The sequence below is a fragment of the Solanum verrucosum genome, unplaced genomic scaffold, assembly GCF_900185275.1.
Source record: "Solanum verrucosum unplaced genomic scaffold, falcon-dt-bn FXZP01000284.1, whole genome shotgun sequence".
Lineage (NCBI taxonomy): Eukaryota > Viridiplantae > Streptophyta > Magnoliopsida > Solanales > Solanaceae > Solanum > Solanum verrucosum.
The window spans coordinates 1,778,363-1,850,451 of NW_026019936.1; the positions used below are offsets into that span (position 1 = coordinate 1,778,363).

The 72,089-nt window shown below is 32.1% G+C and overlaps 2 protein-coding genes and 3 pseudogenes across 2 annotated transcripts; all 5 read left to right on the forward strand.

The window, feature by feature from the left end:
* Positions 1 to 291: 291 nt before the first annotated feature.
* On the forward strand, positions 292 to 5,628 carry LOC125837782 (uncharacterized; annotated as a pseudogene).
* A 14,453-nt stretch (positions 5,629 to 20,081) lies between these two features.
* Positions 20,082 to 23,105, forward strand: LOC125837868 (probable 2-oxoglutarate-dependent dioxygenase AOP1.2). Its single transcript, XM_049516934.1, has 3 exons — positions 20,082 to 20,495; positions 21,560 to 21,884; positions 22,672 to 23,105. Exons 1-3 carry the CDS (start codon positions 20,128 to 20,130, stop codon positions 22,912 to 22,914), a joined length of 936 nt encoding a protein of 311 aa, XP_049372891.1. The 5' UTR covers positions 20,082 to 20,127; the 3' UTR covers positions 22,915 to 23,105.
* Positions 23,106 to 43,225: 20,120 nt separating this feature from the next.
* Positions 43,226 to 47,536, forward strand: LOC125835766 (probable 2-oxoglutarate-dependent dioxygenase AOP1; annotated as a pseudogene).
* Positions 47,537 to 51,489: 3,953 nt separating this feature from the next.
* On the forward strand, positions 51,490 to 54,766 carry LOC125837873 (probable 2-oxoglutarate-dependent dioxygenase AOP1.2). The gene is made up of 3 exons (XM_049516946.1): positions 51,490 to 51,913; positions 53,916 to 54,240; positions 54,629 to 54,766. The coding sequence occupies exons 1-3, from the start codon at positions 51,546 to 51,548 to the stop codon at positions 54,764 to 54,766; spliced, it is 831 nt and encodes a 276-aa protein (XP_049372903.1). The 5' UTR covers positions 51,490 to 51,545.
* A 16,203-nt stretch (positions 54,767 to 70,969) lies between these two features.
* Positions 70,970 to 72,089, forward strand: part of LOC125835775 (2-oxoglutarate-dependent dioxygenase AOP2-like) — a 1,209-nt pseudogene continuing 89 nt past the window's right edge.

Below are 72,089 nucleotides of genomic sequence, written 5' to 3' on the forward strand. Positions count from 1 at the left end.
CACCCTATTGGAGAATCATATGCTAGCTTGTTTCAAAAATTAAGAACGTTGAATGTTTTGAGTCCTATTGAAAGAAAGATGTCGAATCCTCCTCCGAGAAATCTTGATTATTCCCAACACTGCGCATATTGTTCTGATGCCCCAGGGCACAACATAGAAAGATGCTGGTACTTGAAAAAGGCAATTCAAGATTTGATCGATACTCGTCGAATTATAGTTGAAAGCCCAAATGGACCGAACATCAATCAAAATCCACTGCCCAGACATACTGAAACAAACATGTTAGAGATGATGAATGACCACGAAGAAGTTGCAGTCCCATACAAGCCAATCCTTAAGGTTGAAACTGGCATGGAAAGTTCAGCAAATGTCGTTGACTTAACAAAAATGATGCCTTCAGGGGCGGAAAGTACGTCTGAAAAGTTGACCCCATCAAGCGCACCCATCCTAACTATAAAGGAGCACTTGAAGATGTTTGGGCAAGTCAGAGAGAGGCAAGATTGGTTGTTCCAAGAGGGCCAGACAAGCCTATCTTGATCGTGCAAGGAGCCTATATTCCACCTGTGATCATTAGGCCAGTGTCCCAACTTCCAATGACTAATCCCAAGGCTGTCCCTTGGAATTATGAGCCTACCGTCGTGACATACAAGGGAAAGAAATCAATGAAGAAGTAGATGAAATAGGAGGAATGACTCGTTCGGGAAGATGCTATGCCCCGACTGAATTAAGGAAAAATAAAAATGACCAAATGCAAGTTAAAAGTCCAGTCACTGAAGGGGAGGCAGAGGAGTTCTTAAGAAAGATGAAATTGTCAGACTACTCCATTGTGGAACAGTTAAGGAAAACTCCAGCCCAAATCTCTTTGTTGTCATTGTTAATACATTCAGATGAACATCGTAAAGCTGTAATGAAGATTCTGAATGAAGCACATGTTCCTAATGAAGTTACAGTGAGTCAGTTAGAGAAGATTGCTGGGAGAATCTTTGAGGTAAACCGCATCACCTTTTCAGATGATGAACTACCAGTGGAAGGTACGGGACATAACCAAGGCCTCCATATCACTGTAAAGTGTGAGCTTTCATATGTCACTCGAGTTCTAATTGACGGAGGGTCTGGGGCAAATATTTGTCCATTGTCAACTCTACAAAAATTGAATGTTAATGTTGAAAGGGTACGACCTAACAACGTATGTGTTAGGGCTTTTGATGGGTCCAAAACAGATGCCATTGGGGAGATAGAGCTCATACTAAAAATAGGGCCTGTCGATTTCACCGTGAATTTTCAAGTGCTGAATATTAATGCATCCTACAATCTATTGTTGGGAAGACCATGGGTGCATAGGGCTGGGGCAGTCCCCTTTACGTTGCATCAAATGGTTAAGTTTGAATACGATCGACAAGAAGTGATTGTTCATGGTGAGGGGGATCTGTCAGTCTACAAGGACTCTTCCCTCCCTTTTATCAAGGCAAATAATGAGAATGAGGCACTGGTTTATCAAGCTTTTGAGGTAGTGGTTGTTGAGCATATCCTCGAGGGGAATCTCATTTCAAAACCACAACTACCCATGGCATCCGTGATGATGGTAAATGAAATGCTGAAGCATGGGTTTGAACCAGGTAAAGGCTTGGGGATCTTCTTGCAAGGGAGAGCTTATCCAGTGAGTCCACGAAAGAGTCTGGGTACTTTTGGCTTAGGATACAAGCCTAGAGTCGAGGACAAAATGAAGGCCAAGAAGCAGAAGAAAGATGTATGGTCACTTACTAAGCCTATACCACCCATATACAAACTTTCCTCAAAGCCCGCACAACAGAATCTTCTGAGTCACCACTCCCAGAGCCAGTGTTGGAGGTTCACGAAGAATTGATCAACTATTTTCAAGATTTATTCGTCGAGGCTGATATGATTGAACTCGGAGAAGGCACTAGCGACAGAGATGTGCAATTCATTGGTCCTGATGTCCAGCTGAACAATTGGGAGGCCACTCCTCTCCCCATTAAGAATGAGTCTTGGTAGTCTGTCTTGTTTTTCTTTTGTCATCCGATTTATTCAAGGGTTGTAATTCGGATTTTGTCTCGTCGTTTTATTTCAAACTCTCTATTTTCCTTTTCAATAGGATGTAATTGTGTTTTTATTTCAGTCTAATATATTTATTTTGTTTTCTTCTATACAGTTCTTTCTATGCCGATTCTAGTGATATGACATGCATGCAGAATTTTTCACCGGATCTGAAAATCCAATCTAATCTTCGACCTAATCCTGAAATAATAAGTCAAGAAATCGAATATGATGAAGACGAAGTATTTGAAGAAGTAAGCAGGGATTTCAAATCTTTTGAGAATAAATCAAACCCAAACATGAGTGAAACTGAGACGATAAATTTAGGGGATCATGAAAATATTAAAGAGACTAAGATAAGCGTACATGCTCGACATCAAAAGGAGGATATAATCCAGGCTCTGTTTGATTACAAGGATGTTTTTGCGTCATCTTATGATGACATGCCTGGATTAAGCACTGACATGGTGGTTCACAAGTTGCCGATTGATCCTAAGTTCCCTCCAGTAAAGCAAAAGTTGAGAAAGCTTAAAACTGACATGAGTGTAATAATTAAAGAGGAAATCACAAAGCAACTTGAGGCCAAAGTCATTCGAGTCGCTCAATATCCTTCTTGGTTAGCCAACATCGTACCTGTCCTAAGAAAGACGGCAAAGTTCGAATGTGTGTTGATTATCGTGATTTGAACAAAGCAAGTCCAAAAGATGATTTTCCTTTGCCCAACATTCATATTTTGTTGGACAATTGTGCTAAACATGAGATTGCATCTTTTGTGGATTGCTATGCGGGTTATCATCAGATTATTATGGATGATGAAGACGCAGAAAAAACGTCTTTTATCACACCATGGGGTACATATTGTTATCGAGTCATGCCATTTGGGTTAAAAAATGCGGGAGCAACTTATATGAGGGCAATGACAACCATGTTTCATGATATGATGCATAAAGAAATCGAAGTTTATGTGGATGATGTGATCATTAAATCAAAAAAAAGTCAAATCATGTGCAAGACTTAAGAAGATTCTTCGAAAGGCTTCGCAGGTATAATCTCAAGCTTAATCTGCAAAATGTGTATTTGGAGTACCGTCAGGAAAGCTTTTGGGGTTTATAGTCAGTCGACGAGGTATCGAGTTAGATCCTTCAAAAATAAAAGTCATTCAGGAACTGCCACCTCCAAAGAATAAAACTGAGGTTATGAGCCTTCTAGGAAGGTTAAACTACATCAGTAGATTCATTGCTCAACTCACAACAACTTGCGAGCCCATTTTTAAGTTGTTAAAAAAGAATGCCACAGTCGAGTGGACGAAGAATGTCGAGAGGCTTTTGAAAGGATTAAGAATTACTTATCGAATCCCCCTGTGTTGGTTCCTCCGAGCGGGCAGACCATTGATATTATATATGTCAGTACTGGATAATTCTTTTGGATGTGTATTGGGTCAGCATGATGGCACTGGGAAGAAAGAGCAGGCCATTTATTACCTCAGCAAGAAATTTACCGTTTATGAATCGAAGTACACCCTTCTCGAAAGAACGTGTTGTGCCCTAACTTGGGTAGCACAGAAGTTGAAGCACTATCTTTCATCTTATACTACTTATCTCATTTCTCGTATGGATCCGTTAAAATATATTTTTCAAAAGCCCATGCCACGGGCAGGCTTGCGAAATGGCAAATATTACTCACAGAGTTTGACATTATCTATGTGACGCGGACCGCAATGAAGGCTCAAGCCTTGGCAGATCATTTGGCAGAGAACCCTATTGATGATGAATATGAACCACTTAAGACCTACTTTCCAGACGAAGAGGTATCATGTATCGATGAAGTTATTCATATAAGGATCAAGGATGGAAGTTGTTCTTTGACGGTGCTGCTAACAAGAAGGGAGTTGGGATAAGAGCAGTTCTTATGTCTGAATCAGGGGAATATTTCCCTATAACAGCCCAACTTAGATTCTATTGTACCAATAATATGTCAGAGTATGAGGCTTGCATCTTGGGTTTGAGGTTAGCTGCTGACATGGGCATCCAAGAGTTGCTAGTGCTAGGAGACTCAGACTTACTGGTCCATCAAATCCAAGGAGAATGGGAGACTCGTGACCCAAAGCTCATACCATATCAACATTGTTTACAAGATCTTTGTCGACGGTTTGTGTCAATAAAGTTTAGACACATTCCTAGAGTTCATAATGAGATTGTTGATGCATTGGCAACTTTATCTTCGATGCTCCAACATCCTGACGAAACTCATATCGACCCTTTGTACATACAGATTCGTGATCAGCATGCTTATTGCAACATGGTGGAGGAAGAATTTGACGGTAAACCTTGGTTCCATGATATTAAAACATATCTTCAGTCCGGAGAATGTCCTACTAATGCCACTAGTAATCAAAAAAGGACTATTCGGCGACTAGCTAGCGGTTTTTTCTTAAGCGGAGGCATATTGTACAAGAAAACACCTGATTTGGGTCTTCTAAGATGTGTAAATGCTAAAGAGGCTTCAACAATCATGATTGAAGTACACTCAGGAGTTTGTGGACCTCATATGAATGGATATGTTCTGGCAAAGAAGATACTTCGAGCAGGTTATTATTGGCTCACCATGGAGCGGGATTCTATACGATTTGTTCGTAAGTGTCATGAATGTCAAATACACGGTGATTTGATACATTCTCCTCCCTCCGAGTTGCATGCGATGTCTGCTCCATGGCCTTTCGTGGCATGGGGAATGGATGTGATTGGACCAATAGAACAAAAACATCGAATGGTCATAGGTTCATCCTGGTGGCCATTGATTACTTTACAAATGGGTGGAAGCAGTAACTTTCAAGTCAGTGACCAAGAAGGTTGTGGTGATTTCATTCATTTCAACATTATCTGTCGATTTGGTATTCCAAAGGTAATTGTTACCGATAATGCTGCAAATCTCAACAGTCACTTAATGCAAGAGGTATGCCGTCAATTTAAGATTGAACATCGAAATTCGACTCCTTATCGCCCAAAAGCAAATGGGGTTATAGAAGCCGCCAACAAAAATATAAAAAAGATACTTCGTAAAATGGTGCAAAGTTCTCGACAATGGCATGAAAAGTTGCCTTTTGCTTTGTTGGGTTATTGCACTACAGTTCGTACGTCAGTGGGTGTCACCCCCTATTCGTTGGTATATGGGACTGAGGCAGTTATACCTGCAGAGGTTGAGATTCCATCCCTGCGAAATATTGTAGAGGCTGAAATTGATGATGATGAGTGGATCAGAACACGCTTGGAGCAATTAAGTTTGATTGATGAGAAACGATTGACATCAGTATGCCATGGAAAATTGTACCAGAAAAGAATGGCACGAGCATACAACAAAAAGGTGCGTCCCAGACGTTTCGAAGAGGGTCAATTAGTGCTGAGACGTATTCTGCCACACTAGGCTGAAGTCAAAGGCAAATTTTCTCCGAATTGGAAAGGACCATTCATTGTAAATAAGGTATTATTCAATGGTGCTCTTTACTTAGCAGATATAGAAGGCAAGATGACATAAATGGTCATCAATGCTGATGCTGTGAAGAGATATTATATATGATGTGATTTTTCGGTATTAGAAACCCTTATGTTTGGACTTGACATTTCAAAGGTTGATGTAATGGAAATTCTTGGTTCTGCGTCTAAGTATTAATTCATATGTTGTCACCCTTGTTGAGAGTTAATTTACTTCCTTGTTTCTTCTGCTTCATTGGCTCTTCCATAAATAAAAAAAATTCAAAAAAAAAAAAAAATGAAAAAAAATTCAATCAACATGAACTACGTTTGACCTGATTCTTGTTTCGATAAGATACGTAGGCAACCCTAGTATGGGGTTCGGTCTAACCAAATAAAAAATCCAAAATTCCATATTTGTAAAAAACTGGGGCAAAGGTCATTTTTTTATTTTTTTCTATTTTTTATTCTTTCTATCCCAAAGCTAAAGTCGATCCCATCATTTAAAGTCGTATTTGAGACTTCAACTTATCATTTCTTTCTAACCTTGTACAAAAGTTGGATAAGGACCTTTGGATCAATCTTTGAAGTGTCAAGAGTAAGTATGTTAAGGGTACAAATGATGAAACCATGAGAGAGTCTTATCGGTAAAACCCTAACTGGCATCATAAGGCGAATGCGAGTTGAGAGAAACAAAAATGAGAGAGTCTTATTGGTGAAAACCCTAACTGGGCGTTATAAGGCGAATGCGAGTTGAGAGAAATAAAAATGAGAGAGTCTTATTGGTGAAAACCCTAACTCGGCATCATAAGGCGAAGATGAGCTGTGAAAAAAAAATTAAAAAAAATGAGAGAGTTTTATTGGTGAAAACCCTAACTGGGCATCATAAGGCGAATGTGAGTTGAGAGAAATAAAAATGAGAGAGTTTTACTGGTGAAAACCCTAACGGGCACCATGAAGCGAATGTGAGTTGAAGGATTCAAAGTGAAAGAGTTTTAGTGGCAAAAACCCTCGTGGACATCATAAGGCGAATAAGAGTTTGAAATTAGTTATGACTAAGTCAAATAGTTGGAACTCCACATCAAGATTAGATGATCAATAATGGTTGATGAATAGATTGGATAGACAAATCGGGTAATCAATTCAAATTGCATATCATGATCAGTAGAGTCGGCTACCACACTCAGATAAGTTTTTTTTCTTTCTCTTTCTAAAAGAGTGTCTTCATCGAATCATTTTCTGCTATTCTCGTGTAGTATATATTTTTCTTTCACTTTTCATCGCTTTGTTTCATATGTCCTTGAGTCGAGTTTATGTCAAGAAAGTAAGAAAGGATTTCAAGACTTGTTACCAACTCTAAATTTGTACAATGCAAAGCATCAGGCCAATGAGTTATCATCTGTCAACAAGTTTTGGATTCAGAAGAAGTCCATGATTTGATGAAGGGTAAACAATGAGTGTCATGACATAAAGGCAGATATTGGATTTAAGTCCCTCAAAATGAGCAAATTTGGGTGAAAATACAATCAATCAATAACGAGCACTGGGTGTTTGGAAAAAGTAAAACACGATGAGTACTTGAGCAATCCTCGTCAAAAGGCAGAACCACAAACCAACCACCACGTTTTTAAACTCACAAATTTTCTTTGTTGAAGCAAGGGCACAAGTTATTTCGAGATCAAAGATCCAAAAACCTAGAGGTTCAATTTAGTCTACGAAGAGCTAAATGGCAACATTGCACACAAATTATAGTCCATATTGGGTAAGTGTTTGTTTGTCTTATTAGTCTATGGAACATAGTGTAGCAAGGACCCTCCTGAATAATGGGACGTAGTGTAGCAAGGACCCTCATGAATAATGAGACGTAGTATAGCAAGGACCCTCCTGAATGATGGAACGTAGTGTAGCAAGGACCCTCCTGAATAATGGGACGTAGTGTAGCAAGGACCCTCCTGAATAATGGGACGTAGTATAGCAAAGACCCTCATGAATAATGAGACGTAGTATAGCAAGGACCCTCCTGAATAATGGGACGTAGTATAGCAAGGACCCTCCTGAATAATGGGACATAATATAGCAAGGACCCTCCTGAACAATGGGACGTAGTATAGCAAGGACCCTCCTAAATGATGGGACGTAGTGTAGCAAGGACCTTCCTGAATAATGTGACGTAGTGTAGCAAGGACCCTCCTGAATAATAATATGGACCCTCCTGAATAATGGGACATAGTATAGCAAGGACCCTCCTGAATAATGGGACGTAGTATAGCAAGGACCCTCCTGAACAATGGGACGTAGTATAGCAAGGACCCTCCTGAATAATGGGACGTAGTGTAGCAAGGACCCTCATGAATAATGAGACGTAGTATAGCGAGGATCCTCCTGAACAATGGGACGTAGCATAACAAGGACCATCATGAACAATGGAACGTAGTATAGCAAGGACCCTCCTGAATAATGAGGCGTAGTATAGCAAGGACCCTCCTGAATAATGAGGCGTAGTATAGCAAGGACCCTCCTGAATAATGGGACGTAGTATAGCAAGGACCCTTCTGGATAATAGGACTAGACTAACATAATTTTATTTAACCGGTTCATCATGAAGAATGGAGTTGGTGTAAACACGCATAAGCCCTCTAAAGAGTACATCGCGACAAAGCTCGAATCGTCCAAAGTCTCGATTTAAAGCTAAGCACCATTTTTTATTTCTCTCACAAAATTTTCTTATATTAAACTGGGGCAAAATTTTGTGCTATTAGTTTTGTTTGTTTTAATTTCAGGAATCTAGTGATAGAATGGGGTCAATCCACATTTCCAGCTCAAGATCTTGGATGGAAAAGAGTGTAATTTTCAAGATCAATTTCGATTGAAGAAGCAGCAGCTCATTCTAAAAAAAAACACACAGTCAATAACCAAGTACCAGTAAAGGGAACCTACCTGGAGAAAGACGTTTACCTTTGAACTCATTTGAGATGAAAATCAATATCTCATAACTCAAGAAGCGCGAAGACTCAAGTCAAGGTTCAAGAGAAGCTACATAGATAGGGTCGTGTACTTGTATTTCCTTTAAATTTTTCATCTTTTATATTCATGTAACAATAGGAGTCGCGAACTGGAGCCTCAAGGGGACCTCACTTGACTTTCAACTCATCATTTCATCTCCTTGAACTACACGTGACCTGATTCCCTTATAACCCGGGATATGTAGGATGTCCAAAACTAGGACTCGGTCGCATATTTTTCTTTTCGAATAAGAGTCCGTTCAAAACTTGTCATGTTGTCTACTTCTTTGTCTGAAAACTCTTCGTGTTTTCAGTCAAAGAGGGGCAAACTGTAGACACGTAATTTTTGACCGAACTTAAAATTTTACACCATTTTTAGAGCTGAAATATTTTTATAAATATAAATTAAACATTTTGACTTTTCTCTTATTTTTATTAAGTTTATTTTAAAAGATTTGAAAATAACAAAATAGAATCACTTTTTAACGTAAGTTTTATTGTCAATTGTTTAAAAAGAAATGGAAGATTACAAAAAATCTATAGTTGAAATTAAGTTTTTATAAATAAGCTAGTATTATTTAATTGTTTTTTTATATATATATAGCTAGTTGACTTTTTCTTAGATTTTTATTAATTTTAAATAATTAGTTTATATGTTATTATAATTTATTATTTGTAGTTAGTTATTATTCTTTTAAAAGTAGAGTAAAACTAAAATTAAAATAAAAAATAACCTAAATAATCTAACAAACCTACCCCACTCCTACTCCTATCCAAAACATACTACACGTACAAAACCAAAAAGGGAAAAGGAGAACAAAAGCTTTTGACTTATCTTCCAACAATTAAAAAAAAAAAAAAAAATAAGAAAAGAAAATAAAACCATCATCAAGTTATACTCCCACTTTCTCTCAACTTCCCCACACTCCCACTCCCTCATGTTTTCCTCCACATTCCACACCCCACACAATACAACCCACTACCCCACACCTACACCTATCCTAACACCTATATACATACACCCACATACTACAAAAAAAGGACACACATAAAAGGCATATATAGAGATATAGGCATTAATTAAGAAGCAATACATACATTGTACTTTCTCACATTGTGATTGAAGATCTGGAAATCTGTTTTTCGCGGTTTCAAGTTCGTGGCTCCTGATTATTTGTCCTTTCTTCTCGTTAACTAATTTTCACAAGAGGTAACATTTATTTGTATTTTATTTTTTGCATAATTTTATGTCATTATTGTGCAAGAATTAATTTCAATATATTGAAGTTGTTCAGATTTCGTATGTGTTTAATCTGTTAATATTATTAATGTTGTGTATTGAAATATATTCGAACATGCTATATGACATGTGAGTATTTCTTACATGCTTAAGAGTCCATTCCTCGCTCTTTTCCTTAATTAATTATCAAAGTTTTTATGTTTGTGTCTTACTAATTTGAATGAATTCTTTGTTTGATCGTATGTAGAAAAGTATTAAGTCATGTTTTATGCTATAATATGTGTATTGTCTTGATATTTAGGGTTCTAACAAAAAAAAAATATAATAATAAACTTGTTAAGATAAGGAGAAGAAACGAATTGAATTAAAATAGATAAAAAAGAAATTAAAACAAAATGTACAGAATGTCAAAAGAAAAAATATAAACAAAAAAAAAGGAAATAAAACGTACGAATTTTTTTAAAAAAAATTAATTTTATTTAAGGAAAAGAGTAACAGAAACTTTTAATAGAAAGTCAAACAAATATTATAAAAAGAAAACATGAAAAACAAGAAGAAAAATTACTTAATTATAAAAATTTAAGAAGAGAGAGAAGGAAATAAAAAATAATAATCAGCAAACAACATACAGAGACAGAGAAGGATCAAAACAAAAAAGGAAAAAAAAAAAGAGGAAAAACGTACTACACTCAAGAAAACAAAAAGAAAAACTTTCCATTTTTATTTCATTAGCCTCTTAAAATTTACCAACACATTCACATTCCTTTCCTTTCTCATTATTATTTTCATATAAATACCATACATATACCACCACACATACCTATAAAATTTGTGGGTATTCTAATTGAGCTTCGGTTAAGATTTTGCGGTATCCACTTTACCTTACCTTTCTATTTATTTATTTATGGAATTTGATGTAATTTTATGACAAGTTCTTTTTATATTTTGTTTCCTTCATGAATTCGAGTGGAATGATTAATGTGTTAGTTGTTATATCTCTATTTCATGAATAAGGTAGCTTTAATCGATGATTTTTTTTATTTATTTGTTAGTTGTGATCTCTTAAAAATGAATGGTCGTAACATTGTTCTTGTCTTCATTTAGATAATAATGATAAAGTAGGTATAATTAGGCTAAAAAATAAATAAATAAATTATTGTTGTTTTATTTTATAAAAAAAATGAGTTTTATTTTTTACAATTCGTTGTTGTTTTGTTTGATCAGAATGTGTATGCCTAATTTTTTTTTTCATTAACTTTAAGATAAAAAATAAAATATATAATATGTGTATGTCTAATTTTAATATTAAATTTAAGAGTAAATAAATACAAAATAATCCAAAATTTTATATTGTATCCTAGGCATTTAGATTCATTTTACTTTATTTAGTTTTATGTATAAAGGAAAAATATTTGTTTTTTTAAGGACTAGATGAGTTTTAGAAATATATTAAAAAATATTTGTTTCGATTAAGAATGCGGCTGCGCATCTTTTTGGAGACATAAAAAAAAATCAAGGATGCAGTGATGCACCTTGTCCAATAATATAATTAAATTTTATTAATCTAAAGTAGAGACTTATAAAAAAAATAGATTATTAGGTGTGATGCAAAGAAGACAGTTATGTCTCCAAATGTCAAGATCGAGAATGCGGTTATGCATCCGATTTAAGACTAATAAAATTCAACAATTAAAAAATAAGCAAACCATGGCGTACAGACACAAATTATCCAAAAACGTATCAAGATAAGTATAAGTCAATAAAAGCGACCGTGCTAGAATCACGGGACTCGAGGTGTGCCTAATACCTTCCCCTCGGTCAACAGAATTCCTTATCCGAATTTCTGGTTCGCAGACTAATATAAAGAGTCATTTCCTTTTGATAAGGGATTAAACAAAAAGGTGACTTGAAACACCACAACTCAATTCCAAGTGGCGACTCTGAAATAAAATAATCCCTTTTCGAAACGTCACTTTAATTGGAGAAACTCTATGTTCAAACATTTCGTTTGGAAAAAAAAGGGGTGTGACAAATAGAAAGAAGTTATGAACATGTGAATGTACTTATTGAGTTTTGATATGACATTCTAACGTTTAAAAAAGGAAGACAAAAATCATTTGTCTCTCTCACTGCACGCGTAGGACCCCAAAAGATATTATCTCCGTTCATTTTTACTTGTCATAATTTAATTTGACACATTCTTTAAGAAAATAATTAATAATATATATATTTTATCAAACTGTTTCCTATTAAATAATCTCTTAGAAAAATGATTTGAATAATAAGTATTTAATACTTAGGGTAAACATGAAAAAAAATTATTATTTTTTCTTGATATGTCAAAAGTGACAAGTACATATGAAAATCTATTTAAAAAATAAGCGACAAATAAAAATCAATAGAGAAAGTATATTAGTACCTTTAAAATTCAAAAAATCACCTAAAATGGTAGGTAAGATTTTAATTCTAAAGTTGGTGACTTAAACTTTTTTAAAATTTGATTCATAAATTTCATTATTTTAAATTTTATAAAAAAAAATTCATTATTGATATTAAGAGATTGTCAGTACCATATTAAGAAAGGAATATATTAAGGAGTGTAATAATTGTTGATTTATTGAATTAGTGAATATTCATAAAATTATGTGTATTAAAAAAATTGTAATTTCGTGTAATTGCAAATATATATATATATATATATACTAGATATGAAAGGGCCCGTTAACGGGCCTAATATTACAATCTTAAATATATTATTTTGCGACTAAATATTAAAATGCATCTCCGCTTTGCGGACTTGCTCCCAGACGGTGTTTTCTTGATTGTTTCTCATGATTAACTATCTAAAACTCATTTAATCATTATGATATCTTTCCTACCACAAATAATAACCTTGAATTCATAATTCAAGTTCAAGGTAGAGCTCAAAGTTAAGTCTTGAGAGTTCTTTCGAGTCTTTTGAGAAAGTCCCTTTGAGTCTTTTGAGGAGTCTTCTATAATTTCTAATAACTTGTTTCAAGACTTGAGTAAGTGAGCATGAGAATGATGAAAATGTATTCATGAGTCTACACTATCATCGAGATCCTTTATATCATGAATCATAAGTCTTGAATTCATAATTCAAATTCAAGAAAGAGCTACGAGTAGAGTTCAAGAAAGTCTCTGAGTTCAATTGTGAATTCTTTGAGATCAGCTATTTGTAACACCCCAAAAAAAATTGAACTAAGACTCGAACCATCCTTCGTGGTGAGTAGGATTTTTCCAAGGAATTTAAAATTTATTAAGGTCAGGTCACTAGATGTAGCACCTTGAGTTCCAAAAAGAAATAAATTGGAAATAGCAAAATCTGAAATTTTGCTAGTTATGCTTAAGTTATGAGTTTTGGGTCAACTTCGTACGACCATAAATCTCAGTACATGATGAGTTAGGTGAGCTACAAGATAGCTAATTAAATTTCTTTGAATTATCTTTCCAACGCCATCGAGTTTGCTAAATTTCGAGTTTAGATGAGTGAGATATGCCCTTTTGAAGTTGAGTTGTCCAGTTAAGGAAAGTTACCCGAAATTAGTAAGGGGTATTTTGGTCGTTTCCTTACCAAATCAGATTTAATTCATTTTTAGCAAGGTTTTAAGGGTATAATCCTATTAGGTTCAGTTTTATAATCCTAATATACGCCTAGGGTTTTAGTTGAGAGTTCAAGAAGAGAAAAAAAAGAGAAAAGAGGAGAGGATCAAAGCGTTCATCGAGAGTCTTGCATTTTGTTGAGGATTTTCGCCATGGGTTTAATCCCTAAGAGGTATGTAAGCTTCCATAGTGTTGGGTTCGTTCACCCACACGCCAATCATGGTTTATTCAGCATAATTTCGTTCTTGAAATTTAAGGATTTAAGTTCTTGATGAGTTCTTGATAAGTGTTCTTGAAGTTTCCTTATCGATTAAGTTTTGATGTAAGATTCTACTTGGGTCAACTTTAAACGACCATATCTCTTAGAATATAAAGATTTACGTGAGCCATAACCTATCTAATTAAATGTAATTAAATCTACTTTCCAACGCCATCAATTTCGCGTCAATTCAATTTCTAAGTAAAATGTTGTGACAATTTTAGTAACCTATACAGTGCTGTTATGAATTAGCCGACGGAAAAATATTAAAAAGAGTCAATTTTGTCTTTTTACCTCCAATAAAATCATAAACGAATTTCTTGACTAATAAAAGACTCAAAACAATCAGATTTTCATCTTCACTAATAAAAATCATAATTCTTGGCCATAGAGATTTCAAGAAACTAATTCAAGAATCTCAAGAAAGGTTTTCTTGATTGTTTACCTTCAAGCTACGGTTTCAAGGCTTCTAATCAAGCTTTTCTTCAAGATTCTTCAAGATTTCTTCAAGAACCTGTTCTTCAAGGTATGTAAGGCTATCATAGTGTTGGACTAGTTTGTCCTCACGCCCTATCTACTTTCAAATCAGTAAAAGAGTAATTTATGATACTTTTCCTAGATTTGAGTATTCTTGAGATAAGTTGATTTTGAATTCTTGAATTCATGTTTCTTTTAAAAGTTCTATTCCTAATTATCGAATTGCTATATTGTTATTGAGATCCTTTATATCATGAATCATAACTCTTGAATTCATAAGTCACATTCAAGAGAGAGTTAAAAGTAGAGTTCAAGGAAGCCTTTGAGTTCAATTGTGAATCCTTTGAGATCCATCATCGATTTGAGTTAAGTTTTGAGTAAGTATGAGAATGAGAAGAGTCGTATACATGAGTTCCTTATTGATATTTTTTTACTCTTGAGTCGAGTCGTTCATGCCCATAACTTCCGCATAAACTCTATCGGTTGAGTACCTTTGAGAGGAGTAGTATCATTGAAGTTCTTGAATTCCAAGTATTGAGTTCTATGCATAGTTATTGAAAACCTTGAATTAAGTTGTTCATGTCCATAATTCGGCATGAACCCTATTTTAAGAAGTTTTTTTACAAATTGTTTTAAAACTTGTTTTAAAGACTTGCGCACTTAGTTGAGAGAGAGTAGAGTTGAGTTCATTTTCTTTAAAATGATATATGAGAACTAAGCATTCCTAAGAGTAAATGTTATTACATTTAAGATGAGAGGAAACTGAGATTTCCAAAAGAGTTTTGAGCAGTTTGAGTACCATCTTTTTTAAGAAAAAGATGAGTTTTTAGAAGAGTTTCTAAAACATGATTAGTATGACAATCGAGTATGTCATCAATGTTTAAGCAATATGGTATCTAGATATACCATCAATGTTTATGCAGTATGAATTCCCGATTCATCAATGATCATATTAAAATATGATTTTGATATGTTTTTTTTAAAAGAGTTTTCAAGAGCAGTTACCTCTTTTAAGAGGGTAGTTTGAGCAATTATCTCAAACCAAAGAAAAATTTATGTTTTTAAACATATGAGTTAAGTATATTTTGGGAGTAGTATTGAGCACCGATATGGGGACGCGAGTTCATAATAACTCAAGTCTCTATAAACCATGAAACCATCATAGGTAGAAAGGATCATACTTTTTAGATGATTCCTTAGTGCTTTTTTAGCATAGACTAATGGATCCACTTAGTTAAGGCATTCTATATGACGGCAAAGTATAGGACAGTTCTGGCAGCGTGGGCAAGACGTTGTATCATCACTTAAGCTTATAGTGATGGTTGTCGGTTAGAGAAACTCCCACAAAGTTATATTGTATTTTTATATACAAATTGAGTTGTTATTGTATTCTTCAATACATTGATTTGCTCTCTACAATTTTACAGCTTTCCATATATATTGCATCTTTTATTATTGTTTTATCCTTGAGTATCATGAGTTGAGTATTTCGAGTTGAGTATATTGAGTTGATCTATACCTCATTGTTGAGTTTCACTGGGTCGAGAACCTTATTACTGAGTTGAGTATCTTATCCTTAAGCACTTTTGAGTTGAGTAAGTTTGAGAAGAGGTAAGTATGTTTCCTTTTTTATCAAGTTCAAGCTTATGTTATGCTTTAGAATTCCCCTTACATGCTCGTACATTCCAAGTACTGAGCCAATTAGCCTGCATCTTTTCATGATGTAGATCCAGGTGTTCAGGATCATCAACAGGAGCTTTGTTGATACCACATAGAGTTCGAGTTAGCTTTGGTGAGCCCCCTTGCTTCCGGAGGGTTCCACTTTTACTTTTAGTTATATCAGTTGTTAGGAGGTCGTGGGTCTTGTTCCAACTTCCATCCTTTTCATTTAGAGGCTTCATAGATAGACTAAGTTTCAAAAGTCTGCTCATTTATTTTGTTAAATATTTTAAAGACTTAAGTTGCCTATTGTTGGCTAGTTGAATATTCTATTTATATTCATAGTAAATCATTTGAGTTTCATGAATTATATTCAATTTTCAACTTTTGCATGCTTAAGTTAGTCTTCCGCTTGTAGTCAGCCAGGATGAGGGTTCCCTTAGGGATCAACAATGGTTCTTGAGTGTCGGTCACGTCCAGGGTGTAGACTCGGGTCGTGACACTATTGATTCTAGCTAAGTTTTAAGGAAGTAAGTATGAGAATGAGAAGAATCGTATACATGAATTCCATATTGTTATTTAGACCCTCGAGTCGAGTCGTTCATGCCCATAAATTTCGCATGAACTTCATAAGTTGAGTTTCTTTGAGAGGAGTAGTATCTTCAAGTTCTAAGTCTTGAGTATTGAGTTCCTAATCATTTAGGGATTATATTCCTAATCATGGGGAAACTACATGTTACCCATGAAGGTCGTTGAGTTAAGCAGTTCATGCCCATAATTCCACATGAACCCTACGAGTCGAACAATCTTGAGATGAGAGGTATCATTGAATCCTTGAATTGAGTTATTCACGTCCATAATTCGGCATGAATCCTATTTTAAGAAGTCTTTTGCAAACTTTTTTTAAATTTGTTTTAAGACTTGAGCATATGAGTTGAGGAAGAGTAGAACTGAGTTCATTTTCTTTAAAATGATATATTGGAACTAAGTATTCCCAAGAGTAAATGTTTATACATTTAAGATGAGAGGAAACTGAGATTTCCAAAAGAGTTTTGAGCAGTTTGAGTATCATCTCTTTTAAGAGAAATATTTTTGAGTAATGGTGTGTGACTATCAAAATAATGGTGTGTGACTATCAAAATAAAATAAAAAAAATATTGTGCTATTTGGGGTTCAAACCCAAAACTCATGCATTCAAATGGACACCTATTACCACTACATCAAAAACATACCTTTTATCAAGAGTGTCCAACTTTAAATATATATCATTTAAATGTAGTTTGACATACATATACAATGTAATTTTTCAACAAAAGCCTAGTTGGACACCCTGTGATAGCTATAGCTACGCCCCTGGTATAGACAAAAAGATCCTCCCACTACCAAAAATAAAAAATAAAAATATATTATAACTTGTCAATATATTTCATTTATATACTCAAACTATGATCTAATTCAATCAATAAGTGTTGCAATTAGACACTTTTGAATTTAATTTAGGAAAAGTTGTTTTCCACAAGTATTTTTAAATTGCGTCCTTACGTAGATAAGATAATTTCATAAGATAATGTCACCTCCTTTAATTATAGGGAAAATTGTGCATTATAGCAAACTATTAATTCAAAATAAATGTTATAACTACAGTTTCATTTAATTCCAATGCGTAGCAAACACATTGTCATTCTCACCTCTCTCCCCTGAATCTCTCTCGCCACTCTCAATTCTCTCCCTCGCCTCTCACTTTTATGCAAACACAAATGTATAAATTGTGTTTGTGTTTGTATAAATCGAGAGAGACTGCATATACAAATACAAATACATATCTCTCTGTCCTATACACTTATAATTACACTAATACAAATCTTCCCCTGCTCAGTTCTCTTTTGCCTTTCTCTCGCTTTATACAAACATAAATTATACAAATACAATGTACAATTTATGTTTGTATAAAGCGAGAGAGAAATTTGATATACAAATACAAATACAGATATTTTAACTCGATTTAATTGTATATTAGCTTGATTCAATTGTATAGAAATTCAAATTTTATGCAGATATACAGACACAATCATCTTAAACTATTGTGAGTCTGTTGTTTCATACCTAAACATATACTAACTTTCTCTAAAAAAATAATATATATATATATATATATATTTAACGGTCATTAATTAATTGTCGGATCATTATTGGTATAATGTACTTGATGGTATATTAATTTTCTAAGGCTTTATTTCTTTGGTATTTTTTAACCATCCGATGTCGGATCTTAGGCAATTTCTAACCATCCGATGTCCAAAACACACTCGTTTAATTAGGTTCTAATTAATTTGAATTTAAGTCATACACGTTGACATACACTTGTCAATAGAGCCTGATTAGCCTATATGTGTCCGTTCTGACCTGACTCAATAAAATCTACTACTAACATTTTCACAGAAAATGAAATGATAGGAATAATAATACATATATACAGTGGCGGAACCAGAATTTTCAATAAGGAGGTTCAAAATCTGAAGAAATAGACACACGAAATAGCCAAAGGGGGTTCGACATCTACTGTATATACATAAAAAAATATTTTAACCATGTAAAAATAATATAATTTTCCGCCAAAGGAAATTCGGATGAACCCCCTAATGATAAGGTGACTCCGCCACTGCATATATATACATAACTTTATTTTAACCTAGTTATATAACATAATTTTTCAATGAAAAACTAACAATAGAGCTGAGTTAGCCTACACATATTTGTTCTGACCCGACTCAATAGAAATCTACTAATAACATTTTCAAATAAAATGAAATAATATACATAACTTTTTTGTTACCTATTTATATAACATAAGTTTTCAATGAAAAAAATATTAATATTAAATAAAAAAAACTCGTCACATATTTAATAGTGTCGATATCCTACTTTAAAATTAATATACTATCAATTTTTTTGGGTGCTCTGAAAAATAGAAAAAAAATAACGGAACTTTATTTTAAAAAATATAGCTGTCCAACATAAATGAAAACGTGTTCAAATTGTCTTTTATTAATCATTGACCCATAACCAACATTATTGTCGTGACTTGTGAGGTGCTATAGATGTGTGTACAATCATTTTCTTTCTTCCTCAACATTTTTGTTTCTTTCTTTATGGTAATGGTAATTAATTAATTAAAACATGTTTATTTATGTAATTTTCCAAAAAAAATTGAATTTACAAAATAATTTTTGGAGTAATTATTTGCTACTTTTATTAGCTTAAAAAGTAAAAAATGGCCATTTTGTGCCAACTTTTCAAAAGAGGCCTAATAGATGTCAATTCCTTCCCTTAGTACAGCATGCCAATTTTCTTCATGCTTCTATGTTTAGATACAAATTATGTCTTGGTCACAATATTCTTTTCTAAATATGTTTCTGGATTGCTAAAGTAGTTTTTTTATTTACTCAATCTGAATGGAAGTATAGATCTTCATTGTGATCTAATATTAATTTTATAGAACTGAAAATATTTTAATTTCTTAGTAACACATAGTTGTAATATTCATTTCTAGAAAATAAAGAATGTCAATTAACAATTTTTTCTTAAATCCAAATTGTAGACTATTTTTTAAGAAATGAAAAATATATTTGCTCTAAATTACAAATTTAAGAAATACCATATTTATAAAATAAAAGGGTATTTGAACAATTATGGCTAAAATCATTGCGGCAAAAATGACGTTACGAATTGATATCCTACTTTAAAATTAATGTACTACTCCCTCTGTTCATAATTACTTGTCCATTTTTGAATTGACACACCTATTAATAAAATAATTAATGACGTGGTGAGTTTACTATTTTACCTCTATTAATTATGACGTGGATGAAAAGTTCTATATATTTCAAAGTAATTAATCATTTAATTTAGGGTATAATAGGTAAAAAAAATTGTCCTTTCTTGATTTGTCAAAATGGACAAGTAATTAGGGACAACTATTAAAGGAAAAGTGGACAGTAATTAGGGACGGAGGGAGTGTTAATCTTTTTGGGTGCTCTGAAAAATAGAAAAAAATAACGGAACTTTATTTTAAAAAATTTAGCTGTCCAACATAAATGAAAACGTGTTTAAAATTTCAGTGGTTAATATTGTTGTGAGGTGCTATAGATGTATACAATTAGTTCAAATTGTCTTTTATTAATCATTGACCCATAACCAACATTATTGTTGTGACTTGTGAGGTGTGAGGGGCTATAGATGTGATTTGTCTATATATAATCTCTATTCCCTCTTTAATTTTCATATTGTAAAGTATTTCTCCTTCTTTATTTCTTCCTATTTCCTCTCTTTTTAATTTATTCATTAATGGCATCTACCAAAGTTAAGATTCCCACCATAGATTTTTGCAATCTTGAGCTAAAACCAAACACTCCACAATGGGAATCAATAAAAGTTCAAGTTTTTGAAGCCTTAAAAGAATTTGGTTGTTTTGAAGCAATATATGACAAAGTTCCAAATGAAATTAGAGAGGGCATGTTTGATACTTTAAAAGAAGTATTTGATTTTCCATTGTCCAAATTGATAGAATATAGAGAAAAACCCTTTCATATATATGATGGGAAAATTACAGGTATACCACTCTATGGTAATGTGAGCTCTGCTGATTTGGTCCTCCCAAATAGTGTTGAAACATTTGCCAATACCTTTTGGTCTGATGGAAACCCTAACTTTAGGTATGTATTACTTCTTTTAATTATATATAATGTGTTCGGTATTATGAAAGTCATTTTTCATTAATGATATTTGAAAGAATAAGATTTATGTAGGTGATATCATTTAGTTTTAGTCATGTTAGTACACCAATTATTCTTGCTCATATATTTGTAGGAGATTTTTTTTTTCATTATGTATTCGGTATTTATTTTGGGATTCAGATTAATAATATGGAGTCACTAGTTTGGTGGTAGTGATAAAAATATATTTTGAAATTTTAAAAATAAGAAAATTTAAAATTTTAATTTATTTTTTTGAATGGGGAGGGTCGGGTAGGGGCATGGGTAGGGGTAAGATTAAAAATAACATTTTAATATTTTTCGCACATCGCTCGAGTATGTATACTAGCTATCTATACATATATATTAAGGGTGTGTTTGGTATGAAGGAAAATGTTTTCTTGGAAAGCAAGTGGATTTCTAACTTATTTTCTCATGTTTGGTTGATGAGTAGAAACTATTTTTTAATGTTTGGTTAGTGAATGAATTTTTTTTCCAGAAAATATCTTTTATTTTTCGCTTAAGACTAGAAAATACTCTTTAGGAAAATAACTTTTAACCCGAAAATCAACCTCAATAATCGATCTAGGATCCGACCCTAACACCCGAACTAGGACATGACCTTGATGACCGTTCAAAATCCGACCCAGAGATCTGACCTAGGACCCCAGCCAGACTTCCGACCCTGAAATATTTTTCAAAAGTAATTTTTTTAAATAAAATAAAATTTGACAGGGGTGGCGGGCTGGTTTGGTAGTAGGGGTAAAAAAATATTATAATTTAAGGATGAAGTAGAGGTTTCGAAAATGTTTTCCTTAATTTTTTTAAGGGAAATCATTAAATTTGAGGAAAATAAGTTGATTTGGAAAACATTTTTCAAATCATTAAAGTCAACCAAACATGGGAAATTAAAAAACATTTTCCTTCGTACCAAACACACCCTAAGTGTATTTCTTACATAATTTTGAGTAATATCACAATATTGCATTACCATTATATAAGTTTTGTATGTTTTAATTTGGCAGCAATGTGGCAAAGTCCTACTTCAAGCAACTTATGGAATTGAATGACATGGTGACAAAAATGGTTTTGGAGAGTCTTGGGCTAAAAAATTACATTGATGAAATCTTGAATTCCAATTTTTTTTTTTCAAGATTTACTAATTACAAGGTAATTAAAGGTGAAGAGCAGTATAAATCAGAATTACCTCCCCACACAGATAGTAGCTACTTGACTATAATTAAACAAATTCAAAATGGATTGCAAGTTCTCTACAAAAATGGAGAGTGGATAGAGGTCAATAATACATCACCAAATTCCTATATTGTTTTATCAGCAGATGCTTTCATGGTAAGTTATTATTTATTTTTGAGTACCGAGGTAAAAAATACACCTAAATTATTTATTTATGTGTATTTTTGACGCTTAACACTTTATTATTTTGTGTGTGAGGGGGTGGGTTGATGCTATAGAAGAGGAGAATAAAAGAAATAGAGATTTTTTTTGTATGATTGATTATTCAAGCCCAACTAGAAGCTAAGATCAGAGCAGTTTTGAAGTAACGATAAGATTGTTTGTATGTGATTTATAGATTACGATGCGGGCTTGATCGAGAAAAAATCACTAATATTTTGTATTAGATTAGATTGTTTTCCTAACATCCCTTGAGATGCTGTGAAAGAAATCACTAATGCTTTTTATGATTGATTATTCAAGCCCAACTAGAAGCTAAGATCAGAGCAGTTTTGAAGTAACGATAAGATTGTTTGTATGTGATTTATAGATTACGATGCGGGCTTGATCGAGAAAAAATCACTAATATTTTGTATTAGATTAGATTAGATTGTTTTCCTAACATCCCTTGAGATGCTGCCCTTTCTCTGTGAAAGAAATCACTAATGCTTTTTATGATTGATTATTCAAGCCCAACTAGAAGCTAAGATCAGAGCAGTTTTGAAGTAACGATAAGATTGTTTGTATGTGATTTATAGATTACGATGCGGGCTTGATCGAGAAAAAATCACTAATATTTTGTATTAGATTAGATTGTTTTCCTAACATCCCTTGAGATGCTGCCCTTTCTCTGTGAAAGAAATCACTAATGCTTTTTATGTATCGATGTTGTGGATTTATACAGGCATGGACAAATGATAATTTGACATCTGCTGAACACAGAGTAATAACAACAGGAGACAAAGATAGAATATCTATTCAATTATTTTCCTTACCAAAGCTAGATTATACAGTGAAGGCCCCAAAAGAATTAGTGGATGAAGACCACCCTTTACTCTTCAAGCCTTTTAACATGCTTGAATATAATAAATATACTATGTCAGGTGATAACAATGGAGTTAATCTCAAGGATTATTGTCGTCTTTAAAAATTTAGTAGGGTATGAAAATTTATTTATGTGTATTTTCTTTATGAATAAAACGTATCGTATGCATGGGTGGTTGAAAATTTATATTTGAATGGTTATTGCATATGATTTCATAACGTATTGTATTGTGTTGCATTGTATTGTAATGTATTGTTTTTATTAAAAAATATATGAATGGTGTTGACACCAAATTTTATCCCTCCTTTCTTCTAATTTATTTCGTTGAGCTTCTAAATTGCTAATAAGTCGAATACTTTATAATTCACTATTTTTTTTTATGATCTTTCTATTTTAAAATTATATTACTATTATTACTTAAATGTCGTCTTGTTTAAAATAGTATGTATTTTAAGTTTCTTACTTTCTAAACTTTTACGTAATATATATTATAGAAGCTCAAACGAGTTAATTTAAAGAAAGAAAAGCCATGAAAGTTGGGCAATTGAATCTCAAAATGGATCAAATTTTCAGCCTTTTATTTAAGGAAAAATTACTTAAATACACAACACTTCTTTACCTATTCTCAATATTTCCCTACTCTTTTACTAAAATACAAAAATCCCTTATTTTCCCCCAATTCAACTTAACCAGATACTTTATTAGTTTAAGTATCTGCCCGTTATTAATTAAAGTATCCGCGCTGCAATATTATGCATCTGCCTGTTAATTAAGTATCTGTGCTGCTAACAACTTAATAAATTAAGTATCCGCCCGTTATAAATTAAAGTATCCGCACTGCTATATTATGCATCCTCCCGTTAATTAAGTATCCGTGCTGCTAACAACTTAATAATTTAAGTATCCGTCTGTTATTAATTAAAGTATCCGCGCTGCTATATTAAGTATCCACACTGCTATATTATGTATCCGAAAAACACTAAAAAAAGGAATTTTTGGTAATTAATGAAAGAGTAGGGAAATGAAGTAATTTCTTTCTTATTCTATGTCATTTGCCTAATTTTTAATTTATTTAATGTCAATCTGTCCAATTTCCAGCCCAAAAGTAGCAGCCCGTCTACCCATTAATCCAAATGATCAGTCAGCCCATATATGAATTTATCAATAATTCAAAAATACCTTTCACACCTTCAACCCTAATTCAAAATTCTCAGCACAACAGCAAATTCCCACGCCTCCTTCCATTTTCAGCAAAAGAAAAGTTTATCAACCATGTACAGAAGTTGTCGTTTCTCTTCTCATGCTTGATTTTTGTCTCTATTTTCGTTCGTCTGTCTCAATCACATGAAGATTGCCAATATCTTCCAAATTTCCAACGTTCAAATTTGAATGCGTCTCTTGACCAATGTTCAAAAATCTGAAACTCAAGATTCCTGCTCAACAAAAACCATAACCTTTCTATTCACTTATAAATACATCCATATACATTCACTTATATTTTATCATTTTGTTCAGCATCTTGGTGTTAGTCTTTTGTTATTCTGTATGGAAGTGACAAATGTTTATATATAGTTCAAGGCTTGTGTTTCATCATATATACCTTTCTATTTGAGTCTGTTGATTTTTTTTAGTAAAGTCTTGTTAATTAGAAACCTATTGTAAATCGTCCAGTTTCGGCTAAAAATATTTCTTGTTGGTTCTAAATATACTTGTCACTCACAAATCTTGATTTTATTTCGTTTTAATCACTAGTTTGTGAGAACTTGGTTCACAAAAGTTTTAAGCGGCATGTTGGTTGGATTTTCTCATAATTAAGTTCACTGTTTTGGATTCTTTATTTCAGTTCCTATTTTAGTAACAAAGATGTGATAGTTTATTAATGCTAAATGAAATATTTGTTACAGTAAAGCTTAAGTTGTATTTAATACTTATTGTTGGGAGTTAAAAAACATTTTGTTACTATCAAACTATGCCAAATTGCTAATATATGTGTAACCGTTATGTAACCTCTTTGTTTACCATAAATATATGTTGAATATTGATGGAATTCTAGTTTTTATTACATTGTATAATTTTTTGCTGTTATTAAGAGATAAATCATTGTTCTAACTCCTTCATTCTCCTTTTTCTTTGTTTGCATGAAAATCGGAGTTGAAGAGTCTCACTTTAAGACTCAATGCTATCGCAAGACTCGAAGCGTGTATTAAATCTTCACTTGTGTCTCTCGTTGCTCCATAGAAACACATCCAGACAGAAATGAAGAGGGATGTGCCAAAACGGCAAATCCCGAAATGTCATTCCTTTACCAAAGTCAAAAAATGATTTTGGTTTATCCTATTTTCTTTATTGCTTGTTTATTAGTGTGACTGACATTTTATTTTAATTATGTGATTTGGCTGCTTATAACTTTTTTTTTTGTTTAGTTAACATTATTTTGCTATTATTATTCTATCACATAAGATAATCATCTAGATATAAATAATGCAATTAGTTTTCTAACAATTCAAGCTTCATTTCATTTCAACAAGTAAAGTTTTATACAAACATAAGACCATCTCACGAGTTTCATCACATTTCCAACTATACGCATTTTTCATAAAAAATATATTTTCAATTATTGAATCTAAAGTTTTTTCTAAAAGTTAGCTTTTATAAATAAATTTTACCTTCTTACACTTAGCCTAATTAATTAATTAAGTTTGACCGGTTAACCATTTTTAATGGATCTTAAAGGATGCCTAACCCCTTCCCTTTAGATTAGTTGAACCCTTACCTAGAATCTTATGATTAGTAGACCTTAAAATGAAGTTTAACTTTAGACATGACTTTAATCAATTTAGGTGCCCTAATTCACCGTAATTAATTAGGTGGCGACTTCTTGACGTAGTTATTAACTTTGGAATCACCAAAATATTGTACACTATTTTGACCCGGTTAAAATGGGGTATAACAAGTGGTTTTTATATATTTTGAATTTATGTTTCGATGGTTAGTAATGCATATGATTTCATAATATATTGTATTATATTGTGTTGTGTTGTATTATATTATATCGTTTTGATGATACAATTGTAACACCTTAGAACTTATCAGACCAGAACAACAGAAAAATAGGTGAACCACGACAGGGTTCACGGACCGTGAAAGGAACCACGGTCTATCGACCTTTACCTGGTTCACACCTACCAAGAAATGGTGGACCACGGGACCCTTCACAGGCTGTGGACCACCCCACGAGCCGTGGGGAGGCTCGTGAAAGCCAGACAGTGTCATCAGGGCTAAGGGGTCACGGGACGTGGTCCCAATGACGGGCTGTGGAGGGGTCTGTCATCCAGGACCAATAGACCCCATCCGCAAATAGAGAACCACTGTGACTTTCACGGTTCGTGGTCCTCTACACAGTCTGTGAAGTGGACTATAGAGGGGCCTCCCAGAACAGTGCAGTAGACCATGGCCAGAACCACGACCCACTTGACGGGCCATGGTCCCAACGACGGTCTGCAGTGGCTCTGTAGAAAGGCCCTGTCAGATTTTAAGTGGGGTCATTTTGGTCTTTTTCCCTATGCGTTGGACCCTTAAACTACGTAGTTTTGGTCAGTTTGAACCTAGTAACTTAGTCAGAACTTACCCTAAGTATTTCATTCACCAAATTCATCAAACTTAGAACGAAAAGAAAAGGAAAGAGGCGACCCAAACCCTTCTAAGAACACAACCGTTTTCTTCAGTTCTATCCCCAAAATCGAAAGATTTCACTAGGTATGTGGGATTTCACTAGTGGGTTCTTTTCATCCACTAGGTCCCTAGAATTCAGTCAGATTCTTGATTCCCTGCATATTGTTTAGGCGTAGGGTTTCTTGAACTTTGGAGAATTGTTGTGATTTAGCTGTTATAGTGTTCTTACTCAGATTATCATGTTTTCGTAACATTGTTGCTGTAACACCCTAGAAATTTTTTCAAACTGAGACTCGAATCATCCTTCGTTATGAGTAGAATTTTACTAAGGAATTTAAAATTTCCTCAGTGTTAAGGTCACTAGATGTAGCACCTTGAGTTCCAAAAGGAACTAAATTAGAAATAGCAAAATCTGCAATTTGGCAAGTTAAGTAAAGTATGAGTTTTTGGTCAACTTCAAACGATCATAACTCCTAGCACATGATGAGTTAGGTGTGCTATAGGATACCGTAGGAAATATCTTTGAATTATCTTTCAAACGCCACCAAGTTTGCTCAGTTTCGAGGTCGGATGAGTGAGATATGCCCTTTTGAAGTCAGACTGTCCAATTAAGGAAAGTTACCCGAAAATGAGGGGTATTTTGGTCTTTTCCTTACCCAATCGGATTTAACAGTTTTTAGTAGGTTTTAGGAGTCTAAGCTGATTAGAATTAGTTTCATTAATCCCCAAAATCGTTTATGGATTTAGAGAGAAGATTCAAGAGGAGAAAAAGTTCAAAGTTTCAAGCGTTCGTTCATGAAATTCAAGATTTCACCAATAACCTAGTTCCTTGAGGTATTTAAGCTTCCATAGTGTTAGGTTCGTTCTCCCACACGTCAATCATGATTTATTCAGCGTAATTTCATTCTTGAAATTTAAGGATTAAAGTTTTTGATGAGTTCTTGATAAGTGTTCTTGAAGTTTTCTTATCGATTAAGTTTTGATATAAGATTCTACTTGGGTCAACTTCGAACGACCATATCTCTTAGAATATAAAGCTTTACGTGAGCCATAAGTTATCCAATTAAAGGTATTTGAATCTACTTTCCAACGCTGTCAATTTCGCGTCAATCCAATTTCTGAATAAAAAGTTATGACTATTTTAGTAACCTAAACAGTGCTGTTACGAATTAGCCGACGGGAAAACATTAAAAAGAGTCGTTTTTGTCTTTTTACCTCCAAGAAAACCCTAAATGAATTTCTTGACTAATAAAAGGCTCAAAACAATCAGATTTTCATCTTTTAATCCATCATTCTCTTCTATCTCAAACCGTAAGACAAAACCCTAAGGAAAAATTCAACGTAGAAGATCCCATTCAAGATTCTTTCAATCTTTTTCAAGATTCTTCTTCAAGGTAAGTCTTTCTACAAGAATTCCATTTTTTTCAACTCAAATTCCTATATACAATTATGATCACTAATGAAAATCATAATTCTTGGCCATAGAGATTTCAAGAAACTAATTCAAGAATCTAAAGAAACATTTTCTTGATCGTTTACCTTCAAGCTAGCGTTTCAAGGTTCTAATCAAGTTCTTCTCCAAGATTCTTCAAGAACCTTGTTCTTCTAGGTATGTAAGGTTATCATAGTGTTGGAATAGTTTGTCCTCACGGCCTACATCTACTTTCAAATCAGTAAAAGAGAAATCTAGGATTCTACCCCTAGATTTGAGTATTGTTGAGATAAGTTTATTTTGAGTTCCTAAGTTCATGTTTTTTATAAAAGTTCGATTCCTAATTATCAAATTGCTATATTGTTATTGAGATCCTTCATATCACGAATCATAACTCTTGAATTCATAATTCACATTCAAGAGAGAGTTAAGAGTAGAGTTCAAGGAAGCCTTTGAGTTCAATTGTGAATCCTTTGAGATCCATCATCGATTTGAGTTAAGTTTTGAGTAAGTATGAGAATGAGAAGAGTCGTATAAATGAGTTCCTTATTGATATTTTGACCCTTGAGTCGAGTCGTTCATGCCCATAAATTCCGCATGAACTCCATAAGTTGAGTATCTTTGAGAGGAGTAGTAACTTCAAGTTCTAAGTCTTGAGTATTGAGTTTCAAATCCCTTTGAGATTATATTCCTAATCATGGGACTATTATATGTTACCCATGAAGTCTTTGAGTTGAGTTGTTCATGCCCATAATTTTGCATGAACCTTATGAGTCGAGTAGTCTAGAGATGAGTAGTATCATTGAGTCTTGAGTTCGGAGTACTAAGGTACTTTATTTCTATTAAGATCCTTGAGTTGAGTCGTTGATGTTCATAATTCCCCATGAACCCTTTGATTTGAGTTATAAATTTTAAAAAGCTTTTTTAACACCAACACTTGAGTTCTTAAACTGAGTTTTGAGAAAGTAAAGATGAGTTTTGAGAAAAGAGTTTTCTAAAGCATGATTAGTATGACAATCGAGTATGTCATCAATGTATAAGCAGCATGGTATTTAGATATACCATCAATGTTTATGCAGTATGACTTCCCAAGTCATCAATGACCATATTATAATATGATTTTGAAATATTTTTGAGAAAAAGTAGAGTTGAGTTCATTTTCTTTAAAATGATATATGAGTACAAAGTATTCCCAAGAGTAAATTTTTTCACATTTAAGATGATAGGAAATTGAGATTTTCAAAAGAGTTTTGAGTAGTTTGAGTACCATCTCTTTTAAGAGAAAGATTTTTGAGTAATGATCTCAAACCACAATAAGAGTTATGTTTTTAAACATATGAGCTAGTATATTTTGGGAGTAGTATTGAGCACCGATATGGGGGAGAGTTCAGATAACTCATAGCCCCCATAAACCATGTGGCTAACGTGGGTAGAAAGGGTCATACTTTTTAGATGATTCCTTAATGCATTGTAGCATAGACTAGTGGATCCACTTAGTAAGTAGGTCTTATACCTTGGCAAAGTATAGGACAATTCTGGCCGCGTGGGTGAGACGTTGTATTATCACATAACTCATAATGATGATTATCGGTTAAAGAAATTCCCACAGAGATATTTGTATTTTTATATACACAGAGTTTACTTGTATTTTCATATACAAACAGAGTTTATATTGTATCCTTGCATACAAACTGAGTATATTGTATTCTTTAATACGTTGAGTTACTTTCTACTGTTTTAAAAGCTTTCCATATATTGTTTCTTTTATTGTTGCTTTATATTGAGTTGGGTATCCGGAGTTAAGTATCCAGAGTTTGAGTACCAAGAGTCGAGTGTCTTATTATTGAGTTGAGTCTTACTTCACTGAGTTGAATATCTTAATATTGAGTCCAGCCTTATTTCCTTGAGTTGAATATATTATTATTGAGTTCAGCCTTATTTCACTGAGTTGAATATTTTATCTTTGAGTTGAGTATCTTATTCTTAAGTAGAGTTGAGTTGAGTGAGTTCAGAAGAGGTAAGTATGTTTCCTTTTTATCAAGTTCAAGCCTATGTTTATGCTTTATAATTCCCCTTACATGCTCGTACATTCCACCTATTGAGCTATTTAGCTTGCATCATTTCATGATGTAGATACATGTATTCAGGGTCATCAACAGACGCTTCGTTGATACCACATGTAGTTCGAGTTATGGTGAGCCTCCTTGCTTTCGGAGGGTTCCACTTGTACTTTAAATTATATCACTTGTTAGGATGTCGTGGGTCTTGTACCGAATTCCATCTTTGTCGATTAGAGGCTTCATAGATAGACAATATAGTTTCAGAAGTCGGTTTCATTTATCTTGTTAAATGTTTTAAAGACTTGAGTTGCCTAGTTTTGGCTAGTTGAATATACGATTATATTCAGAGTTAATTATTTGAGTTTCAATGAATTTTATTCTGTTTTAAGCTTTGTATGCTTAAGTTAGTCTTCCGCTTGTAGTCAACCAGGATGAGGGTTCGCTTGGGGACCAACAATGGTTCTCGAGTGCTGGCCACGTCCAGTGTGTAGGCTCGGGTCATGACAAATTTGGTATCAAAGCACAGAGTTAAAGTGTCCTAGGGTGTCTATGAAGCCGTGTCAGTAACGTATTATGTATGGTTGTGAGGTCCCTACTTCTATAAATGAGGGACTGCAGACATTTAAGAAAAGTTTCCTTTCTTTCATACTCTTAATTATGCAATAGAGCTAAGTCATAGAGATTTACTCATACTCGTGCGTTTCTCATATTCATTTGACTACTTCTTATACTAGAGGTGGTTGAACAGAAAAGTCATTCCTTTGTCGATGAGTTGTTCATAGAAAAAATCTTGAGGAAGTCATGAGATTCTAGAAGGGCTTGAAAGAAGCCCATAAGTTAGTAAGTGTTCAGTTTCAGAGAAATGCACCCATAATTATATGAATCATGTGTTTGAGCTAAAAGCGAGTTGTACTCTTTTCCTTAACCCTTGATTCAGCTGAGATCCTTTTTAAGAAGTATGTTTAGAGCTTGGGTAAGATTTTCACCCGAAAAGGTAGCTTGAGTTACGAGATCATGAGAAGTAGTAGTGAAAGAGCATAGAGTTAGAGGAAAGTATGTAGAGGTTTAGTAATCCTAGAAAAGGAGATAGTAATGAGGCAAGCTATGTTATTATAGGCATGCACTCGGTAAGTTACTAATGAAGAGTTTTACCTTATGGGTAGACTAAAAAGTGATGAGTTGTGAAGATTCCATCATAGGAGGTAAATTGTGTTGTAGCTAGAAAGGAGTTGGTGATGAAGTGTCATTGTGTAGGAAATGACCAGGTGTAAGTGTTGAATAGAAGAGCATGAGTATTCATGAGGTGATAGATCTAGCTAGGCTTATGATATGTTTGAGATGTTCATGATGTTCGAAAGGTTATAGAACTGATTAAGTAATGAGGTATAGTATAGTAGGCGAGCAATAGTATTGATATTTGGGTTTAGTAATGAACATTAAGCTCGAATTTGAGATGAGTGTCATGATCAAAAGAATGGCAACATGAGGGTGATGACGTTAGTCTTAAGATTTGATCTAGAAGACTTGACATAAAGTAGGTGAGGAATTGAGGTGATAAGCTGCAAAAAATATGAATGGTACAAGTGAGAGACCCTAACCTTTAGATAAGGGCAGTGAAGTGTGGCTAAGTGACAAGAGTAATAAGAGTATTAAGAGGAGTACCGAGAGGGTATGTAATCAGAAGAGGTTAAGAGAAACACCTTAGAAAGAGGTCTTAGTATCTGCCTATTCAGAGTCAGGTAGTCATGAGATAAACTTCTCCTGAATGTTAGAGTAAAAGGAGATGTAGACCAATTTAGAGCTGAAGGAATATGTCCATAGCTTTCAAGTGTCTGTTGACACCCAATTTTGGACCTCTACATTGTGTATTAATTATCGAGCTTCTTCAATTTCAAACTATTTAAAATACTTAGTTTTATAAAATTTCAAAATAAATAAATATAGTTTTGAAGCTATTTTAAATAGTTGTATCATTTTTATATTTTTTAAATAATATATGTGTTTTATATAATTACGTACATAATTAGTATATTTTTAAATATTCGAAAATTATCCCAAAAGGATTTTTTATTTTTTAGTTGAATATTTTATTAAATTAGTTTACTTTAAGTTGGCATATATTTTTTAGTTAATAGTTTATAATTAAGTTAATTATTTTATTTCATTAAGATTAAAAAGCTCGTTAATTAATTAATATTAATTCATCTTATACAAACTTTAAACCGAATTTGCAAATCAACTCAATTTGGTTCACTTCTTAAATTCAATTGGCAATCTTTTCACTCCCCTTCTTAACTCATAATCAGCAGCCCATTACAACTCTATCAGCAGCCCACCATTACAAGCAACAATTCCAAAGACCCAAAGGTGGGCCGACTTTTTCCAACCCATTTCCTTTTTTTCAGCAATCCCCTTTTGTTTTCCAATTCGCCCAACCCATTTTTTCCCCATACATTACAACATTCCCAGCCCAACAACGATACAGCCAAACCCGACCGACCCCTACACATGCTTCTTCTTCACGCGAAAATCCCAGCAAACCTGGAAAATCCCACCAAATCGCAGAGAGCCCTGACAACGTCAACATCAGTGCAGCTTCAAACGGCGTGAACAATACCCCGCGCCGGATGCCTATTTTCTTTTCGTTGAATCGATTTCTTCCTATTTTCTTTTAGTTTTATTGTTGATCCCGTCAGGTAAACTGTGAGAGTTGCGGTTCAATCATGAAGTCCGAAATCATCTTCTATAGATGATTTTGATTTCCATAATCTGATAAATAGATTGTTTTTACTCTCGTTACTTGCAAACTAAGTATTGTGACTCATCTATTGGTAGTTGTATCTTCTAACTTAGTCATTATGTATTTTTGTCTATTGTTTCTGATTGCGATCTAATCCTTTGAGTTTTCAAGTTTTAAATGTTTAGTTTTGGTTAAAAGATAGCTTGTTTAGTTCTTGGTCGGACTGAAGGTTAGCCGTGGTAAATCTTAATATTTAAAATCAGTAGCATCATTTAGTGGGTTTATGTGGCCTGATTTTATTTCTTTGAAGTTTCTTTCCAAGTTCCTTGGGTATATGTGTATCCTTAAATTAGTTTGATGTGTTGTACTGTGCTTTTATCCTTAGAAAAGCCCCCTGGTGATAAGCTTAAATGTAATCCTCTCTAGTGTATTTGTTATTGTTCAAATAACCAATTAATATATGCTTGTTTCTTCTGCCAAGTGGGGGCCGTTTATGTTTCTTTAGTTATTAGGAAAGAATGGACCCTCATCCTTTATTTCATTGTAGAAAACACACTTGCCATCTAGTGCTGCTGGTTACCATGTCTAGGGGGCTTGTTTATTTTATTTCTTTTGGCCTAGTTTGTGGTTTTTCTCCAACGCGTTGTAGCAATATTGGTTCATTGATACGAATTTACATTTTTGTTAGAGTGATTGTATTGTTCTAGCTTCAAGTTTATTTATTATGTTGAGATTGAGATACTTCACTTGATATTGTTTGAAATAATTGAGTTATGTGGTAATGAAGTTGATGTCAATAGCGGTTTGTTGCCACTCTCCTTGTATTTTTCAATTGAATTATTATGATCCTTACTTATGTGTCTATCTTTCTGTTGCATGTGAATATGCTTTGAGTCCATGATGGACTCTCCTCCTCCTTGCATTTCGGATGGACCTTAAAGGCCCCCCAAATATTTGTTTTCCTCTCGAGTCCGCCCCATAGCAAATTGCGAAGTTGATGAACAGGTCTCGGAAGCTAAAAAATGGACTGTATACATATCTCGTATACATGGGCCAAAGCCCAAATCAGCAACGAGTTTGGCCCAAAAAAGGTTAATCGTGATTATTTATTGTTAATTTTTTTTATTAACTCTAACTTTAAACAACCTAGTTGAATTCCCCAAAAGATGAACTATATTTTTTATGTTAGTTTATTTTAATATAATTCATTTTTTATCAACTCTTGTATTTTTATTTTTTATCTTTAGTCAAAACTTTTTTATTTATTTAAAATAGTTTTTCATGCTTTAATTAATCAAATTTGTTCAAATTATTATTAAGATGATTAAAAAAAAAATTCTAATTAATCTAGTTTTGGTAAAATTCTATTTACTTGCAATTTGATTCAAATATTTCAATTAATATCCTCTTTTCTTAAAAAAATAATAATTTTTTTTGTTTAACTATTTCCTCAAGTTAATCTTTTTTCTAAAAAATAGTCAAAATGTATTTAATCTAAGTCGTAGGATAACCGCGTGTTAGCGGGCGCTTCAAATGCCTTAAAAACCTTCTTGAAGTGTAAATAAGAACCTCTTACCCATTTTCTCTAAATTTATTAAGACTTAATCTGTTAGAGTCTTTTTAAATTAAGTTTTCTTAATTTCTTTACAAAATTAAGTGGCGACTCTTTCTAAGTATTTTTCTCAAATTGTTTTATACTTTGAACATTTCAAAAAGTGATTTTGCTAAAGATGTTAAAATTATGGCATAACAGTGTCAGCTTAGACCTAAGGGGGAGATGATAAGATGAAAAATCAAGTCAAGTGTTTTGAGAATAAGATAGTAATGAGTTCCAAAGAGTTTGGGGATATCTTTTTAGAGGTCCTTTTAGTAATGGAGTGATGTTAGAAAGAGGAGGTTGATGTTCTTATCGTGATAGTGATGGTGTGATAATTCCATCTAAGATTGTAAATAAGGAGGATGAGGTTTTACTATGAGAAATAGTTAAATGAGAGCCCTTAGTTGATTCCGAAGGAGTTAGTTAGTAAGAGTCCATGGAGTTGTTAGAGTACGAAGCTTGAATGTGGTGTTGTTAATCATTAGGTGGTTCTTAATATGAGCCCAATGTGGTGGTAAAGAGTAATAGTCTTGGGATGAGATTCCCTAAAGAGAGGTATAGAACCAGAACCTAAGGATTTGGGTTAAACTTGAATATAGTAAGATCATACCATTAGACTCAGACCTTAGTAAGAGTAACCCCATTCCATACCCAGACTGAGACTCGAACCATCCTTCGTTGTGAGTAGGATTTTACTAAGGAATTTAAAATTTCTTGAGTGTTAAGGTCACTAGATGTAGCACCTTGAGTTCCAAAAATAACTAAATTAGAAATAGCAAAATCTGAAATTTGGCAAGTTAAGCTAAGTATGAGTTTTAGGTCAACTTCAAACGACCATAACTCCTAGCATATGATGAGTTAGGTGTTCTACAAGATACCGTAGGAAATTTCTTTGAATTATTATTCCAACGCCACCGAGTTTGCTCACTTTTGAGGTCGGATAAGTGTGATATGTCCTTTTGAAGTCAGGCTGCCCAATTAAGAAAAGTTACTTGAAAATATGAGGGGTATTTTGGTATTTTCCTTACCCAATCAGATTTAAGCATTTTTAGTAAGGTTTTATGAGTCTAAGCTGATTAGAATTAGTTTCATTCATCCCCCAAAAGCATTTAGGATTTTAGAGAGAAGATTCAAGAGTAGAAAAAGTTCAAAGTTTCAAGCGTTCGTTCAAGAAATTCAAGATTTCGCCAAGAACCTAGTTCCTTCAGATATGTAAGCTTCCATAGTGTTGGGTTCGTTCACCCACACACTAATCATGATTTATTCAGCATAATTTCGTTCTTGAAATTTAAGGATTTAAGTTTTTTGATGAGTTCTTGATAAGTGTTCTTGAAGTTTCCTTATCGATTAAGTTTTGATGTAAGATTCTACTTGGGTCAACTTCGAACAACCATATCTCTTAGAATATCAAGATTTACGTGACCCATAGCCTATCCAATTAAAGGTATTTGAATCTACTTTCCAATGCTGCCAATTTCGCGTCAATCCAATTTCTGAGTAAAAAGTTATGACTATTTTAATAACCTGTACAGTGCTGTTACGAATTAGCCGATGGGAAAGCATTAAAAAGAGTCGTTTTTGTCTTTTTACCTCCAAGAAAATCCTAAATGAATTTCTTGACTAATAAAAGACTCAAAACAATCAGATTTTCATCTTTTAATCCATCATTCGCTTCTATCTCAAATCCTATGACAAAACCCTAAGGAAAAATCAAAGTAGAAGATCCCATTCAAGATTCTTTCAATCTTTTTCAAGAATCTTCTTCAAGGTAAGTCTTTCTCCAAGAATTCCATTTTTTTCAACTCAAATTCCTATATACAATTATGAATCACCAATGAAAATCATAATTCTTGGCCATAGAGATTTCTAGAAACTAATTCAAGAATCTAAAGAAACGTTTTCTTTATCGTTTACCTTCAAGCTAGGGTTTCAAGGTTTCTAATCAAGTTATTCTTCAATATTCTTCAAGAACCTTGTTCTTCTAGGTATGTAAGGTTATCATAGTGTTGGAATAGTTTGTCCTCACGCCCTACATCTACTTTCAAATCAGTAAAAGAGAAATCTAGGATTCTACCCCTAGATTTGAGTATTGTTGAGATAAGTTGATTTTGAGTTCCTGAGTTCATGTTTCTTTTAAAAGTTCTATTCCTAATTATCGAATTGCTATATTGTTATTGAGATCCTTCATATCATGAATCATAACTATTGAATTCATAATTCACATTCAAGAGAGAGTTAAGAGTAGAGTTCAAGAAAGCCTTTGAGTTCAATTGTGAATCCTTTGAGATCCATCATCTATTTGAGTTAAGTTTTGAGTAAGTAAGTATGAGAATGAGAAGAGTTGTATACATGAGTTCCTTATTGATATTTTGACCCTTGAGTCGAGTCGTTCATGCCTATAAATTTCGCATGAACTCCATAAGTTGAGTATTTTTTAGAGGAGTAGTAACTTCAAGTTCTAAGTCTTGAGTATTGAGTTTCAAATCCCTTTGAGATTATATTCCTAATCATGGGACTATTATATGTTACCCATGATGTCGTTGAGTTGAGTTATTCATGCCCATAGTTTTGCTTGAACCCTATGAGTCGAGCAGTCTAGATATGAGTAGTATCATTGAGTCTTGAGTTCTGAGTACTAAGGTACTTTATTTATATTAAGATCCCTGAGTTGAGTCGTTAATGTTCATATTTCTGCATGAACCCTATGATTTGAGTTATAAATTTTAAAAAGCTTTTTTTAAAGCCAACACTTGAGTTCTTAAACTGAGTTTTGAGAAAGTAAATATGAGTTTTGAGAAAAGCGTTTTCTAAAGCATGATTAGTATGACAATCGAGTATGCCATCAATGTATAAGAAACATGGTATCTAGATATACCATCAATGTTTATGTAGTATGACTTCCCAAGTCATCAATGATCATATTATAATATGATTTTGAAATATTTTTGAGAAAGAGTAGAGTTGAGTTCATTTTCTTTAAAATGATATATGAGAACTAAGTATTTCCAAGAGTAAATGTTTTCACATTTAAGATGAGAGGAAACTGAGATTTCTAAAAGAGTTTTGAGCAGTTTGAGTACCATTTTTTTTAAGAGAAAGATTTTTGAGTAATAATCTCAAACCACAATAAGAGTTATGTTTTTAAACATATGAGTTAGTATATTTTGGGAGTAGTATTGAGCACCGATATGGGGGAGAGTTCAGATAACTCACAGCCCTCATAAACCATGTGGCCAACATGGGTAGAAAGGGTCATACTTTTTAGATGATTCCTTAATGCTTTTTAGCATAGACTAGTAGATCCACTTAGTGAGTAGGTCTTATAATCTAGCAAAGTATAGGACAGTTCTGGCAGCGTGGGTGAAACGTTGTATCATCACATAGCTCATAGTGATGGTTGTGGGTTAGAGAAACTCTCACAGAGATATTTATATTTTTATATACACAGATTTTACTTGTATTTTCATAAACAAACAGAGTTTATATTGTATCCTTGCATACAAACTGAGTATATTGTATTCTTAAATAAAATGAGTTGCTTTCTACTGTTTTAAAAGCTTTCGATATATTGCATCTCTTATTGTTACTTTATATTGAGTTGGGTATCCAGAGTTGAGTATCCAGAGTTTGAGTACCAAGAATCGAGTGTCTTATTATTGAGTTAAGCCTTATTTCATTGTGTTGAATATCTTATTATTGAGTTGAGCCTTATTTCACTGAGTTGAATATTTTATCTTTGAGGTGAGTATCTTATTCTTGAGTTGAGTTGAGTGAGTTCAGAAGAGGTAAGTATGTTTCCTTCTTATCAAGTTCAAGCCTATATTTATGCTTTAAAATTCCCCTTATATGCTCGTACATTCCACGTACTGTGCCATTTAGCCTATATCATTTCATGATGGAAATACAGGTATTCAGGGTTATCAACAGGCGTTTCTTTGATACCATATGCAGTTCGAGTTATCTATGGTGAGTCTCTTTACTTTCGAAGGGTTCCACTTGTACTTTCAGTTATATCAGTTGTTAGGATGTCATGGGTCTTGTACCGAATTCCATCTTTGTCAGTTAGATGCTTCATAGATTGACAATAGAGTTTCAGAAGTCTGTTTTATTTATCTTGTTAAATGTTTTGAAGACTTGAGTTGCCTAGTTTTGGCTAGTTGAATATACGATTATATTCAGAGTTAATTATTTGAGTTTCAATGAATTTTATTTTGTTTTAAGCTTTGTATGATTGAGTTAGTCTTCCGCTTGTAGTCGGCCAGGATGAGGGTTCACTTGAGGAAGAACAATGGTTCTCGAGTGTCGGCCACGTCCAGGGTGTAGCTCGGGTCGTGAAAGTTACTTAGTTCCTTGCATGAAACTCAAAACCTTAGTTGTGTAGATTCGTTAGTTAATGAATTACACTGGCTAGGTCAGATAAACAAATATACATGCCTCAGTTTGAATGTTCCATTATTAGTACTTAAATATTTCATTCTCAGTTAGCATGTCAAAATATTGATCTATCCTATATATTTCAGTTATGTTATATTGTACACATTTCTAGTTGGGAGTAGGCTTAACACCGAGTTGAGCTAGGGTTCAACGTACCTCATAGTCTCAGAACTACATGCCCGAGTAGGATTTTAAGTCCCCTCTGTTGCGCATCAGATTTAGTGATCACGCCAGTCATGCCTTTATACCCATGGCAAGGTATATTGGGTCCTCTCGATGGGGCGTATACATCGGACTCCACGTTTAGCTCATGTGGTTTATGTCGGTTAATAGTAACTCCCATAGTCAGACTTTTAGTGCATTTGGCCATGTTTTCAGCAGTTATATCAATATACAGTTCAGCATGTCATCTTAATGATTAGTACTTGGTCATTTCATTCAATTTAGCTTTTCCAATTATGTTTCAGTATTTATATTCTTGCTCAGTTTACGTCACTGCTCAGTTATGCTTTGTTCAAATTATATGTATTTGTTCAGCTTAAAATTTATATCATGCATGCTCAGTACATTCCAAGTACTGACGCATATTCTGCGCTTTATCATTTCATGATGTAGGTTCAGGTACTCTGCATCTAGATCACACATAGATCGATTTTCGGTCCGCATTCAGCTGCCTCAGTGGTGAGTCCTCATATTTCAAGGATAATAAACATGCTTTCATTTTAGTCTTTACTTTTAATTTTCAGTTTTGTTAGAGTTAGTTGGGGCATGTCCCAGTAACTCAACTTAGTTAGAGGCTTTTCAGACAGAGTAGTAGATGCAGCTTGAGTTGTTAAGTGGTTGTCAAATATCACTAAACTCTTAGTATGTTTTACATATTCAGGCTAGTTGGCTTTTTCCCCATTTTCAGATATCCATTATTTTTAGCTTCCGCTTAGTACATGTTTTACTCAGTTATTTCTAGTATGCTTGATATATGCCAGACTTGGGTTAGCTTGGGGTCACTCGTGATCCTATGTTTCGTGTTACGTCAAGCTAAGGGGGTAGCCTCGGGGAGTGACAAACTACTTTGTGAAAGACTGAATCGAACATTTAAAAACTTAAAATTGAAGTAAATCATTAAAATTGTAAAATGTTCAACTCATACTGTCTGAAAAATACTCAATGCAATAGCAATAGTTTGCAAAACATCTTAAAGGAAAAGAAGGTACTGAGAGACTCCTCAACTCTATCTATCTATGAATCCTCTGTAGTTCAACAAGGATTTCAGGACAAGACCCATGACACCCTAACTAGAGTCCTCTAGAATGAAAGAAGGTTCACCAAAATCTAACTGGAAAACAAAGTGATCTCAACAAAGCGTCTATTGATGATCCTGAACACCTGTATTTGCATCATAAAAAAATGCAGGTTGAATGACATTAGTATATTGAATGTACGAACATATAATAAAGTTGAATGAATAAATAACTGAACTGATAAGGCTGAAGAACTACTCACCTAAACTCAAATCATAAGTAAAAATATAATATTTAAAGCTTTACAAGTAAAAGAGGCTAATTCACGGATGTATAAGAAAATACAATAAAATACTCGTTAAACTATTAGGGAGATTCTTTAGCCGACAACCATCACTATGAGCAACGTGATGATACAATGTCTAGCCCACGTTGTCAGTGTCGGGATATAGGACACATCAACTAAGTGGATACACTAAAGCTCTGCTCGAAAGCAATAAGCAGTCGTCTAAAAAGTATGATCCATTACTAACGTTGGCTACATAGTTTATGAGGATTTTGAGTTGTCTGTACTCATCCACATATCGTTGTTCAATACTATTCTCAATAAATATACATACTCATGCTCAAATGTATAAAACATAATATTTCTCAATTTGAGGTAATTACTCAAAATATCCTCTTAAAAGAGGTAACTGCTCTCAAGTATCTCTGAATACTCTTTATGAAAAACAAAGTTCTCTTTATCAACTAGTTCCCTTAAACTTTACTAGGATTCTAATCATAAAAATTATCAGATAGACAATTAAGAATATAATACCGACACTTATAAGAATCACCATCGTACTTTTTCACTTTCTCGAGATGAGAAATAGTTTCATCATCATTCATAGAGGTGATGTCTACTTTATTAGGATTCTTCTCAGTTAACACATAAGAAACATTGAGAAAACTTAAGTAGAAAAGTACTTTACCCTTCCATCTCTTAAAATGGTTACCATTTAACCAAAATGGCTACCATTTAACCAAAATGGCTTGTTAAGGTCTCCCATCTTGACATCCGCATTTTTTTCAATTGTATCCATGGTGAATCTCCTTAAAATTGTTAGTGAAAAATTACAAAATAATAAAATTGCAAGATTACAATTGAAAAATCAAATGAAGAAACAAAACACTCTTCAGGCTGAGGCGCAGATATTTCGCTCTCTTTAAGGAGATTCAAGCCCACTGCAACCAATGTTTTTCACCGGTCCAACAGTAGTCCTCTTTGACTTGTCCCCTCCAGGATACAACAACCTTCACAAAGTATAACTCAACAACTCTGGACAAGAGTTGAGTCCAAAGCTCCACAAAAATGAACACCTCCCTTCAACTAATAAGAACTCTCTTTTTGACTAACTTTTATGCACTCTATATTTTCTTGTGTGTTGTGTGTCACAAACCAAATGAAGACCACCACTATTTATAGTTGAGAGAGTCTTCCTAGCAATGAATAGGAAGATAATGGGGTAGTAAGTAGTGAAGATAATGGCCTTAAAAATTACATAGGTTACAAGGTATAATAGAGGAATTATGAGTGACAATCAAGTAGGCACTAATGCCATATTGCACTAACTCCTAATGGTGTAATGCTCCAAATAAATGTCCAACGGTTAAGACAAAAGAATTATCCACCAACGGAGACAATTTCACAGCAAATGCCACACTTTGACTCCAAACATTTCAAGCAAATTAATATACAAAAATATTAATATTAAAATGCTGACCAACATATTTAATATTAAAAAAAAAAAAGTAAAAATTGCAAACACAAAAAAAAAAAGAAAAAAAAACTGATAAAAAAACTAAATCTCTAATTTTTACTATTACTTTAACTTTTTACCATTTTTAAGAATTCAAATTTTAATAGTAGTTAACTACGTTATACTCTGCCTAAATACAATATAGTAAGATCATTTCAAAAACAAACTACCATATTCATATATATATATATATATATATATATATATATATATATATATAATCATTTAAAAATCTATCAAATTAGTATCTAAATTTATCATGCAATAAGAAAAAAATTGAGTAACCAACTAAATAATCTCATATTTCTTTTATTACAGTTTTTTTAATTTGAATCTATCTATATATAATAAAAAAAGTAAAAAGTGTTCCGTGTCAGCACCACAAAAATTCAACAATTCTAAAATTCAAAAAATAATTTTAACTTTTTAAAAATCTGTATCTAAAATTTACCAAAAAAATAATTACATTAAAATATTTTATGTTTCAAAATTAAAAATTTACAATTTCTAAAATCAATTAAAGATGTATTTAAATTTTAAATTAAAGTGAAAACAAAATACTGAATCGCCACTTGGTATTAGTTACCTTTTTAAAATTAAATTTTGCAGTTATTTTTTAAGATAAGAACAGATTTCAATAGTTGCCAAGTGACTAATTAATAAGATGCCACGTATGTATTATTTGAAATTTCAAAAAGTGCAGTTATCCGCAATATTTAAATTTACATATTTGCAGTAAATTTACAACATTAAATATACACATTAAAAAAAAAAGTATTAAAGCTCTACCGATATTGATTAATTGTCATAAAATCCAAAAAATTTATCGGCTTTAGGGACATATGCTAACTTTCTCTAAATATATATATATATTTTACCCTTATATAGAAGTGAGAGTTGAGAGGGACGAACAAGGGCAAAAAGGTAATTCTAATGTTAATTTTGGGTAAATCTGTAAATAACCTTTTCCTGTGTTATGTAAATCCACTTTCTTTGTCTTCATTCTTTACACAACAGTAGAATCTAGAATATGCTCCAAATCTATTTTCACTTTGCTCTTTCCCGGATTCTGATTATAGATTCAAATCTCTGTTTCGCCTTCAACTTTGTTTTCACTGTTGTTGTGTTCTTTAGTTGTGGTAAGATTTTCTTTCCCCTTTCCCCTGATTTTTCTCAACTGATTCCGCCAGAAAGGTAATTTTTTTGGGAAAACCATTTGATGAGTAAATCATCGTAATATAGAAGTAGAAATCTTGGTGTAGCATGTTGAAATTTGGACATATATTGTGCTTAGTTGATGGTGAGGATATCAACTCTCTATAGTTTTCAACTTTATGTTTACGTTCTTCATTTATTTACTTGACTGGTTGGTACAAAAACAGGTTCTGAAGCTAAAATCTTTCTCCAAGTTTGAGGTTGAGAAGCTCTGTCAGAAGTTATGTTGTTGATAAATAGCAAGCCCAACAAAGGACTGCGCAAGTTCTTGAAAGCACACTGTGATGGGGAAACTTTGGTAGTTGCTGATTCAAAGCTTGGAAATGCAATTAAAGAGAAATTGGTCAGCTCCCTTCTTATGTCAATTCAACAATTGTATCTAATTTGTTCATGCATGTTCGCAAATAGAAATAAATAGGTAGTAGATGACTATGGATCCTTGATGCACATAGTGCGTGCATCTAAAACTTTTGTTTTTCAATAGTCTTGGTTTTGGTGCTTCTACCTATTTTGGGGTTAAAAGGCGAAGAAGAGGAAATAGTTGAACTTGGGGACAAACATTCGAGTCCAACTACCCACATAGAATTTAGCAGACCTTTTTACACATTGACTAACTTATTCCCTTTATATTTAGCTCTTATGCTGCACTTCCCTTTCGAATTTTCATTTTATTTTCCTAATTCAATTCTCCAATTTTCAGCTATTACTTTCTTCATTTCATTGTGCTTTAGAATTCATTGCTTTCTATTCTCCTCTTTCACTTTATTTTCTCCTAACTACATTGTATTTTAATTTTCTTTCCTGTGCAACTGGACCTTCGTTTGACAATGAATCCTGTATAAATTGAAAGCTCAAATCCTCAAATTATGAAAGATCGCATATTTCAAGACGTTATTCTCTCCATTAAAATTGAACTACACTTTTGGTACATATGGTTTGTAATCTCTCCACTAAAATTGGACTACGACTTTTGATACATATAATTTGTATAAATAACTTTTAGTGGTTCCGCATTATACCCATCCAACATGTTTGATCATATACGTGGAAATCCCTAACAAAAATTTGTTGTCTTTCTTTTTCAGCAGGTTTTTCAAAATATTTTGCTCCATCAGTCAACAACTCAAAATGTATGTTGTCATCAGGCAACCTTAGTTCTATCGTTTATATTTGTGTTAAAAATATATATTTCAAATGTATGCCATAAGGCTGACCTGTCTTCCTGTTAGAGTCATTTTCTGTTGTCCACTTTTTATTAACGAAGGTTAAGCTTATCTATCACGTTGTGAAATTTCAGATTAATTGGCCTATACGTGTCGGTATATACCTAAAAAATTATTTTAATCATGTAAAAATAATATAATTTTCCGCCAAAGAAAATTCGGATGAACCCATGCATATATATACATAACTTTATTTTAACCTATTTATATAACATAATTTTTCAATGAAAAACTAACAATAGAGTTGAGTTAGCCTACACATGTTTGTTCTGACCCGACTCAATAGATATCTACTAATAACATTTTCAAATAAAATGAAATGATAAAAATAATAATTCATATATATACATAATTTATTTTTACCTATTTATATAACATAAGTTTTCAATGAAAATATATTAATATTAAATTAATAATGCCACGTAGGTCGAAAAGGGGTAAAAAATTATTTATAAAATAAGTTCGGGGGGTAATAGGACCTTAGTATAGTATAAGTATGTCTCTGGAATTTCGGGCATAGGTTGGAGGGAGGGGGGTACTTATGCATTTTCCCTAAAATTATTAAATAAGAAGTAGAGATAAAACAAGAAAAAGAATATTAAGGTAACGGCACGATAAGCACCAAATCGATCGTTACATAAAATGATATTTTTCATTGTTATTTAACAACAAATTTGACCAATACGATGCAATAAACTTAAGTAACAATCAAAATAAACATTGTATTTAAATTAACAGTACAATACAGTGCATAACAAACCATCCAAACAAGGTGTTAGTCTCTTATAACTTGTCTTGTACAAATTTTAAAATACAAGTGCTAATTTATTTGTCTATATATACTCTCTATCTCCCCCCCCCCCCCCCCCCCGTACTTAATTCACATTGTGAAGTCTTTAATTCCTTCTTTGTTTCTTTCAAATGGTTAATATTAATTCCCACCATAGATTTTTCTAATCTAGAACTAAAACCAAACACTCCACTATGGGAATCCACAAAAGTTCAAGTTTTTGAAGCTTTAAAAGAATATGGTTGTTTTGAAGCAATATATGATAAAATTCCAAATGAAATTAGAGAGGGTATTTTTGGTATTTCAAAAGAAATATTTGAATTTCCTTTAGAGACCAAAGTGAAAAATTATTCAGAAATGATTCCACACTTGCCATTTTATGAGAGTTTGTGTATTCCTGATTTGCTTAATCCTCAAAATGTTGAAACTTTTGCTAATATCTTTTGGCCTCATGGTAATCCTGATTTCTGGTATGTCTACTTTATTTTTTTTAATAAATAAAATTATTTTGTGCATTGATTAGAGTCGTGGAGTAGCGATAAAGTTATTTTTATGATGTGATAAATTTTTGCAGCAATTTGGTAAAAGCTTACTCAAATCCACTTATGGAATTGGATGAATTGTTGAAAAGGATGATTTTGGAGAATTTGGGATTAGAAAATCATATTGATGAATTGTTGGATCCTAATTATATGAGATTTAGATTTACACATTACAAGGGATCATCAATTATTAGTGGAGATCATGAAAATAATATTAAACATGATGGATTGAATGGCCACACAGATGGTAACTTCTTGACTTTTATATCACAAAATCAAGTCAATGGTTTGCAAATCAACAAAAATGGAGAGTGGATTGATGTCAATATTTCACCAAATTCTTATGCAGTTTTGTCTGGTGATTTATTCAAAGTAAGTGTTACTTATTTTATTTTTATCTAGTCTTATTACTTTGTTGAAATTCGTGATACTCGAAATCTTCAAAAATATTATTGGATCCTTCAAAAACAAAAAAATAGGTTTTAGAGGATCTGACGTATACCAAACGATATTTGTGAAGAATATATCCAAGGTTGGAATATACGAAAAAGATATAGGTATAATTTCTTCATGCAAAATTGAAAATGAATCTTGATATTTGTTGGAATTAACCTATGTTTCTCGAATATTAAATGGAACTACCTACATATATAATATTTTCATGCAAAACTGAAAAATGAATTTTGATATTTGTTGGAGCCTATGAACATTTTTGTCAGAGTACTGTTAGTATATATGGGATTTCTAACAGAATATTCATCGAAAATGTGTGATTCTCCCTGCAGCTTGAGGGAACAACTCCCCTCCAATACGAAACATCATGTGTTTATTGATTGATAAGGACATCACAATAACACATCAAAATTTATGAGGCTATAAACAAATAAGGAAATAATAAATGGAAGGCAAGATTGGGTCAATGCCGAAAGAAGAAATACCGGACTACCACAATTAAATAGCCAAATAGAAGACGAAATAGATGAAATATTTGGTGATAATAGTGATGATGGTATGGAAGCAATGGAAGAAGAACGACAAATACAAGTTCCAAAAAATGTTTCTTTTGAAATGATACAAAAGTTACGAAAAGATTTTAAAAAGAGTTTCAATTGTTAGTACAATAATTAATATTCAATACCTAGATTATGTACTCTTTGTCTCTTTCTAATATTTGTATTGTACAATTTATTTATTTGAATAAATATACGGCTATTCGCCTTGATTTTCTTTTAAAATAGTCTCTTATATTTAAACCAAGTCATTTTAGAAATTTAATTTTCAACTATTTTAATATTAGTTTAAAGTTTAAACTTTAATATAAAATTGAATTTTAAGATTTAAAATTTAAATTCAATATAAACTTTAAAATTTAAATTCAATATAAAGTTATAAACTTTAAAATTTAAAGTCAATTTTAAACTTTAAAGTTTAAAGTTTAAACTTAAATTCAATTGAAACTTTAAAGTAACTTTAAAGTTTAAAGTTTTAAATTGAAGTTTTTTAATAATATAATTTTATTAATTAATAATATAATATTATATAATAATTAAAGTTAATAAAAAAAAATAAAAAATTATCGGTACAAAATGATCCGGTAAGAACCGGTTCCGGTAAGACCCGGTTCCAATAAAATCGGTCCTGTTGATCCAGTCCTGTCCGTTTGCCAGCCTTAGATCCTTCATATAAATGTGTTTGAGTTTTATGCACTGATGACGTGAATTTATATAGGCATGGACAAATGGTCGATTGCATTCTCCCGTCCACAAGGTAAAAATGACTGGAGAAAATGATAGATTTTCCATTCAATTATTTTCATTCTCGAAACCAGGTCACTTTATAAAGGCCCAAAAAAACTTGTGGATGAAGAACACCCTTTACTCTTCAAGCCATTTGAAATGATTGGATTATCTGAGTATGTTACTTCCCAAGCTGGCTATGCAGCTCCCAATGATGCTTTCAAGGCTTATTGTGGTCTTTGATAGGCTAAACGTGAATTTCTAATGAACATTTTTGTCAGAGTACTGTTAGTATATATGGGATTTCTAACAGAATATTCATCAAAAATGTCTTCATCATTTCATTTGGAATTCGTGTTTTTATAATAGTGTGTATCCTTAGGGACCAGCAATGGTTCTTGAGTATCGGCCATGTCCAGGGTGTAGACTCGGGTTGTGACACTATTGATTCTAGCTAAGTTTTAAGGAAGTAAGTATGAGAATGAGAAGAATCGTATACATGAATTCCATATTGTTATTTAGACCCTCGAGTTGAGTCGTTCATGCCCATAAATTTCGCATGAACTTCATAAGTTGAGTATCTTTGAGAGGAGTAGTATCTTCAAGTTCTAAGTCTTGAGTATTGAGTTCCTAATCATTTAGGGATTATATTCCTAATCATGGGGAAACTACATGTTACCCATGAAGGTCGTTGAGTTGAGCAGTTCATGCCCATAATTCCACATGAACCCTATGAGTCGAACAATCTTGAAATGAGAGGTATCATTGAATCCTTGAATTGAGTTATTCACGTCCATAATTCGGCATGAATCCTATTTTAAGAAGTCTTTTGCAAACTTTTTTTAAATTTGTGTTAAGACTTGAGCATATGAGTTGAGGAAGAGTAGAACTGAGTTCATTTCCTTTAAAATGATATATTGGAACTAAGTATTCCCAAGAGTAAATGTTTTTACATTTAAGATGAGAGGAAACTGAGATTTCCAAAAGAGTTTTGAGCAGTTTGAGTATCATCTCTCTTAAGAGAAATATTTTTGAGTAATGGTGTGTGACTATCAAAATAATGGTGTGTGACTATCAAAATAAAATAAAAAAAATATTGTGCTATTTGGGGTTCAAACCCAAAACTCATGCATTCAAATGGACACCTATTACCACTACATAAAAAACATACCTTTTATCAAGAGTGTCCAACTTTAAATATATATCATTTAAATGTAGTTTGACATATATATACAATGTAATTTTTCAACAAAAGCCTAGTTGGACACCCTGTGATAGCTATAGCTACGCCCCTGGTATAGACAAAAAGATCCTCCCACTACCACGAATAAAAAATAAAAATATATTATAACTTGTCAATATACTCAAACTATGATCTAATTCAATCAATAAGTGTTGCAATTAGACACTTTTGAATTTAATTTAGGAAAAGTTGTTTTCCGCAAGTATTTTTAAATCGCGTCCTTACGTAGATAAGATAATCTCATAAAATAATGTCACCTCCTTTAATTATAGGGAAAATTGTGCATTATAGCAAACTATTAATTCAAAATAAATGTTATAACTACAGTTTCATTTAATTCCAATTCGTAAAAAAACACATTGTCATTCTCACCTCTCTCCCATGAATCTCTCTCGCCACTCTCAATTCTCTCCCTCGCCTCTCACTTTTATGCAAACACAAATGTATAAATTGTGTTTGTGTTTGTATAAATCGAGAGAGACTGCATATACAAATACAAATACATATCTCTCCGTCCTATACACTTATAATTACACTAATACAAATCTTCCCCTGCTCAGTTCTCTTTTGCCTTTCTCTCTCTTTCTCTCGCTTTATACAAACATAAATTATACAAATACAATGTACAATTTATGTTTGTATAAAGCGAGAGAGAAATTTGATATACAAATACAAATACAGATATTTTAACTCGATTTAATTGTATATTAGCTTGATTCAATTGTATAAAAATTCAAATTTTATGCAGATATACAAACACAATCATCTTAAACTATTGTGAGTCTGTTGTTTCATACCTAAACATATACTAACTTTCTCTAAAAAAATAATATATATATATATATATATATATATATATATATATATTTAACGGTCATTAATTAATTGTCGGATCATTATTGGTATAATGTACTTGATGGTATATTAATTTTCTAAGGCTTTATTTCTTTGGTATTTTTTAACCATCCGATGTCGGATCTTAGCCATCCGATGTCCAAAACACACTCGTTTAATTAGGTTCTAATTAATTTGAATTTAAGTCATACACGTTGACATACACTTGTCAATAGAGCCTGATTAGCCTATATGTGTCCGTTCTGACCTGACTCAATAAAATCTACTACTAACATTTTCACAGAAAATGAAATGATAGGAATAATAATACATATATATAGTGGCGGAGCCAGAATTTTCAATAAGGAGGTTCAAAATCTGAAGAAATAGACACACGAAATAGCCAAAGGGGGTTCGACATCTACTGTCTATACATAAAAAAAATATTTTAACTATGTAAAAAAAATATAATTTTTCTCCAAAAGAAATTCGGATGAACCCCCTAATGATAAGGTGGCTCCGCCACTGCATATATATACATAACTTTATTTTAACCTATTTATATAACCTAATTTTTCAATGAAAAACTAACAATAGAGCTGAGTTAGCCTACACATATTTGTTCTGACCCGACTCAATAGAAATCTACTAATAACATTTTCAAATAAAATGAAATAATAAAAATAATAATCATATATATACATAACTTTTTTTTTACCTATTTATATAACATAATTTTTCAATAAAAAAATATTAATATTAAATAAAAAAACTCGTCACATATTTAATAGTGTCAATATCCTACTTTAAAATTAATATACTATCAATCTTTTTGGGTGCTCTGAAAAATAGAAAAAAATAACGGAACTTTATTTAAAAAAATATAGCTATCCAACATAAATGAAAACGTGTTTAAAATTTCAGTGGTTAATATTGTTGTGAGGTGCTATAGATGTGTACAATTATTTCAAATTGTCTTATATTAATCATTGACCCATAACCAACATGTGACTTGTGAGGTGCTATAGATGTGCACAATCATTTTCTTTCTTCCTCAACATTTTTGTTTCTTTCTTTATGGTAATGGTAATTAATTAATTAAAATATGTTTATTTATGTAATTTTCCAAAAAAAATTGAATTTACAAAATAATTTTTGGAGTAATTATTTGCTACTTTTATTAGCTTAAAAAGTAATAATGGCCATTTTGTGCCAACTTTTCAAAAGAGGGCTAATAGATGTCAATTCCTTCCCTTAGTACAGCATGCCAATTTTCTTCATGCTTCTATGTTTAGATACAAACTATGTCTTGGTCACTATTCTTTTCTAAAGATGTTTCTGGATTACTAAAGTAGTTTTTTTATTTACTCAATCTGAATGGAATTATAGATCTTCAATGTGATCTAATATTAATTTTATAGAACTGAAAATATTTTAATTTCTTAGTAACACATAGTTGTAATATTCATTTCTAGAAAATAAAGAATGTCAATTAACAATTTTTTCTTAAATCCAAATTGTAGACTATTTTTTAAGAAATGAAAAATATATTTGCTCTAAATTACAAATTTAAGAAATACCATATTTATAAAATAAAAGGGTACTTGAACAATTATGGCTAAAATCATTGCGGCCAAAATGACGTTTCGAATCGATATTCCACTTTAAAATTAATGTACTATCAATCTTTTTAGGTGCTTTGAAAAATAGAAAAAAATAACGAAACTTTATTTTAAAAAATATAGCTGTCCAACATAAATGAAAATGTGTTTAAAATTTCAGTGGTTAATATTGTTGTGAGGTGCATAGATGTGTACAATTAATCCAAATTGTCTTTTATTAATCATTGACCCATAACCAACATTATTGTTGTGACTTGTTAGGTGCTATAAATGTGTACACTCATTTTCTTTCTTCCTCAACATTTTTGTTTTGTAGAAATCAACTAGAAAATATAGGTACGTTGCTAGGCAACTAGTACGGAATGAAGTGGGAAAAAGTAGAGGACCTGGCGTCCTTGGCGCTCTGAGTGGCGCAGGGCGCCAGAGGCAAAATTTCAGAGACTGGGTTGGGGCGCTCTATATATAATCTCTATTCCCTCTTTAATTTTCATATTGTAAAGTATTTCTCCTTCTTTATTTCTTTCTATTTCCTCTCTTTTTAATTTATTCATCAATGGCATCTACTAAAGTTAAGATTCCCACCATAGATTTTTGCAATCTTGAGCTAAAACCAAACACTCCACAATGGGAATCAACAAAAGTTCAAGTTTTTGAAGCCTTACAAGAATTTGGTTGTTTTGAAGCAATATATGACAAAGTTCCAAATGAAATTAGAGAGGGCATGTTTGATAATTTAAAAGAAGTATTTGATTTTCCATTGTCCAAATTGATAGAATATAGAGAAAAACCCTTTCATATATATGATGGGAAAATTCCAAGTATACCACTCTATGGTAGTGTGAGCTCTGCTGATTTGGTCCTCCCAAATAGTGTTGAAACATTTGCCAATACCTTTTGGTCTGATGGAAACCCTAACTTTAGGTATGTATTACTTCTTTTAATTATATATAATGTGCTTGGTATTATGAAAGTCATTTTTCATTAATGATATTTGAAAGAATAAGATTTATGTAGGTGATATCATTTAGTTTTAGTCATGTTAGTACACCAATTATTCTTGCTCATATATTTGTAGGAGATTTTTTTTTTCATTATGTATTCGGTATTTATTTTGGGATTCAGATTAATAATATGGAGTCACGATAGTGTAAGATGCATTAAAAAGAGAAACGTTTTCTACTAGAATTGTTTTTATTCCTAAGGCTAGAATCAGGAATCTTTAGTTAAATTATAGAGATAATATTCATTCCATCACTAAAGGTGAAAATTAAGTATCTTATTGTCCATACATTTTATATAAAAGAGATGTGATCATTAATAAAATAAAAATTAAGAACTCATGAGTAAACAAAATAAATATATCTAATTTATATTAATTAGAAGAGTATTTAATAATTATATCCAAGTGATAAGCTAATAAAATCAATATAAACAATCTAATCACATGATTCATTGTCGATATTCATATAGAATTGGTTACGGGTATGTGAAGGGATGGAGGGGAGTACATTTCATTGAGTAACAATGCAATAGTTGGACATGATTTAACATGCTCGAACAAGATATCACAATCTAAAATGATTAAAAATAACATTTAAATATTTTTCACACATCGCGCGAGTATGTATACTAGGTATATATACATTATATATTAAGGGTGTGTTTGGTATGAAGGAAAATGTTTTCTTGGAAAACAAGTGGATTTCTAACTTATTTTCTCATGTTTGGTTGGTGAATGAAAAATATTTTCTGAAAAAATATCTTTTATTTTCTCTTGAGACTAGAAAATACTCTTTAGGAAAATAATTTTTTTTGATGGGAATGACTTTGGGGGGGGGGGGGGGAGGGGTACGGGGTGGGGTAAAAATGAAAATTCTTTAAATTTGAAATATTTCCCACATATAATTTTTTTTTAAAAAAATTGAGGGGGGTGGCGGGTGAGGGGGTAGGGAGTAGGGGTGGTAGGGGTTGGTGAGGTAAAAAAAATTTAAGATTTAAAAAATTTTCAAAAATAATTTTAATTTTTTTTTTTATGTTTGAGGGGAGGGGGGGGGGGGGGGAGCTAGTTTGGTGGTAGTGATAAAAATATATTTGAAATTTTAAAAATAAGAAAATTTAAAATTTTAATTTATTTTTTTGAATGGGGAGGGTCGGGTAGGGGCATGGGTAGGGGTAAGATTAAAAATAACATATTAATATTTTCCGCACATCGCTCGAGTATGTATACTAGCTATCTATACATATATATTAAGGGTGTGTTTGGTATGAAGGAAAATGTTTTCTTGGAAAACAAGTGGATTTCTAACTTATTTTCTCATATTTAGTTGATGAGTAGAAACTATTTTTTAATGTTTGGTTGGTGAATGAATTTTTTTTCCAGAAAATATCTTTTATTTTTCGCTTAAGACTAGAAAATACTCTTTAGGAAAATAACTTTTAACCCGAAAATCAACCCCAATAATCAATCTAGGACCCGACCGTAACACCCGAACTAGGACATGACCTTGATGACCGTTCAAAATCCGACCCAGAGATCTGACCTAGGACCCCACCCAGACTTCCGACCCTGAAATATTTTTCAAAAGTAATTTTTTAAATAAAATAAAAGTTGACAGGGGTGGCGGGCTGGTTTGGTAGTAGGGGTAAAAAAATATTATAATTTAAGCATGAAGTAGAAGTTTCGAAAATGTTTTCCTTAATTTTTAAGGGAAATCATTTTCCTTAAATTTGAGGAAAATAAGTTGATTTGGAAAACATTTTCCAAATAATTAAAGTCAACCAAACATGGGAAATTAAAAAACATATTCCAGAAAATATTTTCCTTCGTACCAAACACACCCTAAGTGTATTTCTTACATAATTTTGAGTAATATCACAATATTGCATTACCATTATATAAGTTTTGTATGTTTTAATTTGGCAGCAATGTGGCAAAGTCCTACTTCAAGCAACTTATGGAATTGTATGAAATGGTGACAAAAATGGTTTTGGAGAGTCTTGGGCTAAAAAATTACATTGATGAAATCTTGAGTTCCAATTTTTTTGTGTCAAGATTTACTAATTACAAGGTAATTAAAGGTGAAGGTGAGAACAAATCAAAATTACCTCCCCACACAGATAGTGGCTACTTGACTATAATTAAACAAAATCAAAATGGATTGCAAGTTCTCTACAAAAATGGAGAGTGGATAGAGCTCAATAATACATCACCAAATTCCTATATCGTTTTATCAGCAAATGATTTCATGGTAAGTTATTATTTATTTTTGAGTACCGAGGTAAAAAATACACCTAAATTATTTGTTTATGTGTATTTTTGACGCTTAACTCTTTATTATTTTGTGTGTGAGGGGGTGGGTTGATGCTATAGAAGAGGAGAATAAAAGAAATAGAGATTTTTTTTGTATGATTGATTATTTAAGCCCAACTAGAAGCTAAGATCAGAGCAATTTTGAAGTAACGATAAGATTGTTTGTATGTGATTTATAGATTACGATGCGGGCTTGATCGAGAAAAAATCACTAATATTTTCTATTAGATTAGATTGTTTTCCTAACATCCCCTTGAGGTGCTGCCCTTTCTCTGTGAAAGAAATCACTAATGCTTTTTATGTGTCGATGTTGTGGATTTATACAGGCATGGACAAATAATAGTTTGACATCTGCTGAACACAGAGTAGTACCAACAAGAGACAAAGATAGATTATCTATTCAATTATTTTCCATACCACATCCAGATTATACTGTGAAGGACCCCAAAAGAATTAGTGGATGAAGACCACCCTTTACTCTTCAAGCCTTTTAACTTGCTTGAATTTCATAAATAAACTATGTCAGGTGATAAAAATGGAATTAATCTCAAGAATTATTGTGGTCTTTAAAAATTTTGTAGGGTATGAAAATTTATTTATGTGTATTTTCTTTATGAATAAAATGTATCGTATGTATGGGTGGTTGAAAATTTATATTTGAATGGTTATTGCATATGATTACATAACGTATTGTATTGTGTTGCGTTGTATTGTAATGTATTGTACTGTATTATTTTTATTAAAAAATATATGTGTTATACCCCATTTTAACTCGAGATCCAAATGGTGTACAACATATTGGTGATTTCCAAATTATTAACTAACTTAAGAAGTCGCCACCTAATTAATTATGGTGAATTAGGACACCTAAATATTTAACTAGCTAATAATAAAATGACTTCAATTAAATGGTCTACTTAACTTGCATGATTCTAGGTAAGGGTTCTAGTTATCCTAAAGGGAAGGGGTAAAACATCCTTTAAGATCCGTAAAAAAAAACAGTTAACCGACCAAACTTAGGTTAATTAATTTTAAAATAATGATATGAGTGCTAAAGATTAAGTGATTGAATAATCAAATTGGAAACATTTTTTTAATTGTGAAAGCTCTTTTGTAATTGTAATAGAATGATAAAGATTTAAGAAAAAGTAACTCGTCTTGGTGAATTTAGACAAATTTAGTAATCCAATGGCTAAAAGAAAGGTAATTAAAAAAAAGGTATTTGCTCTCATTTATTGACAAAGTGTTTCCTTTAGAAAAGTATTTTTTTTTTTTTAGAAAGATAGGAGTTTAGAACTTTTTTTTTTTTTTAAATACACTATCAAGTTTGAACAAAACTTAATAAATTAGTGAGTTTAAAGTGGTGCAAATTTAAAAAAATGTTTGTCAAATGAAGTTCATAAAAGCTAAAGTAACTATAAAGGTTTGTTTCTAACTAAAGGTATCCAAACTCAAACATCTATGTTAAGTCAACTATTATGAATCCAAACTAGAAAAATCACACAAGCAAGGATAACATGTAAAGAAAAACGCGTAAACAAATAATGCAAAAATGTGAGTAGCCATAAGTGACTCCAAGATAGGACCACTTGCTTTGCTTGCAATTTTGAATGGTCAAAGAGGTAGTGAAGACTCCATGTGCGGGTGTGAGGATAATGTTAAGTCTATGAGACTTGATTTCGCGAGAGTCCTTAATTGGGACTCCATTTTTGTTCCAAAGAATTCATGCAAATAAAGAGAAGATAAAATGAATTAGTAAGACATTCGACTTTAAGCGATATTATAGTACTAATTAAGTAACATTATATATCAAATTTAATATTTAACATATAAAGCGTGCTAATGTCGAACGAAAAACTCAAACTAAGATATTAAAGCATTTTTAAGTAGCCCTTACGAAACACTTGGAAGAAAATCAAAACATCCAACTGTACTAATTAATGAATTAAGCAAAAGAATTTAAAATCTATATTTTGTACACATGGAGATAATATAGGAATCTTAGATAACATGCCAAGGATCATGATATTTCTTACTCTAACAAAAATAAATAAATAAAATAAAGACATAAAGAAAATTAAAAATAACCTGCATATCATTTCTAAAAATAATCAACAAATATCAACGAGCTGAAGGAATAGGTCCATAGCTTTCAAGTGTCTGTTGACACCCAATTTTGGACCTCAACATTGTGTATTAATTATCGAGCTTCTTCAATTTCAAACGATTTAAAATACTTAGTTTTATAAAATTTCAAAATAAATAAATATAGTTTTGAAGCTATTTTAAATAGTTGTATCATTTTTATATTTTTTAAATAATGTATGTGTTTTATATAATTACGTACATAATTAGTATATTTTTAAATATTCGAAAATTATCCCAAAAATATTTTTTATTTTTTAGTTGAATGTTTTATTAAATTAGTTTACTTTAAGTTGGCATATATTTTTAGTTAATAGTTTATAATTAAGTTAATTATTTTATTTCGTTAAGATTAAGAAGCTCGTTAATTAATTAATATTAATTCATCTTATCCAAACTTTAAACCAAATTTGCAAATCAACTCAATTTGGTTAACTTCATTAAATTCATTTGGCAATCTTTTCACTCCCCTTCTTAACTCATTATTATCAGCAGCCCATTACAACTCTATCAGCAGCCCACCATTACAAGCAACAATTCCAAAGACCCAAAGGTGGGCCGACTTTTTCCAGCCCATTTCCTTTTTTTCAGCAGTCCCCTTTTGTTTTGGAAAAATTACCTCATATATCTATTTAAGGCTTAATATTACAGCCTTTAGATGTACTTTTTTTATATTACTACTTATAACAATTTAATTACAAATATTAACAGATTAGTTTTAATTTATAATTTTATTTAATTAATTAGTTATTATTTTTATAATTACATTATAATTAATAAGTAAGAGAAATAACATTAATATTAGAGAATCAATTGTCATTATCTCTTCCACCATTTTAGGGATAACATTAATATTAGAGAATCAATTGTCATTATCTCTTACACCATTTTAGGAATTTTTTTCCAGATTTCACACAGCAACCCCCACCTTCCTCTTTTACCCACGCGTAAATCCCACACCCCCACCCCCACCCCCACGTTTCTCTTTTACAGAGAACTAAATTTTTCTCTATCACCATCTTCAACGTTCGTCTTCTTCATTCAAAAAGAAAATCAGTAGAACTCCCACATTTATATGATTTAATGGTGGGATGAGATCTACACACGAAGAATGTTGAAATTCCAGCAAAGTGTGGTTCCTCTCAGTCGAAGGATCAAAAGGAGAAAAAAAACTAAGCAAAGAAAATGGTGAGTCCGGCAAATCAAAAGGGAAAGAAGAGAAAGGGGAAAATTGTAGAAACCCCTTTTGATTCGAATTCTGATTTTGTTAGTGAAATAAAAAAGAAAAAAAAGAAAAAAAGGAACAAATGTAGAAATTACTCAATCTTCAAAACCATCAACAAGAAGAACAACAAAAAAGAATGAATCAGAAATTCGAATATCCAAAAAAGGCAAAAAAAGTTGTTAGGGTAAGTATTATATTTAATTTATTTTCACATTATTCAAATTAGTGATTATTTTGCTAAAAATATCACATTATGCTTATTGTTGTTTTGAAACTTTTGTTTGGGTGAAACTTGTACGAAATGTGAATAATATTTATATGAATCTGACTTTAATATATGATTTTGGGATATTATATGAAATGTGATATAGTAATGGTATGCAAATGGTATGAATTGTGTTTTGACATTGGTTTGATATCAGTAGCCCAATGGTATGAGTTGTTAAATTGGTATGCAAATGGTATGAATTGTTAAATTACCCTGTTTTGTATGAATTATGACTAATATTGATATGAAATTGGAATTTTTTCTAATAGGAAGGTTTCTTTTTCAATTTCTTCATTAATGTATTTAAATTTTTAACATTGGTATGAAAATGGTATAAAATGATTTTTCTTTCAATTATTTTTCAGTGATTGTGGTTTGTACACGTGTCTATTTGATGAATACATCAGTAATGGAGTTTTGGATATGCATTCTGTTAATATCGATGCAAAGTATCATCGTCAAAGGTATGCCACAATCATATGGCATTATGGAAAAACAAAGAATGATGATGGCGCGATCAGTGAGAGTGAAGTAACTGGCACTGTTGCTAGCAAATTTGATTGACCCCGCATAGTAAAAGAACATGCTCCGAATACCATCAATTATCCCACACCAAGACCACGGAGATCAAATTTGAGATAGTTGATTGCACCTTAGACTTTTTAGAATTACATTGTTTTTTTTACTTTTGGACGATATTTTTGTGTTTGTTACAGCTTTAAGTATTTGATATATATAATATCCACTATTTTATTTCAAAAAGATACCAATTACATATGAATTACAGATTGACTATTGTAATCGCAGGATACTAGTTATATACAGACTGCATTCAAAATAGATACACCATTCTAAAGATAAATTACACATTGACTATAATAATTCTCGGGATAACAGTTATATACAAAATGCATACAAATTGGATTCAACATTTATAGTTTATGATTTTACATTGTCTTATTAACTAGAAAGAAATCATACTACTAATTTAGAGTTCATGAACTAACTCTGACTTATAATTGGTATCCAAAATGTACACCTTTGGCATCCAAATTCATATTCTAACACAAAAAAATAAAAAAATAAAAAATAAATGAAGTTGGTATCCAACATGTATAAATACCTTGTATAAACGATTATGCCAATGTAAAATAGTGATAATTGTATTTTGTAACAACCTTAATTACATTTTTGTTTGTACATTTTTTTCATCCTGGACAATTTACAACCTAATTGTAAATTATATTGTCTTAACAAGTGTGGATTAAGTATTTTTAAAAATGTATGAAGTTGTATACAATCTGTATAAATACTGGAATAAACGAATCTTACAATTTAAAACAGAGATCATTAAATGTTGCACCAACATCAATTACATCTGATTTTTATTTTTTTTTGAAAATGGATAAAATAAGACTTTTTAATTAATTTTAACAGATTAGAGTGAATTAAGGAAAACAAATATTCCTAATTAGTTTGAATCTCCTAAATGTATGCTAATTAATAATTATCATCAATCAATTCAAATTTAATTAATACATCTATTTCCATAGTTTTTTTCTTTATTATTTCTAATTCCGTTTTTTTTTAAAATTTTCGTTTATCTTTTTTTAAAAAAAGTTTTTTCCAATTAATAAAAACATTTCTTTTTTTTGTAAATTTGTTATAACCTGAAATTAATAATGCTATAGCTTGAAAGTCTAAATCTACTGCTATAGCTTGAAAATAGTACTATAATATATGTCATATATGGAATTTACACATTTGTTTTCCAATTCTCCCAGCCCATTTTTTCCCCATACATTACAACATTCCTAGCCCAACAACGATAGAGCCAAACCCGACCGACCCCTACGCATGCTTCTTCTTCACACGAAAATCCCAGCAAATCCGGAAAATCCCACCAAATCGCAGAGAGCCCTGACAACGTCAACATCAGTGCAACTTCAAACGGCGTGAACAGTACCCCACGCCGGCTGCCTATTTTCTTTTCGTTGAATCAATTTCTTCCTATTTTCTTTTAGTTTTATTGTTGATCTCGTCTGGTAAACTATGAGAGTTGCGGTTCAATCGTGAAGTCCGAAATCATCTTCTATAGATGATTTTGATTTCCATAATCTGATAATTGATTGTTTTTACTCTCGTTACTTGCAAACTAAGTGTTGTGACTCATCTATTGGTAGTTATATCTTCTAACTTAGTCATTATGTATTTTTGTCTATTGTTTCTGATTGCGATCTGATCCTTTGAGTTTTCAAGTTTTAAATGTTTAGTTTTGGTTAAAAGATAGCTTGTTTAGTTCTTGGTAGGACTGAAGGTTAGCCGTGGTAAATCTTAATATTTAAAATCAATAGCATCATTTAGTGGGTTCATGTGGCCTGATTTTATTTCTTCGAAGTTTCTTTCCAAGTTCCTTGGGTATATGTGTATCCTTAAATTAGTTTGATGTGTTGTACTATGATTTTATCCTTAGAAAAGGCCCCTGGTGATAAGCTTAAATGTAATCCTCTCTAGTGTATTTGTTATTGTTCAAATAACCAATTAATATATGCTTTTTTCTTCTGCCAAGTGGGGGCCGTTTATGTTTCTTTAGTTATTAGGAAAGAATGGACCCTCATCCTTTATTTCATTGTAGAAAACACACTTGTCATCTAGTGCTGCTGGTTACCATGTCTAGGGGGCTTGTTTATTTTATTTCTTTTGGTCTAGTTTGTGGTTTCTGTCCAACGCGTTGTAGCAATATTGGTTCATTGATACGAATTTACATTTTTGTTAGAGTGATTGTATTGTTCTAGCTTCAAGTTTATTTATTATGTTGAGATTGAGATACTTCACTTGATATTGTTTGAAATAATTGAGTTATGTGGTAATGAAGTTGATGTCAGTAGTGGTTTGTTGCCACTCTCCTTGTATTTTTCAATTGAATTATTATGATCCTTACTTATGTGTCTATCTTTCTGTTGCATGTGAATATGCTTTGAGTCCATGATGGACTCTCCTCCTCCTTGCATTTCGGATGGACCTTAAAGGCCCCCCAAATATTTGTTTTCCTCTCGAGTCGGCCCCATAGCAAATTGTGAAGTTGATGAACAGGTCTTGGAAGCTAAAAAATGGACTATATACATATCTCGTATACATGGGCCAAAGCCCAAATCAGCAACGAGTTTGGCCCAAAAAAGGTTAATCGTGATTATTTATTGTTAGTTTTTTTTATTAACTCTAACTTTAAACAACCTAGTTGAATTCCCCAAAAGATGAACTATATTTTTTATGTTAGTTTATTTTAATATAATTCATTTTTTATCAACTCTTGTATTTTTATTTTTTATCTTTAGTCAAAACTTTTTTATTTAAAATAGTTTTTCATGCTTTAATTAATCAAATTGGTTCAAATTATTATTAAGATGATTAAAAAAAATATTCAAATTAATCTAGTTTTGGTAAAATTCTATTTACTTGCAATTTGATTCAAATATTTCAATTAATATCCTCTTTTCTTAAAAAAATAATAATTTTTTTTGTTTAACTATTTCCTCAAGTTAATCTTTTTTCTAAAAAATAGTCAAAATGTATTTAATCTAAGTCGTAGGATAACCGCGTGTTAGCGGGCGCTTCAAATGCCTTAAAAACCTTCTTGAAGTGTAAATAAGAACCTCTTACCCATTTTCTCTAAATTTATTAAGACTTAATCTGTTAGAGTCTTTTTAAATTAAGTTTTCTTAATTTCTTTACAAAATTAAGTGGCGACTCTTTCTAAGTATTTTTCTCAAATTGTTTTATACTTTGAACATTTCAAAAAGTGATTTTGCTAAAGATGTTAAAATTACGGCATAACAGTGTCAGCTTAGACCTAAGGGGGAGATGATAAGATGACAAATCAAGTCAAGTGTTTGAGAATAAGATAGTAATGAGTTCCAAAGAGTTTGGGGATATCTTTTTAGAGGTCCTTTTAGTAATGGAGTGATGTTAGAAAGAGGAGGTTGATGTTCTTATCGTGATAGTGATGGTGTGATAATTCCATCTAAGCTTGTAAATAAGGAGGATGAGGTTTTACTATGAGAAATAGTTAAATGAGAGCCCTTAGTTGATTCCGAAGGAGTTAGTTAGTAAGAGTCCATGGAGTTGTTAGAGTACGAAGCTTGAATGTGGTGTTGTTAATCATTAGGTGGTTCTTAATATGAGCCTAATGTGGTGGTAAAGAGTAATAGTCTTGGGATGAGATTCCCTAAAGAGAGGTATAGAACCAGAACCTAAGGATTTGGGTTAAACTTGAATATAGTAAGATCATACCATTAGACTCAAACCTTAGTAAGAGTAACCCCATTCCATACCCAGACTGAGACTCGAACCATCCTTCGTTGTGAGTAGGATTTTACTAAGGAATTTAAAATTTCTTGAGTGTTAAGGTCACTAGATGTAGCACCTTGAGTTCCAAAAAGAACTAAACTAGAAATAGCAAAATCTGAAATTTGGCAAGTTAAGCTAAGTATGAGTTTTAGGTCAACTTCAAACGACCATAACTCCTAGCATATGATGAGTTAGGTGTGCTACAAGATACCGTAGGAAATTTCTTTGAATTATTATTTCAACGCCACCAAGTTTGCTCACTTTCGAGGTCGTATAAGTGTGATATGTCCTTTTGAAGTCAGGCTGCCCAATTAAGAAAAGTTACTCGAAAATATGAGAGGTATTTTGGTCTTTTCCTTACCCAATCAGATTTAAGCATTTTTAGTAAGGTTTTATGAGTCTAAGCTCATTACAATTAGATTCAAGAGGAGAAAAAGTTCAAAGTTTCAAGCGTTCGTTCAAGAAATTCAAGATTTCGCCAAGAACCTAGTTCCTTCAGATATGTAAGCTTCCATAGTGTTGGGTTCGTTCACACACACGCTAATCATGATTTATTCAGCATAATTTCGTTCTTGAAATTTAAGGATTTAAGTTTTTTGATGAGTTCTTGATAAGTGTTCTGAAGTTTCCTTATCGATTAAGTATTGATGTAAGATTCTACTTGGGTCAACTTCGAACAATCATATCTCTTAGAATATCAAGAGTTACGTGACCCATAGCCTATCCAATTAAAGGTATTTGAATCTACTTTCCAACACTGCCAATTTCGCGTCAATCCAATTTCTGAGTAAAAAGTTATGACTATTTTAATAACCTGTACAGTGCTGTTACGAATTAGCCTATGGGAAAGCATTAAAAAGAATCGTTTTTGTCTTTTTACCTCCAAGAAAATCCTAAATGAATTTCTTGACTAATAAAAGACTCAAAACAATCAGATTTTCATCTTTAAATCCATCATTCTCTTCTATCTCAAATCCTAAGACAAAACCCTAAGGAAAAATCAAAGTAGAAGATCCCATTCAAGATTCTTTCAATCTTTTTCAAGAATCTTCTTCAAGGTAAGTCTTTCTCCAAGAATTCCATTTTTTTCAACTCAAATTCCTATATACAATTATGAATCAGCAATGAAAATCATAATTCTTGGCCATAGAGATTTCTATAAACTAATTCAAGAATCTAAAGAAACGTTTTCTTTATCGTTTACCTTCAAGCTAGGGTTTCAAGGTTTCTAATCAAGTTCTTCTTCAATATTCTTCAAGAACCTTGTTCTTCTAGGTATGTAAGGGTATCATAGTGTTGGAATAGTTTGTCCTCACGCCCTACATCTACTTTCAAATCAGTAAAAGAGAAATCTAGGATTCTACCCCTAGATTTGAGTATTGTTGAGATAAGTTGATTTTGAGTTCCTGAGTTCATGTTTCTTTTAAAAGTTCTATTCCTAATTATCGAATTGCTATATTGTTATTGAGATCCTTCATATCATGAATCATAACTCTTGAATTCATAATTCACATTCAAGAGAGAGTTAAGAGTAGAGTTCAAGAAAGCCTTTGAGTTCAATTGTGAATCCTTTGAGATCCATCATCTATTTGAGTTAAGTTTTGAGTAAGTAAGTATGAGAATGAGAAGAGTTGTATACATGAGTTTCTTATTGATATTTTGACCCTTGAGTCGAGTCGTTCATGCCTATAAATTTCGCATGAACTCCATAAGTTGAGTATCTTTGAGAGGAGTAGTAACTTCAAGTTCTAAGTCTTGAGTATTGAGTTTCAAATCCCTTTGAGATTATATTCCTAATCATGGGACTATTATATGTTACCCATGATGTCCTTGAGTTGAGTTGTTCATGCCCATAATTTTCCATGAACCCTATAAGTCGAGCAGTCTAGATATGAGTAGTATCATTGAGTCTTGAGTTCTGAGTACTAAGGTACTTTATTTCTATTAAGATCCCTGAGTTGAGTCGTTAATGTTCATAATTCTGCATGAACCCTATGATTTGAGTTATAAATTTTAAAAAGCTTTTTTTAAAGCCAACACTTGAGTTCTTAAACTGAGTTTTGAGAAAGTAAAGATGAGTTTTGAGAAAAGAGTTTTCTAAAGCATGATTAGTATGACAATCGAGTATGTCATCAATGTATAAGCAACATGGTATCTAGATATACCATCAATGTTTATGCAGTATGACTTCCCGAGTCATCAATGATCATATTATAATATGATTTTGAAATGTTTTTGAGAAAGAGTAGAGTTGAGTTCATTTTCTTTAAAATGATATATGAGAACTAAGTATTTCCAAGAGTAAATGTTTTCACATTTAAGATGAGAGGAAACTGAGATTTCTAAAAGAGTTTTGAGCAGTTTGAGTACCATCTTTTTTAAGAGAAAGATTTTTGAGTAATAATCTCAAACCACAATAAGAGTTATGTTTTTAAACATATGAGCTAGTATATTTTGAGAGTAGTATTGAGCACCGATATGGGGGAGAGTTCAGATAACTCACAGCCCTCATAAACCATGTGGCCAACGTGGGTAGAAAGGGTCATACTTTTTAGATGATTCATTAATGCTTTTTAGCATAGACTAGTGGATCCACTTATTGAGTAGGTCTTATAACCTAGCAAAGTATAGGACAGTTCTGGCAGCGTGGGTGAAACGTTGTATCATCACATAGCTCATAGTGATGGTTGTGGGTTAGAGAAACTCCCACAGAGATATTTATATTTTTATGTACACAGATTTTACTTGTATTTTCATAAACAAACAGAGTTTATATTGTATCCTTGCATACAAACTGAGTATATTGTATTCTTAAATACAATGAGTTGCTTTCTACTGTTTTAAAAGCTTTCGATATATTGCATCTCTTATTGTTTCTTTATATTGAGTTGGGTATCCAGAGTTGAGTATCCAGAGTTTGAGTACCAAGAATCGAGTGTCTTATTATTGAGTTGAGCCTTATTTCACTGAGTTGAATATCTTATTATTGAGTTGAGCCTTATTTCACTGAGTTGAATATCTTATTATTGAGTTGAGCCTTATTTCACTGAGTTGAATATTTTATCTTTGAGTTGAGTATTTTATTCTTGAGTTGAATTGAGTGAGTTCAGAAGAGGTAAATATGTTTCCTTCTTATTAAGTTCAAGCCTATATTTATGCTTTAGAATTCTCCTTATATGCTCGTACATTCCACGTACTGAGCCATTTAGCCTATATCATTTCATGATGGAAATACAGGTATTCAGGGTCATCAACAGGCGTTTCTTTGATACCACATGCAGTTCGAGTTATCTATGGTGAGTCTCCTTACTTTCAAAGGGTTCCACTTGTACTTTCAGTTATATCAGTTGTTAGGATGTCATGGGTCTTGTACCGAATTCCATCTTTGTCAGTTAGAGGCTTCATAGATAGACAATAGAGTTTCAGAAGTCTGTTTTATATATCTTGTTAAATGTTTTGAAGACTTAAGTTGCCTAGTTTTGGCTAGTTGAATATACGATTATATTCTGAGTTAATTATTTGAGTTTCAATGAATTTTATTTTATTTTAAGCTTTGTATGCTTGAGTTAGTCTTCCGCTTGTAGTCGGCCAGAATGAAGGTTCACTTGAGGAACAACAATGGTTCTCGAGTGCCAGCCACGTCCAGGGTGTAGCTCGGGTCGTGACAGTTGCTTAGTTCCTTGCATGAAACTCAAAACCCTAGTTGTGTAGATTCGTTAGTTAATGAATTACACTGGCTAGGTCAGATAAACAAATATACATGCCTCAGAGTTTGAATGTTCCATTATTAGTACTTAAATATTTCATTCTCAGTTAGCATGTCAAAATATTGATCTATCCTGTATATTTCAGTTATGTTATATTGTACACATTTCTAGTTGGGAGTAGGCTTAACACCGAGTTGAACTAGGGTTCAGCGTACCCTCATAGTCTCAGAACTACATGCTCGAGTAGGATTTTAAGTCCCCTCTGTTGCGCATCAGATTTAGTGATCACGCCAGTCATGCCTTTATACCCATGGCAAGGTATATTGGGTCCTCTCGATGGGGCGTATACATCGGACTCCACGTTTAGCTCACGTGGTTTATGTCGGTTAATAGTAACTCCCATAGTCAGAATTTTAGTGCATTTGGCCATGTTTTCAGCAGTTATATCAGTATACAGTTCAACATGTCATCTTCATGATTAGTACTTGGTCATTTTATTCAATTTAGCTTTTCCAATTATGTTTCAGTATTTATATTCTTGCTCAGTTTACGTCACTGCTCAGTTATGCTTTGTTCAACTTATATGTATTTGTTCAGCTTAAAATTTATATCGTGCATGCTCAGTACATTCCAAGTACTGACACATATTCTGCGCTACATCATTTCATGATGTAGGTTTAGGTATTCTGCATCCAGATCACGCATAGATCGATTTTCGGTCCGCATTCAGTTGCCTCAGTGGTGAGTCTTCATATTTCAAGGATAATAAACATGTTTTCATTTTAGTCTTTACTTTCAATTTTCAGTTTTGTTAGAGTTAGTTGGGGCATGTCCTAGTAACTCAACTCAGTTAGAGGCTTTTTAGACAGAGTAGTAGATGCATCTTGAGTTGTTAAGTGGTTGTCAAATATCACTAAACTCTTAGTATGTTTTACATATTCAGGCTAGTTGGGTTTTTCCCCATTTTTAGATATCCATTATTTTTAGCTTCCGCTTAATACATGTTTTACTCAGTTATTTCTAGTATGCTTGATATATGCCAGACTCGGGGTTAGCTTGGGGTCACTCGTGATCCTATGTTTCGTGTTACGTCAAGCTAAGAGGGTAGCCTCGGGGAGTGACAAACTACTTTGCGAAAGATTGAATCGAACATTTAAAAGCTTAAAATTGAAGTAAATCATTAAAATTGTAAAATGTTCAACTCATACTGTCTGAAAAATACTCAATGCAATAACAATAGTTTGCAAAACATCTTAAAGGAAAAGAAGGTACTGAGAGACTCCTCAACTCTATCTATCTATGAATCCTATGTAGTTCAACAAGGATTTCAGGACAAGACCCATGACACCCTAACTAGAGTCCTCTAGAATGCAAGAAGGTTCACCAAAATCTAACTGGAAAGCAAAGTGATCTCAACGAAGCGTCTATTGATGATCCTGAACACCTGTATTTGCATTATAAAAAAAATGCAGGTTGAATGACATTAGTATATTGAATGTACGAACATATAATAAAGTTGAATGAATAAATAACTGAACTGATAAGGCTGAAGAACTACTCACCTCAACTCAAATCATAAGTAAAAAATATAATATTTAAAGCTTTACAAGTAAAAGAGGCTAATTCACGGATGTATAAGAAAATACAATAAAATACTTGTTAAACTATTAGGGAGATTCTTTAGCCAACAACCATCACTATGAGCAACGTGATGATACAATGTCTAGCCCACGTTGTCAGTGTCGGGATATAGGACACATCAACTAAGTGGATACACTAAAGCTCTGCTCGAAAGCAATAAGCAGTCATCTAAAAAGTATGATCCATTACTAACGTTGGCTACATAGTTTATGAGGATTTTGAGTTGTCTGTACTCATCCACATATCGTTGTTCAATACTATTCTCAATAAATATACATACTCATGCTCAAATGTATAAAACGTAATATTTCTCAATTTGAGGTAATTACTCAAAATATCCTCTTAAAAGAGGTAACTGCTCTCAAGTATCTCTGAAAACTCTTTATGAAAAACAAAGTTCTCTTTATCAACTAGTTCCCTTAAACTTTACTAGGATTCTAATCATAAAAATTATCAGATAGACAATTAAGAATATAATACCGACACTTATAAGAATCACCATCGTACTTTTTGACTTTCTCTAGATGAGAAATAGTTTCATGATCATTCATATAGGTGATGTCTACTTTATTAGGATTCTTCTCAGTTAACACATAAGAAACATTGAGAAAACTTTAGTAGAAAAGTACTTTACCCTTCCATCTCTTAAAATGGTTACCATTGAACCGAAATGGCTTGTTAAGGTCTCCCATCTTGACATCCGCATTTTTTTCAATTGTATCCATGGTGAATCTCCTTAAAATTGTCAGTGAAAAATTACAAAATAATAAAATTGCAAGATTACAATTGAAAAATAAAATGAAGAAACAAAACACTCTTCAGGCTGAGGCGCGGATATTTCGCTCTCTTTAAGGAGATTCAAGCCCACTGCAACCAATGTTTTTCACCGGTCCAACAGTAGTCCTCTTTGACTTGTCCCCTCCAGGATACAACAACCTTCACAAAGTATAACTCAACAACTTTGGACAAGAGTTGAGTCCAAAGCTCCACAAAAAAGAACACCTCCCTTCAACTAATAAGAACTCTCTTTTTGACTAACTTTTATGCACTCTATATTTTCTTGTGTGTTGTGTGTAACAAACCAAATGAAGACCACCACTATTTATAGTTGAGAGAGTCTTCCTAGCAATGAATAGGAAGATAATGGGGTAGTAAATAGTGAAGATAATGGCCTTAGGAATTACATAGGTTACAAGGTATAATAGAGGAATTATGAGTGACAATCAAGTAGGCACTAATGCCATATTGCACTAACTCCTAATGGTGTAATGCTCCAAATAAATGTCCAACGGTTAAGACAAAAGAATTATCCACCAACGGAGACAATTTCACAGCAAATGCCACACTTTGACTCCAAACATTTCAAGCAAATTAATATACAAAAATATTAATATTAAAATCTGACCAACATATTTCAAATTTTTAAAAAAAAGTAAAAATTGCAAACACAAAAAAAAAAAAAAAAAAAAAAAACTGAAAAAAAAAAAACTAAATCTCTAATTTTTACTATTACTTTAACTTTTTACCATTTTTAAGAATTCAAATTTTAATAGTAGTTAACTACGTTATACTCTGCCTAAATACAATGTAGTAAGATCATTTCAAAAACAAACTACCATATTCATATATATATAATCATTTAAAAATCTATCAAATTAGTATCTAAATTTATCATGCAATAAGAAAAAAATTGAGTAACCAACTAAATAATCTCATATTTCTTTTATTACAGTTTTTTTAATTTGAATCTATCTATATATAATAGAAAAAGTAAAAAGTATTCCGTGTCAGCACCACAAAAATTCAATAATTTTAAAATTCAAAAAATAATTTTAACTTTTTAAAAATCTGTATCTAAAATTTACCAAAAAAAATAATTACATTAAAATATTTTATGTTTCAAAATTAAAAATTTACAATTTCTAAAATCAATTAAAGATGTATTTAAATTTTAAATTAAAGTGAAAACAAAATACTGAATCGCCACTTGGTATTAGTTACCTTTTTAAAATTAAATTTTGCAGTTATTTTTTAAGATAAGAACAGATTTCAATAGTTGCCAAGTGACTAATTAATAAGATGCCACCTATGTATTATTTGAAATTTCAAAAAGTGCAGTTATCCGCAATATTTAAATTTACATATTTGCAGTAAATTTACAACATTAAATATACACATTAAAAAAAAAAGTATTAAAACTCTATCGATATTAATTAATTGTCATAAAATCCAAAAAATTTATAGGCTTTAGGGACATATGCTAACTTTCTATATATATATATTTAACGGTCATTAATTAATTGTCAGATCATTATTGGTATAATGTACTTGATGGTATATTAATTTTCTAAGGCTTTATTTCTTTGGTATTTTTTAACCATCTGATGTCGGATCTTAGGCTATTTCTAACCATCCGATTTCCAGAACACACTCGTTTATTAGGTTCTAATTAATTTGAATTTAAGCCATACACGTTGACATACACTTGTCAATAGAGCCTGATTAGCCTATACGTGTCGATATATACCTAAAAAATTATTTTAATCATGTAAAAATAATATAATTTTCCGCCAAAGAAAATTCGAATGAACCCATGCATATATATACATAACTTTATTTTAACCTATTTATATAACATAATTTTTCAATGAAAAACTAACAATAGAGCTGAGTTAGCCTACACATGTTTGTTCTGACCCGACTCAATAGATATCTACTAATAACATTTTCAAATAAAATGAAATGATAAAAATAATAATTCATATATATACATAATTTATTTTACCTATTTATATAACATAAGTTTTCAATGAAAAAATATTAATATTAAATTAATAGTGCCACGTAGGTCGAAAATGGGTAAAAAATTATTTATAAAATAAGTTTGGGGGTAATAAGACCTTAGTATAGTATAAGTATGTCTCTGGAATTTCGGGCATAGGTTGGAGGGAGGGGGGTACTTATGCATTTTCCCTAAAATTATTAAATAAGAAGTAGAGATAAAACAAGAAAAAAAATATTAAGGTAACGGCACGATCAGCACCAAATCGATCGTTACATAAAATGATATTTTTCATTGTTATTTAACAACAAATTTGACCAATACGATGCAATAAACTTAAGTAACAATCAAAATAAACATTGTATTTAAATGAACAGTACAATACAGTGCATAACAAACCATCCAAACAAGGTGTTAGTCTCTTATAACTTGTCTTGTACAAATTTTAAAATACAAGTGCTAATTTATTTGTCTATATATACTCTCTATCCCCCCCCCCCCCCCTACTTATTCACATTGTGAAGTCTTTAATTCCTTCGTTGTTTCTTTCAAATGGCATCTACCAAAGTTAAGATTCCCACCATAGATTTTTCTAATCTGGAACTAAAACCAAACACTCCACTATGGGAATCCACAAAAGTTCAAGTTTTTGAAGCTTTAAAAGAATATGGTTGTTTTGAAGCAATATATGATAAAATTCCAAATGAAATTAGAGAGGGTATTTTTGGTATTTCAAAAGAAATATTTGAATTTCCTTTAGAGACCGAAGTGAAAAATTATTCAGAATGATTCCACACTTGCCATTTTATGAGAGTTTGTGTATTCCTGATTTGCTTAATTCTCAAAATGTTGAAACTTTTGCTAATATCTTTTGGCCTCATGGTAATCCTGATTTCTGGTATGTCTACTTTATTTTATTTTTTAAAATAAAATTATTTTGTGCATTGATTAGAGTCGTGGAGTAGTGATAAAGTTATTTTTGTGATGTGATAAATTTTTGCAGCAATTTGGTAAAAGCTTACTCAAATCCACTTATGGAATTGGATGAATTGTTGAAAAGGATGATTTTGGAGAATTTGGGATTAGAAAATCATATTGATGAATTGTTGGATCCTAATTACATGAGATTTAGATTTACACATTACAAGGGATCATCAATTATTAGTGGAGATCATGAAAATAATATTAAACATGATGGATTGAATGGCCACACAGATGGTAACTTCTTGACTTTTATATCACAAAATCAAGTCAATGGTTTGCAAATCAACAAAAATGGAGAGTGGATTGATGTCAATATTTCACCAAATTCTTATGCAGTTTTGTCTGGTGATTTATTCAAAGTAAGTGTTACTTATTTTATTTTTATCTAGTCTTATTACTTTGTTGAAATTCGTGATACTCGAAATCTTCAAAAATATTATTGGATCCTTCAAAAACAAAAAAATAGGTTTTAGAGGATCTGACGTATACCAAACGATATTTGTGAAGAATATATCCAAGGTTGGAATATACGAAAAAGATATAGGTATAATTTCTTCATGCAAAATTGAAAATGAATCTTGATATTTGTTGGAATTAACCTATGTTTCTCGAATATTAAATGGAACTACCTACATATATAATATTTTCATGCAAAACTGAAAAATGAATTTTGATATTTGTTGGAGCC

Excerpts from the sequence above, each read along its gene's own strand:
- LOC125837868 (XM_049516934.1), top strand. The coding sequence starts at position 20,128 with ATGGCATCTACCAAAGTTAAGATTCCCACCATAGATTTTTGCAATCTT. Across the intron at positions 20,496-21,559 it reads GATGGAAACCCTAACTTTAG|CAATGTGGCAAAGTCCTACT; the intron begins GTATGTATTACT and ends TTAATTTGGCAG. Across the intron at positions 21,885-22,671 it reads TATCAGCAGATGCTTTCATG|GCATGGACAAATGATAATTT; the intron begins GTAAGTTATTAT and ends GGATTTATACAG.
- LOC125837873 (XM_049516946.1), top strand. The coding sequence starts at position 51,546 with ATGGCATCTACTAAAGTTAAGATTCCCACCATAGATTTTTGCAATCTT. Across the intron at positions 51,914-53,915 it reads GATGGAAACCCTAACTTTAG|CAATGTGGCAAAGTCCTACT; the intron begins GTATGTATTACT and ends TTAATTTGGCAG. Across the intron at positions 54,241-54,628 it reads TATCAGCAAATGATTTCATG|GCATGGACAAATAATAGTTT; the intron begins GTAAGTTATTAT and ends GGATTTATACAG.